Source organism: Carassius gibelio, chromosome A20 (genome assembly GCF_023724105.1).
Source record: "Carassius gibelio isolate Cgi1373 ecotype wild population from Czech Republic chromosome A20, carGib1.2-hapl.c, whole genome shotgun sequence".
Taxonomy (NCBI): domain Eukaryota; kingdom Metazoa; phylum Chordata; class Actinopteri; order Cypriniformes; family Cyprinidae; genus Carassius; species Carassius gibelio.
In genome coordinates this window covers 8,801,720-8,873,425 of record NC_068390.1, presented here as the reverse complement: position 1 = coordinate 8,873,425, position 71,706 = coordinate 8,801,720, and the positions used below count along the sequence as shown (strand labels likewise).

Here is a 71,706-nt window from a genome sequence, read left to right as displayed (position 1 = left end):
TTGAAATGGTTTAGAAATTATTTGGTATATCAGACTCAGTGTGTTCATGTGGAGGATCTCAAATCTAGTTTCCTTGATATATCTAAAGGGGTTCCCCAGGGTTCCATTTTGGGAAATATTTAGTTTTTTTTATTTATATAAATTATTTGTGAAAGGAAATTCTAACCTGATGATACCATTATTTATACACGTTCTCCACATGTGCTAAAAGAGCTTCAGACTTTCAGTCTGAAATGCAAGCTTCAGAGCTTGCATTTCAGTCACTGGAAAGTGATCTGGTGATATTAAAATTTAATTTTGAATTAAACAATGTTTATGCTTACTTTTGGTGCCAAAAATAAGCTTTTAGAAGCTACCTTCCTAACTGTGCTTGATTATGGTGCTATATTATGGATGCATGCAGCCTCTTCCATCTTAATGAGCCATAATTCAGTGTACCAAGCTTCATTGCGTTTTATTACAAATTCAAAATCACGTACTCTTCATTGCATTCTATACGAGATGGTGGGTTGGATATCATTAACCATACATAGAAAACAGTTTTGTTTTTGTTGTTGCTCCGTTTTTCTCATAATTTATTTTGCTCTGGAAATGGCTTTCCATCCAAAATGCACATCACAGGAATGAGAAAGCCTGTTTAATTTCCATAAAGTCTGACACATTAAATCCCCTCAAATTTCTGCAAGTCCCTTTGTGACAGCAATTCTCCTTGGAGACTTCCATGTTTGTGTTGTAATTACACTGCAGTGGATAGTTGGAACATCATAGTGACTGAGTGTCTGAACAAATGAACAAATGGAACGGCAGCGCTGCGAGAGCTTCCTTTTGCTCCATACCTCCCTACATCTCTAAAGGGAGACCTGGAGGAGCGGTCGTCATTCAGTCCCGCTGCAGCTGTTCGAGCCTGTTGAGTGCCACTTTTGAAAGGAATAATTTATAGACCTCGGTTTGGGTGCACAAAACCCTTTAAGCCAATGAAACTCTTAGTTATTATTATAAGCAAATTTACAACTATGACTTCTGTGCAACCAAACCTTAGCTACCAGATAAAGGTCTGCTTTGTTTCAGCAAGGTGTCTGATTATCATGTTCCTGTGAGCTATTGTTATCCATAATGACCTTTCTGACCTCTAAAAGATAAAAGAGCTAGAGGTTTTGCTGTTCAGAGACAATCCTGGCTGATTTGCTGTAAAGAAAGCTCTTACAAAGTCAACAAAGAGACAGACTTTAATGATTTACTCAGTGTTGTTGCTGTCATGGTCCCCAATCGTATTAGGCCTTGAGCTGTCTCGTGCCTAAGCACACTTTACTATCACTGCGCCACCTGGGTGTGTAAAGACAGCTAGTCACTCTCTGTGATGCCAAGAAAAGAATCAGCATGGGTTAATCCCAACTGAGCCTTACTTCTTAGTGGATTATTAATTAAGACGTCACAACTTGATATGTAACAATTCACAACCACTCCCTCGTTCTCTCTTGCATGGTTTCTCTTTTCTTTTTTAATGTAAGACTACAGACTCTCCAAGATTAACCCAGGTTAACTGTCTCTCTTTGCTTGTTTGTTTGTACTTTTGGATGCATATGCCCATGAGTGCTTTTGCTTGTGTGTGAGTGTGAGATAGAGGGAGAGAGAGAAAGAGAGATAGAGATTTTCATCATATTATCATAATAAACCTTCAGAACCAAAACATTGACTGGACAGAATGCATAGCACATAGGGTCCATTCAAATACAACAAGTTCAAAAATGAGACCCAGGGCAGTATATTGTCACAGTGACTGGTCTGTGTATCCCTGGGTGTCCACTAGTGGTCTCATTCCCCATAGTCACCCCACGGCAGGCACTACATTTCCCACAAGCCTTTGTCCCATTCATCACTGTTAATTGCAAACCTGTTAATTGCACTCAGCTGTTTCCACTTTCATCATTTTCACCTGTCCATATATAACCGGTCTGTTTCTATCTGTTTATTGTAGTCCTTGGTTTAAGCCACCCTGCTTTCTCGTGTTCCCTAGTGTTTTTCGTGTTTATTGTTTTTGGACTGCTTTTGTTATTTAAAGAAGGTGATCACTCCGAAATAATCAACTATCGTCCAATCTCCAAACTAAATCTTGGCCAAAATCTTTGAACCTCAGGTAAATTAAAACTGTTTTTTATTTGATAATAATATCTGAAACTTTTTTCAATTTGGTTTAAGAACTGTGATGATAAATGACTTAACTGGTGGCCTGGATAGAAAACAGCACTGCACAGCCTTATTTGTGGATCTATCCAAGGTTTTTGATTCAATTGATTCACAAACTGCTGTTGACCAAACTTAGCAGTGCTGGTTTTGGACCAGGGATATTGAAATGGTTTAGAAATTATTTGGTATATCAGACTCAGTGTGTTCATGTGGAGGATCTCAAATCTAGTTTCCTTGATATATCTAAAGGGGTTCCCCAGGGTTCCATTTTGGGAAATATTTAGTTTTTTTTATTTATATAAATTATTTGTGAAAGGAAATTCTAACCTGATGATACCATTATTTATACACGTTCTCCACATGTGCTAAAAGAGCTTCAGACTTTCAGTCTGAAATGCAAGCTTCAGAGCTTGCATTTCAGTCACTGGAAAGTGATCTGGTGATATTAAAATTTAATTTTGAATTAAACAATGTTTATGCTTACTTTTGGTGCCAAAAATAAGCTTTTAGAAGCTACCTTCCTAACTGTGCTTGATTATGGTGCTATATTATGGATGCATGCAGCCTCTTCCATCTTAATGAGCCATAATTCAGTGTACCAAGCTTCATTGCGTTTTATTACAAATTCAAAATCACGTACTCTTCATTGCATTCTATACGAGATGGTGGGTTGGATATCATTAACCATACATAGAAAACAGTTTTGTTTTTGTTGTTGCTCCGTTTTTCTCATAATTTATTTTGCTCTGGAAATGGCTTTCCATCCAAAATGCACATCACAGGAATGAGAAAGCCTGTTTAATTTCCATAAAGTCTGACACATTAAATCCCCTCAAATTTCTGCAAGTCCCTTTGTGACAGCAATTCTCCTTGGAGACTTCCATGTTTGTGTTGTAATTACACTGCAGTGGATAGTTGGAACATCATAGTGACTGAGTGTCTGAACAAATGAACAAATGGAACGGCAGCGCTGCGAGAGCTTCCTTTTGCTCCATACCTCCCTACATCTCTAAAGGGAGACCTGGAGGAGCGGTCGTCATTCAGTCCCGCTGCAGCTGTTCGAGCCTGCTCACCCTGTCTCCCTGCTCACCCTGTTTCCTCTCTAATCCTCTGCACATGCTGTCATAATACAGCTGGTCACGTGATTTTCTCTCACTCTCGCTCTGCCTGCATTATCTACAATAAATGGGAATTGAAAGGGACTCATCTGCATTAGAACATCATACGCTCATTAAAAACCGCTTATCACACTCCTAATACTATCAGAGGTTTCACAGTGCTCGTTCATTTGTAATTGCTTTAATCAAAATATCTGTAACCATGACCTGAAACATTCATCATTTATCAGATCTACAGCATGTCCTTACTCAAAGGGACAGTTCACCATGCATAAAAAATGACAATTCTGTCTTCATTTATTGACCCTCATTTCATTTCAAAATGTGTATGAACCGTTTTTATTTAGTTATCTGGAGTTTAATAATATTCTCGCAAGATTAGCATAAAGAGTTCTAGATTAATATTTTTTGAGTGCCACTTTTGAAAGGAATAATTTATAGACCTCGGTTTGGGTGCACAAAACCCTTTAAGCCAATGAAACTCTTAGTTATTATTATAAGCAAATTTACAACTATGACTTCTGTGCAACCAAACCTTAGCTACCAGATAAAGGTCTGCTTTGTTTCAGCAAGGTGTCTGATTATCATGTTCCTGTGAGCTATTGTTATCCATAATGACCTTTCTGACCTCTAAAAGATAAAAGAGCTAGAGGTTTTGCTGTTCAGAGACAATCCTGGCTGATTTGCTGTAAAGAAAGCTCTTACAAAGTCAACAAAGAGACAGACTTTAATGATTTACTCAGTGTTGTTGCTGTCATGGTCCCCAATCGTATTAGGCCTTGAGCTGTCTCGTGCCTAAGCACACTTTACTATCACTGCGCCACCTGGGTGTGTAAAGACAGCTAGTCACTCTCTGTGATGCCAAGAAAAGAATCAGCATGGGTTAATCCCAACTGAGCCTTACTTCTTAGTGGATTATTAATTAAGACGTCACAACTTGATATGTAACAATTCACAACCACTCCCTCGTTCTCTCTTGCATGGTTTCTCTTTTCTTTTTTAATGTAAGACTACAGACTCTCCAAGATTAACCCAGGTTAACTGTCTCTCTTTGCTTGTTTGTTTGTACTTTTGGATGCATATGCCCATGAGTGCTTTTGCTTGTGTGTGAGTGTGAGATAGAGGGAGAGAGAGAAAGAGAGATAGAGATTTTCATCATATTATCATAATAAACCTTCAGAACCAAAACATTGACTGGACAGAATGCATAGCACATAGGGTCCATTCAAATACAACAAGTTCAAAAATGAGACCCAGGGCAGTATATTGTCACAGTGACTGGTCTGTGTATCCCTGGGTGTCCACTAGTGGTCTCATTCCCCATAGTCACCCCACGGCAGGCACTACATTTCCCACAAGCCTTTGTCCCATTCATCACTGTTAATTGCAAACCTGTTAATTGCACTCAGCTGTTTCCACTTTCATCATTTTCACCTGTCCATATATAACCGGTCTGTTTCTATCTGTTTATTGTAGTCCTTGGTTTAAGCCACCCTGCTTTCTCGTGTTCCCTAGTGTTTTTCGTGTTTATTGTTTTTGGACTGCTTTTGTTATTATTGACCTCTTGCCTCTCTGGACTATGATTTTTGACTTCTCCCTATTAAACACTGCTATTGGGTCTCTCTGTCTGCGTGTACGTTCGTGACATACATACATATATATATATATATATATATATATATATATATATGCTCTCAAGCAAGAAACGTGGAGTAATGGCAGCTCGAACCATTCCTTATCTCAGAGGAAAACATAAAAAAGTGAACTGACCAAATTTCACATTTGCTTTCTTGTGCAGACTTCAGATAACAGCTGGCTTTCAGAGGGTGCGGAGGGCTGCCAGTCATTTGAATTACAACCTCTTATACAAGGATTTATGGGTGATTTCTTGGTCCCCTCCATGACCTAGCACTAATGAAAATAAGTAATCAATAAGATAATAGCAACTGACCAGCACACAAGACTGGATTTATGGAGGCACAGTAACTCGTGTTGAGTGTCTGTGTGACAGTGAGTCTAAAAACAGGAGCGTTTGAGGCATATATATATATATACAGTTTTTTTAGTATCTTTTTGTAACAAAATTTCCAGTTTTCAAATTTTTTACCTTATATCTGAACATTCAAATTAGTGTTTTTTTCAATTGCTAACAAGCTTTTACCAATACTTAAAGTACCTTTTCTGAACTCTTAACACAGGAACACAACTAAATCACACACTAAGCCAAATAGTACATTTTCTGGCCAAAACCACATTTTGTTAAATAAATACCAACTCTACATTTCAAAATGCTGAATACCTTTTTCTACATATACTAACTCTATCAAAACAGCAAACAGAATTTAAAATCGACTCATTTGGACAAAACATTAGCACTACTTTTGTATCCAGTAGGAACATATAGTCAATCATAGAACATTGACTGACAACATACTAACAAAAAAACTGCATTACTTTCTTCTACATGTTTGGCATAGATGTTTTAGTTCTACTTGCATAGAAATATAAAATTACATTGTTTTTTGTAATGTAGTTACTTTCAACTGAAACCCATTTTACAGTTTTTTTCAATCGCTAACAAGCGCTTAACCATACTTCAGATACATTTTCTAAACTCTTAACACAGACTAACACCTACAAAACACAATTGGCCAAAAGGATAATTTTCTTCTCAAAAACACATTTTGTTAAATATATACTAAATCTTCATTTCAAAATAGAACACATCTTTCTCTGCACACACCAACTTTACCAAAACACTGGAAATCTGACTCAAAATTAAATTATTCTGTCAAAGAATAACACTTGTTTTCATCTCAAAAGGTACATGCAGTCAATCAAAGTACACCAGGTTTCAAAATACTGGCTATTGTTGACATTACAAAAACTGCATAGACTTTTCAGTCTCAGTTTTACAGGTATTTGCATGCAAAACATTCAATTTACTGTTTTACACTAAATGTCTTGGTTAGGAACTGTATGTCCAAATGTACAGTAATGTTCACATTCAAAAGCATTCCAGTAAAAAGCTATTTTTTTCCTTTACTGTTTACTGCAGGACGTACAGTAGAAACACGGTATGATAGAACAGAAAAGGTTTGACAGTATTGCTTACAGTGAACAAAATATCCATGAAACACATAAGAGCATTCTGAACAAAAAAACAACAACAGCAAAAAGCCCAGAATAAAAGGGGGGGGGGGGGGGTAAAATAAAAACAATCTCTCACTGCTCCTCTCACTGTTCCTGCTCCTCTCACTGCTCCAGCTCCTCTCACTGCATCTCTCACTGTTCCTGCTCCTCTCACTGCTCCAGCTCCTCTCACTGCATCTCTCACTGCTCCTGCTCCTCTCTCTGCTCCTCTCACTGCTCCTCTCACTGCTCCTCTCACTGCTCCTGCTCCTCTGACTGCTCCTGCTCCTCTCACTGCTCCTTCTCCTCTCACTGCATCTCTCACTGCTCCTGCTCCTCTCACTGCTCCTGCTCCTGCTCCTCTCACGGCTCCTCTCACTGCTCCTGCTCCTCTCACTGCTCCTGCTCCTCTCACTGCTCCCCTCGCTGCTCCTGCTCCTCTCACTGATCCTGCTCCTCTCACTGCTCCTGCTCCTGTTCCTCTCACGGCTCCTCTCACTGCTCCTGCTCCTCTCACTGCTCCTGCTCCTCTCACTGCTCCTGCTCCTCTCTCTGCTCCTGCTCCTGTTCCTCTCACGGCTCCTCTCACTGCTCCTGCTCCTCTCACTGCTCCTGCTCCTCTCACTGCTCCTGCTCCTGTTCCTCTCACGGCTCCTCTCACTGCTCCTGCTCCTCTCACTGCTCCTGCTCCTCTCACTGCTCCCCTCGCTGCTCCTGCTCCTCTCACTGCTCCTGCTCCTCTCTCTGCTCCTCTCACTGCTCCTCTCACTGCTCCTCTCACTGCTCCAGCTCCTCTCACTGCTCCCCTCGCTGCTCCTGCTCCTCTCACTGCTCCTGCTCCTCTCTCTGCTCCTCTCACTGCTCCTCTCACTGCTCCTCTCACTGCTCCAGCTCCTCTCACTGCATCTCTCACTGTTCCTGCTCCTCTCACTGCTCCAGCTCCTCTCACTGCATCTCTCACTGTTCCTGCTCCTCTCACTGCTCCTGCTCCTCTCACTGCTCCTCTCACTGCTCCTGCTCCTCTGACTGCTCCTGCTCCTCTCACTGCTCCTTCTCCTCTCACTGCATCTCTCACTGCTCCTGCTCCTCTCACTGCTCCTGCTCCTGCTCCTCTCACGGCTCCTCTCACTGCTCCTGCTCCTCTCACTGCTCCTGCTCCTCTCACTGCTCCTGCTCCTCTCACTGCTCCTGCTCCTCTCACTGATCCTGCTCCTCTCACTGATCCTCTCACTGATCCTCTCACTGATCCTCTCACTGCTCCTGCTCCTCTCACTGCTCCTCTCACTGCTCCAGCTCCTCTCACTGCTCCTGCTCCTCTCACTGCTCCTGCTCTTCTCCCTGGGCCCCTTGCTCTTACTCTTCCTCGTCCATACATTACAGTGTTTGTCTTTTTCTGTTTCTGTTTCCAAAAACATCACAAAGTCTTCCTTTTATTGTATAAGTTTATTGTATAAAAAATAACCCCTGCCATTGAGTCGAAGCCAGATTGGAATCAGTTGTCGTTGGCCCAATTTACACAACATAAATCAGCTAAGATATATTGTTTTTTAACTGATATCATTGCAGAAGCAGAGGTTTTTATACTGTATCTATGGTTTTGAACATTGTTTTTGCTATTGTGGGATGTTGTGTGTTAACATTTGTAAATACTACAAAAACGATCCATAATTTTGTTGGGAGGTATAGCTTGTCTGTTCAGAAAATGTAAGCATTGTGGAAATGCGTTCAATGACTCCATATTGTGTGAAAACGACATGAAATGTGTGAATGGTATGGCCACAATAGACAGATGCTGTGTTAATTGTGTTTAGAGTTTTGAAAATGTGACAACTGCTTGGACAAATGCTTGTTAGCGACTGAAAAAAACTGTAATTTTTTAAGTGTTGAATTTGTTCATTCTTGGCAACATACTGTCTAAAACTGAATGTGTCATTACTTTATAGAATGTACAATAGAAAAATAAGGTCCTCTATGCAGAAATTCTATTTCAACCTTGATTGAAATTGCTCTCCTTCTATTCTTGGAATTGCGAGTTTACATCTTGCAATTCATACTTTATCTGATTCACAATTCACAATTACCCTTTACCCTTTGTATTCAATGGAAGAAATAAGCTTTCATTGGTTCCACATGCGTAAGAGGGAAAAACAAACAAACAGACATAAAAATGCACAGTCCAGCACATATTCTTACCCCCTCCCTTACCTCTTTTTCTCCCTTACCTATCTTCTTCTGATCCAACTCCTCTCCCAGGTATTATTTTCTCTTAAATTTTGAAGCAGAAAGACTGGAATATTATTTTCTTGTAAAATGTACTTCAGTAATCTATCATTTAACATCAGTTGATGCTAACATGGAATAAGAATAAACATTAATGTATTCATAAATAAACATTAACTAAGATTAATCAATGGGGAATGAAAATAAAGTTCGGTTAATTATACATATTGCATTAACTCATATTGATGAATATAACCTTATTGTAAAGCATTACAATGATAAATTAATGTTCACAAAAACAGAGCTAATCTAGATTTAGACTGTTGATGTTTTCATCTCTTGCCTGAAATATTACTTTAGTTAAATAATATAGACCATGGATAGCATGGTTTTGATGCTGCTCAAACACCCAAAGGCTACACTTATGCCAATCAATGTTACAGATGCACATCACACGTGTGTGTGTGTGTGTGTGTGTGTGTGTGTGTGTGTGTGTGTGTGTGTGTGTGTGTGTGTACACAACTCTGTATAATGACATGGGTATGACACAAGTATTACAAGGAGAGGGTGACTTATGAGGACATAACCCATGTCCTCATTTTTCAAAACGCTTATAAATCAAACATAATTAAAAATGCACAAAGTTTCCTGTAAGGGTTAGGGTTAGGTGTAGGGCCATAAAATATACAGTTTGAACAGTAAAGTGTGTGTGTGTCTGTGGCCATCTCGTTCTGTGAGAGAAGAGGTCCAGAGCTGGTTTGTCATGGAGAACCGCTGAAAGAGGCAATGCCAGAAGACTAATGCAGTGACACAAGGATGATCCATCAGCAGCCACGTTCATTACCCCTTGTGCAGTCTTCGGTCACTATGTGAACACAGTCACAAAAAAATTAATAAAACTGAGGGCATGATTTGAAAAAGCTAAGTGGTCAATGTACCGTCAATATACAATATACAAATCCCCCACAGTGCAGAACAAAAAGCACAGCAATGAAGATGTGAAGTGATCCTCACGCACCGAATAATTTGACTAAAATAAAATAAAATTGGACAGCAAGGAAGGGGTTACACTCTGAAACATCAAGACTGTAAAACGGATACATCCATTCACACAGACTTACTTACAAACACTGACAAACACACACATACAAAATTATACTTACTCAAATGAAATGGTATGGTTATAAAAATATAGCCAAAATGAGTCAGAAGACATAAGGGGTTAAAGTCAGATCAGACCCAGAAGGATTTAGCTCTGATTAAGCATTCTTGTTCATTTTTTGTTACATTTTTATATAACTGTAATGTTTTGTGTAACAAAATGCTTTTTGTGTTCAGGTTTGAACGTGGTAACAATAATGCAAAACCCTACACTTCAAATCAACATTCAAAACAACAAAAAAGATAAACCTCAAGTGGTTTTTGAGAGTTAAAAAGTAAAATGAAAAAAAAAAAATGCTCAGTGATATATAGTGTACTATGAAACCAACATGAAAACAAAAGATACATTTCTAAAAAAATATACATGAGTTTTAAACTTTCTTTATTATGAACATGCTTATCATGAACCAATACATGAATTGAATTTTAAAAATATGGACAAAAATGGTTTCACACTGGCTCTCAAGAAGACATTATTTGTCATTTAGCAGAAGCTTTTCATCCAGAGCCATTTACAGTTCACTACGCAAGAGCGGTTCTCCTGGAGCAACCTCACTTTGAGTGTCCCGCTCAAGGGCATGAAGATGACAGCCTTCTCTTAGTAACTGCAGTCAACATGCCTAACACAGACTGAAACTACCAGCCCAAAGCTTTAACAACCAGCAGCCAAAAAGCCTTCCCCGTGGAAATTGTATTGCCAACCACAGGATATCTGAGCCGAGTCTTATCAAGCTCAGCTTTGACTGACACATCAATCAAAAGACTGCACTGAGACTCGCAGCCTGACCGCAGGCTTTATCATCTCCGCGTGCCCTCAAACATTATGATGCAGGCTTTGTCCCCAGCTTTAGTCTGCGTTGGTCATGCGGTGTGACACATCTCTTCATCTCCAGCTGACGTCGGCCTTTGGAGGTTGCTCCGTGAAGGGACGTCCTGTCAATCCATGAAATATCGGCCCTGACGTCCAACGACAGAGATCTGCTGACACCTGAATGTGCCCAAAACTGTTACCCAGCATGCACTGGGAGGGAGATAACCCTGTCACCAGTTGCTGGGGGAGAATCCATTCGGTCCCTCGGTTGTTTGCTCGAAGGCTTGGATGTTTTTATTCTGTTGTGGGGTTTGGGCTTTGCAGTTTCTGCTAAAAGGTCACACAGATAACGTCCGGGACTCAAATAAAGCACTGGAATTTGGATTATGGATGTCTAATATGGATTGGCTTACTAGAAAATATTTTTGGCCAGAGGAGCCTAATATGTCTACGAGCAACCAAAAGTCATCAGTTTAGACGATAAATGCAAATGCTTTAAAATATGTCACACATGATTTAAAGTCCAGAAATGACACACTTCCCCTTATGATCATTGTGATCCCAAAGCACTCTGTCTCTCTCTCTGTCTGTCTGTCGCTCTCTCTCTCTCTCTCTCTCTCTCTCTCTCTCTAGGATCAGAGAAGCAAGTATTAATGCAAAGGTCTGTTATTCCGCGTTAAGCTGATTTCGGGTCCACAGAGCGGCACATGCCAGGCATTGTTGGTAAGCATAACTCTCAAGGGCAGTAAGACTTATCATCACATATGTGTTTAAGCCTCAAGAACGAGGAGTGCAGAGCCACGAATTCAAAAATATCACCTGACACAGCAGATGAGGCGTCACAGGCACTCTGGCTGGAGAGACTATAGACAAAGCTCCCAAAAACAGTGAAGGCTATCATAACTTATTTTTAGGGAGACTTAAAGTTAAAAGTTAAAATGAACCATCCTAATTATAAATAAAAAGCATTTATTTGATAAAAAATAAAGAAAACCCGTAATATTGTGAAATATTGGAATTTAAAATAGCTAAGTTTCCTATTTGAATATATTTTAAAATGTAATTTATTGCCGTGATGCAAAACTGAATTTTCAGTATCATTAAGCATGTCTTCAGTTTCACACGATCCTTCAGAAATCATTCTAATATGTTGATTTGCTGCTCAAGAAACTTGAATAATAATTATTTGATGAATCTATCTATCACATTTTTTTATTTATTGAATTTTTTTTTTTTTTTTTGTCTCTCTGGTGAGCCCATCAGTAGTATTTGGATTGTGATTGTAAAGTTAAAGCAGAGTGCATCATCGGGGCTTGGTTTTTTAATCATCCCAGGTTCAGAGTCGTGGTGGATTATGAGATTTGTGGCCTCTTCCCTCTCTGTATTGTTGTCAGGTGAAGGAGGCCAGCGAGCACCATGTAACGTCGCCTCACGTGAACTCAACTACCCAGAATGCTCTGCCAGAAAAACAAAGGGCAAATGTAGCAGGGAAATGTGTCTGTAAGTGGCCACTTAAGAATCGCAGTTTCTTAACACACTTAGATGCACTTAACACACTTTTAAAAACAGCACTTTGCAGAAATGTCAAGACTAAAGGTTTTACTTTAAAGTACATTTTAAATCATTACGTTTTTAATAATAATTTGTCGTGCTTTAAAGAAATACACATATTTTGATGTGTAGACTAACATAATAAAGCACATGTAAAGTACTTGATTTTAACTGTTTTGTGTTATTTTACATTATATTTAAAGCTAATATATTTTAAATGTACTAAATTGCAACTTCAAAATTACAAATGTGTATTTGCATACATATTTAAATATACGCACGTTTCAATAGAAATTAAGCTGCTTTGAAGTATATTTTAGTTAACCTTAAATGTAAATTTTATGGACATTTCGGTTAACCCTAATACACAACTCACTGAAGTGGACGGTCCATACAGGCCATATATTAGCAGGCTCTTTCTGTTTATGGATGTGATGTAAATACATGAAGATGAATGATGTGAAACTGGCGAATGACGTTCATTTTCCATGAACTCACGCTGACGTCTTATGTGCTGGCACAATATCCGATTCTTGTTCATTTTTAACCAAAAAGTATATAATTTCCATAATAAGTTCTCACGATAATAATAATCTCTATGCATTTTTATATTATAACGTGTTTAGATAGATATGTTTTGTTTAAAGTGCTATATAAATAAAGGTGACTTAACTTGACTTGACTATTCAGATATTAATTTTGGAAGTGATTTAGACATTTCTGTCGGGTACAAACTGAATTATAGCAACAGTTCTGAAGGTGAAAAAAAAGTCACACAGGCAGGATTACAGAGGCATCCGATAAACACAACTCCTAGTCCTGGCCTAAACACATGCATAAACACACACACACACACACACACACACACCTCCATCCTGCTGACTTGCTGCTAGCTGATATCTCCGTCCGGTCAGGTGATCAACAATGCAAAGGTGTCTGAACTGTGCACTGACTCTTCCTCACTGTCAGACACTGACACATGTGTGTTTTAGAACTTAACTTTTATAAAATGTTTTCTTTTATAATAAGGTGTCTTATATACACTACCGTTCAATTTTTTAAATATTTACTATTCTTACGTTGAAAACAGTAGTGCTGCTTAATATTTTTGTGAAAACCGTAACAAAAAAATCCATAGAAAAACAAAACAGGTATCTGTCATTTCTGCCAGGACAATAATTTATATATAGCTTAGAATAAAAGTATTAATCTCTTTCAAAATAACAACATAAATCCCAAACTTGAAGTATCCATGAAATTCACATTCAAAAATTAAAAATGTTTTACAATTCATCAACATTTATTGTCTTTTTTAATATGTTTCACATTTGGATTTTAGTGTTTTACTCTTGTCTCAGACCCAGATGTTTAGAATACAATATTAACATTTGAATTTATAAACATTTTTTTGTTTACATTTGTTTTTTAGATTGCCTAATCAAATAGTAAAATTAACTAACCCTTTCAATATATGATAATACATAATAAAATTGTTTATATATATATATATATGTTTTTTTTGTTTTTTGTTTTTTTTTAATTGTTAAAAATTCTTCAATGTATTTTAGGGGGGATATAAATTGAATTCTATTAAATTTGCCATTGTAAGACGAACAGTCTTGTTATTTCATTCAAAATATGTTTAAAGCCATTTCCACCACTTAGTTTTATCACAGAATGTCACACACAAAATACAATTTGAAATGTGGTGTAAATTAAATTAGTTAGTTGAGAACTGTGATATTAGTATATCCGCTGCTGGACGTGTTTTGCTGATAGCATAAACTAGTATGAAAAGTGTTTATTTTCCATGTGACACAACACCCATATAAAAACTTTCATGCACTAATGCACCCCAGGAATGTCTTTTAAGCCACTACGCTCTCAAGGTGGTATCCAGATATCCACATCCTTAACTGCAATTTCACCTGCACTCAGGAATGAACAGATGTACAGCTCAGGCCACAGTTAAAGCAGGTTTAATGCATAAAATCTAATACAAAGGGTCAATGAAAACTCAAATCAGACTGTGTTGTGTTCTTGTGCAGCACAGAGCATGGCATGAGATTTAGACTAATGTGTACTGGATTACTGGCTTCTTAAAATAGACTGGGAGGAAGTACAATACACTATGACATATGATGGGGTTCAGTCTGAGTGTACGTGCATGTTTCATGCACAGCACTGGATCTTTTGTTAGCCAGATGTTCGCACAAGACAGATATCAAAGAGTAGCTTTAATGAAAGTAATGACTGCAAGATTGACACTCCCTTTATAACCGAACCATTACATTTGGTAACACATGATATAATGCAAGCATCAGCCTGTGTTCCCATTATGAAATCCTAACTGGTTAAATACACAGAGGAGTGTATAGAGAAACAAAGAACATCCTTTCAGGAGGAGGAATAATCCTGATTGACTGCAACAGTATCATGTATTAATTCTAAATTTAGTAACAAAGCTTTATGTATGAATGGAGGGTATAGTCACGTGGTTGAATGCTTATGGTTGACCTTAAAAATTAAATATGTGGATTTGATGGACGGTTGGGTTAGTACAGAGATGGCAGGAAACAATGCAGAGAAAAAGGGATACAGGAAAAACATTCAGAGAACGTGGAGATATGTTGCAGGACAGATTTGAAATTGAATTTCAGCTTCCAGCGGAGTATTGTTTCTTCCGTGTATTAATTGTTTTATTGAAACCTGAGAAACTTTAATGCAGCCAAACACTGGAAACAATGCTGAAAAAAATTGAAAATGTTGCAAGCCAGATTCAAACTCATACTGACCACATGAGCACCCTTTTTTGTCTTCATTTTTTTCTTCATTGTATTTATTTTGTCAATTGGAAACCCAAGATACAACCTTGCCACGAATACAGGAAACAATTCAGAGAAAATTAGAAAATGTTGCAAGCGTTTGTTTTGTTTTGTTTTGTTTTGTTTTTGTTGTTTTTTTGTCATGAAGTAATTGTTTTATTATTTGAAAACTGACATATAACCTTCATAAAAATAAAAAATAAAAACATGAAAGATTTCAGGGAAATTAAGCACCATGTTTGTGTTTGTTTGGTTGGTTAGTTGGTTGTTGTTGTGTTGTTTTTTTTCCAGAAGTAATTGTTTTGTTATTTGAAACCTGAGAAAACTTTTCACACACAATTCCACATCTACTGTATTTTTTTGGCTTCAGTGTATTTATTGTTATTATAACCCAAGAACCTTGTCACAAACATTATTATTAGGTTAAATAAAAAAATTAAAATAAAATTAAATGTAAAATGAAATGTAAAAAAAAAATGTACGAATCACAACGCAAATCAAAAGCTGCAGTGTTTGTTCCACCAGACTTTTGTACAGCAGGAGATGAAGAAGATTGAAAAAGAATTAAAAAAAATCTCGATGACAGACAGGAAACGCACAAAAATTATTTCATCCACAATCATCTGAACGCTTCAACAATCTGCAATGAACCTGATAACCTCTACTGACCAATCAAATAGACACTGTACACCTTCTCACCTCAGACTGGAAGTCACAACTATACGGTTGAGCAGCAGAGCGTAACTGATCTGACGTCAGCGCCCCTTTATGTTGACCTTGTGTAGACATTCAGACTGTGAGATGTCAGCACTGTTCTGGGGTCAGTGGGGATGGGCATTGACATTAATGCAGCTGAGCTTCGTCATCCAATACGCCATTGCTCATATAGAAACCATCAGTCTTCAAAAACTACTTGCCATTCAGTAGATGAGTTTGATAATAAAGAGGAACATATATTGATCATCTAAAGATATATTGAATAAAAGCTTTAAAACAAATGATTTGCAGCAACAGCAGAGTGATTTAAGTCCCTGATTTTTCATTCATTCCTTGAAGTCCATTTCAGTGCTGGTATTATAGGCTATAGATTACAAAAATACTCCTGGGTCTTCTGTAGATATATGCCTCATATTTTTCCACAAACTGGTAATGCACAACTTGTTACGCGCAACCGATTTCAAACAAATAAAAGAAAAGTTGAGAGTTCAGAAATGTTATGGATTCCTTTGCAACAAATATTAATGCTTGTAGCATTAGTAATATCTATCAGGATGTGCTATCAAAACTGAGCTTAAAATTAGGATGTAGGTCAGGGTTTGGAGATACTATCGACTATTGGAATAATAATAGTCCGGAAGCAGTTTAGCACTTCAAATTTTTTATCCTACAACGTAAAATACATCAGTAATAATTGAGACAAAGAGTTAATTCACTTGATGGGCATCGTGGTAATGTTAGAGTGAACAAACAGCGATGTCTCCATCAAAAAGACCATTTGCTTTTTTAAGAAATGCGGGACTTTCATTCAAACAGTCGTCATATTTAGTGTTATGTTTTTTGCAAGTCTCTAAAACACAGCATATTATATTTGAAGAAAAAAGACAGCAGAAGCGAAAGCAAGTGTTGGGACATACTCAAGTCATAATTGCGTCTTGAAACCATGTACTGCTTTGTTTCCTATTTATGTGCATCTTGTTCTGGCATGTCTTCATCTCGTCACAATAAACATCCTCATATACACACTCCACATTTCAGTTAATTTAATCTATTCTACCCTAAGGATCCCTGCGCAGAATTAGCTCCCACAACTTGTTAATTCGTTCCCTTTTTTCTTCTACTTCTTTTGTTTATTTTTATTTGTTTATTTGGGTCACAGTGTATCAATTCGTCCCATGTTTAATTCTGTTAAATCATGGTCACGATTTAACGTAGACAGTCAAAAGTCTGGCAAAACTGGTGCGTTTACTTTGAAAACAATTGTACTGAGAACAGAAACGTTTTTCCTTTGCGTGTTTGAAAGGTCAGAAGACAACGTTGTCAAAACAATATGTATTATGTATGTCAGGCCAGTAGTTGGCGATGTCTTTAATTGCTTTAATGTTTGTAATGGCTTTGCTTTAAAGGGGATGAATTTAGAGAGGGTTTTAGTGTGCCATACTTTAGCATGCAGTTCTTTCAGCAAAATACTTCAAATCTTCTATGAGTAATATACTTGTTATTACACTAACTAGATTCCGTTTGTAATATATTTAATTTATGAATGAGTCATTGAATCAACCACTCAACCGATTTATTCAAAACTGCATATTTATACCGATTGTGATGCAGTTTTGCCGTGGCTCTGTTTGGAACAGTTTGGTCTGTTGGAAAATAGATCAAAAACAGACCATATTAAATCTAAAAAAACAAGTCGTTCAATAATAACTAACACATAAAATCAACATCACATTTGTAATCTTGAAACATTCTTTCTTGCGTGGTTTATGCTTAACTATCTAATGATTTATATATACAAAAACTGAAAAAGTACAAAAGTTTAAATAATATAAAAAAAAGAATAATAATGATAATAAATCTGCCCCAATATGTTGAATTTTAGGGACATTTCTATTAAATTTTAATCGCATTTTTGCCCCAAGCCCACGGTAATTTCTATAGTAGCTACTATATTTATTAATATCCTTAGAGCTCAAAATCCAAAAAATATGCATCTTGCGATTTGTCTGATATACAGATGTGTCTGATATACAGATGTGCAGTGTATTTGACTTGAAAATAAATCAACCGTCCTGTCACACTCCACTGAATCATCGAGGTTCAGCAATGCTTCTGATGAAAACAGCGCTGCTGACCTCGCGGGGAGGTGTCTACCTCTCAATATCTGCACAGCGTCCTGCCCATGAACCCATATGAGCGCGCACACACTCACCTCTCCCTTCATAAATCACCAGGCGCGGGATTAAGGATGCGATCTTCAAAGGAGCTTAGAACTGCCTGTTATTTACCTAAACTGTCCTCTGCCTGGCTCCTGTCCCGTACAGCCGTGTGCGCACTCCAGTGTTTCAACCCACATAGGAAACTGATTTCAAAACTGTGTCATGAAGCGTCAATAAAAAGTTTTAATATGACTGGCAGGAGGAAAAGAGAATAGTGATATAAATAAATACACGTTAACATCAGAAGAGGTACGCACACCAGGGTATTCCTCGCTCTGAAGAAAGAGATGGAGATGGCAGCCCAGATAGCGTTCTCTCAGAGGCTGGCAGCACTTGAATCCTGAAGGTTAGCACAGGTTTGGCTTGGATGTGAGGTGGAGAGGACCATATGGCCCTACTGTGAGAGATACAGCAGAGTCACTGGCGAAAAGGCCTGTGAGAAATCAACTGACAGAGCAAAACGCAACCTGCTCTGTCAGCTGTACTGCACTCTTTCAGAAGTTGTGACGTAGTGGTTAGAGAGTTTGAATCTTAACCCTAGGGTTGTGGGTTCAAGTCTCGGGCCAGCAATAACATGACTGAAGTGCTCTTGAGCAAGGCACTGAACCCCAAACTGATCCCTGGGTGCTGCAGCATAAATGGCTGCCCACTGCTGTGTGTGTGTGTGTGTGTGTGTGCGTGTGTGTGTACGCGTGTGTGCACGCACTTTGGATGGGTTAAATGCAGAGCATGAATTCTGAGTACCGGTCACCATACTTGGCTGTATGTCACTTTCACTTTTTTCCATGACTTTAAAGGGTCCTGAATGGCACTTCTCTGTCCGATCATCAGTGGCATTAGGCTCAGTGTCACTCTTGTTCTTATCCGGAATTGTTTTATTTATTCTAAACTAGCATTGCATTGAAATCGCAATGTAACAGAAGTAGATACAGATCTTTTCCCCTGTATTGTGAAATACATTGTGTTGTGAAATTAGGATACATTTATACATTTTATTTATATTCATTTATTCATTTTGTGTGTGTGTGTGTGTGTGTGTATTCATTTGCTCCAACAGCAAAAGAAAATTTAGAGTTTCTGTAATTTTCCAAATGAAAAAAAAAGAGAAACATAGAGAGATTGATAAAATTGATCAGAATAGAGAAAGATGTCAAATTTGCCATTATTTGTTATGTTGGAAACACATAGCAGCATTAAATAGTATCTGTATTTTAATGCCAAGGTATTATATATATATATATATATATATATATATATATATATATATATATATATATATATATATATATATATATATATATATATATAAATTATAGTGTTATAAATGTGCATTAATATTATTAATATTATTTTAATAAAAATATTAAAAACTTTGCCAGATTTAAGCTGATAATAACGGTGGAATATCCTAATCATAGTCAGTGAAAAGGGTCTAGTCTATCATGGGAGAGAATTTTAATTTTAATTAAATAATAATAATAATAATATTGTTTTTTATTAAAATAAAGTTAAAAACAATATAAAACAATTTTTTTTGTCTTTTTACTGTTTAAATATTAAATAAATACATTTCAATTAAAATATTACACAATTAGAATTTTATCAGTCAGTTCAGATTAAGTGAAATGTGTGTGATCCCCCAAAAACTTTTATTCAAATTAATAATATTTATCAATTAAGAATGCATAATGTTTGTCGTTTTTTTATTTTTTATTAATACCGGTGAACAAATTGGAAATATGTTATTAGAGACATTTTTAGAGTGATTCGGTTTAAAATTTTCTTGAAAACTATATGAAAACCACTGCTAATACTCCAGCGTCTGTATTAGCACTTTAGACCCATCCTGTCTGTCTAAGATCACGGCTCCATCCTTTAACTCAACTCAATCAGATCACGTCTAATGTCTGCTGTGTTGGCGCCATCAGTTCATTAAGACTTTAAATCACTGTAAATCAATTATACAGCTCGAACAAGTATTTTCTCAACACAAATATATCTTCATATTTCTTTATAATACATCTATTAAAGATTGTCTGCTGCAAGTTCCAACTTGTTATGAATCTAACTGGGGATTATTAAAATCAAGATGTATATATGTATATGTGCTCCATCTGTCCTGAATGAGACTGTTGGTGGGTCGGACATCCCCTCAGAGAGGATGAGAACTCATCCAGTCCTTTGGGCCGAGACCTGACGTGCATCTGACACAGATAGAGAGAGAGAGAGAGAGAGAGAGAGAGAGACACTGTCCTGTCCCACTTCTTCTGTTAACTAACATCTGGCCTAAATCTCTCTCTCTCTCTCCTGCTCTTCTACTCTCTGTTTTCTTATGAGCAACGAATTGAATTTGATCATTTTGCTCCCTCCCTTACACAGCATTTGTCCTGAACAGAGAGAACTCTGGGTAAGAATGATGATGTTCGTGTGCCAGGTGTATGATCTCTCTATTCACTAATCGCTTTTTCTAGGTCTTCATTTTCACCAGTGACAAACACAGTTTCATTAGGAGGTGGAATTATGGTCACCTTGGAATTTTAAGGTTCTATCTGCCATTTTTGTTATTTTCATTCACATGTTCTTATTCTGTGCTTATTTACATTTACATTATGTCATTATTTACTCACTATTGTGTGAAAAAATAAATGAATAAATAAAACAATTTGAGTTTAATTTCAATTGTGGGTTTATATCTAAAAATTCTGACTTTTATTGCAAATCTGAGTTTACAGGCCGGCACAGTAATTTGTATTTTTTTTCTATTTATTTATTTATAATTTTTGATTTTTTTTTTTTACTCTGAGTTTGCAGTTGTGAGGTGTATTCTTGCAATAAAAATCTGAAAGTCAGAATTATGAGATTTAAATTTGCAGTTGTGAGAAAAAAAAGTTAGAATTTTGACAAGCTAATAGTAGTTTAATAGTTTTTTTATATCTTGCAATTCTTATAACTCGAGTTATAAACTCACAAAAATACTTTTTTTTCTTAGAATTGTGAGAAATAACATCAGAATTGCAAGAATATCTGCAATTGTGAGATAAAAAGTAACAATTACCTTTTTATTTGTTTATTTATTTTATTTAGTTGTTTTTATTTTAATTTATGGGCTGTAAATAGGCTAATACAAAACTACATTGGACCCCATTGACTTAAAGGGACAATTCACCCAAAAAAACTGTCATCATTTACTCACACCGTCATGTCGTTCCAAACCTGTATGAGTTGCTTTCTTATGTTGAACATAAAATAATATATTTTAAAGATTGCTGGTATTCAAACAGTTGATGGTTGCCATTGATTTCTACAGTAGGAAAAAATACTGGTCAATGGCAACCATCAACTTTTTGACATGAGGGTGAGTAAATGATGACAGAATTTTAATTTTTGGGTGAACTATCCCTTTAATATAAACAAGGGAGCAGGTAAACAAATGAATAAATCAATCTTCTGTGTTTCACTTACAGTGTCATTGCCATAACTTGACAATCAGTCGGTTACGAAGCTCATTATAACGCGTTCTGTGCACTACACGATTTCCCGGGTCTTTCTGAGGTCAGTGGCTGTTCAAAATCCCTTCAAGGTCATTCGGCGGTGAGAGTCGATACCCGTCTCATCGTCAGAAAGTCACGAGCCGCACCTTTGGCTTTTACAGCTCTCGCGCTTCTGGACACATCCGGGTCAATATTACACCCGCGGCGCACATCTAGAATGCTAAATCATATCGATTGATGACCTTAATGCTTTTCTAAGGGGCAGATTATGGTATAATCAGATTATGAAATCAGAGAAAATTAATCCGCGCATTGTCATCCACAGTCCTCCACAAATCATCAGTCCTGGAGTCAAGCGCTGAGTCTCAGCACAGAGGCTGCATCACCATCGCGCGCTTCACGAGACAACAAATAAACGGCATTATGGCAACACGAATGCTACAGTGGAGCTGCATCATTCAACAAGCAATTTGCACATCTGGTATTAGAAATATTATAAAGTCTAAAAGACTGAGACCATGATGCAATATGATTAAATAATAATAAAATTTTAAAAGTATGAATACGACAACAATTAGGCTAATACACTAATGTCTAAAATATTACACTAAAATATTTTATATATCTCAAATTATGCTGATATTGTAGTCAAATTATATATTACATGTAATATCAAACTCAAAACGATTTTATTACAATAATAAATCTGTGTGAGTAGCTAAACGCACTCTTTAACTATTTTATTATGCTATTTCAAATTATGCTGATAATGTAACACACACACACACACACACACACATATATATATATAGTCTACACACACACACACATAAAAAAATATAGTAAATTTTGCTACGATTTTATTAACCTATATACAGGTATATATATTATATATTGGTATACACCTATAGGTATACTAGTATATAAGCTAAATTTACATTAGGCTATATTGTAAATATATTTTTTAAATATATGGGTTAAGTTTAATCTTATTATTTAATAATAATAAATAAATAAACAAACTAAGTATTTTTAATGAACTGCAGGTAGATGCTTGTCTGCAGGATGTTGAACTGTTTGTGTGAGAGCGCCATCGAGTGGACAGAAGGCGCACAGACAACCACCGCATCTTACAGTTTTTTTCAGTCGCTAACAAGCATTTGTCCAAGCAGTTGTCACATTTTCAAAACTCTAAACACAATTAACACAGCATCTGTCTATTGTGGCCATACCATTCACACATTTCATGTCGTTTTCACACAATATGGAGTCATTGAACACATTTCCACAATGCTTACATTTTCTGAACAGACAAGCTATACCTCCCAACAAAATTATGGATCGTTTTTGTAGTATTTACAAATGTTAACACACAACATCCCACAATAGCAAAAACAATGTTCCAAACCTTAGATACAGTATAAAAACCTCTGCTTCTGCAATGATATCAGTTCAAAAACAATATATCTAAGCTGATTTATGTTGTGTAAATTGGGCCAACCACAACTGATTCCAATCTGGCTTAGACTCAATGGCAGGGGTTATTTTTTCTATTACATTGACACTTATAAAATAAAAGGAGGACTTTGAAGAGTGATATTTTTGGAAACAGAAACAGAAAAAGACAAACACTGTAATGTATGGACGAGGAAGAGTAAGAGCAAGGGGCCCAGGGAGAAGAGCAGGAGCAGTGAGAGGAGCAGGAGCAGTGAGAGGAGCAGTGAGAGGAGCAGGAGCAGTGAGAGGAGCAGTGAGAGGAGCAGGAGCAGTGAGAGGAGCAGGAGAAGTGAGAGATGCAGTGAGAGGAGGAGGAGCAGTGAGAGATGCAGTGAGAGATGCAGTGAGAGGAGCAGTGAGAGGAGCAGGATCAGTGAGAGATGCAGTGAGAGGAGGAGGAGCAGTGAGAGATGCAGTGAGAGATGCAGTGAGAGGAGCAGGATCAGTGAGAGGAGCAGAGAGAGGAGCAGGAGCAGTGAGAGGAGCAGTGAGAGGAGCAGGAGCAGTGAGAGGAGCAGTGAGAGGAGCAGGATCAGTGAGAGATGCAGTGAGAGGAGCAGGAGCAGTGAGTGAGAGGAGCAGTGAGAGGAGCAGTGAGAGGAGCAGGAGCAGTGAGAGGAGCAGTGAGAGGAGCAGGAGCAGTGAGAGGAGCAGTGAGAGGAGCAGTGAGAGGAGCAGAGAGAGGAGCAGGAGCAGTGAGAGGAGCAGGAGCAGTGAGAGAGAGGAGCAGTGAGAGGAGCAGTGAGAGATGCAGTGAGAGGAGCAATGAGAGGAGCAGGATCAGTGAGAGGAGCAGAGAGAGGAGCAGGAGCAGTGAGAGGAGCAGGAGCAGGAGCAGTGAGAGGAGCAGTGAGAGGAGCAGGAGCAGTGAGAGGAGCAGTGAGAGGAGCAGGATCAGTGAGAGATGCAGTGAGAGGAGCAGGAGCAGTGAGAGGAGCAGTGAGAGGAGCAGGAGCAGTGAGAGGAGCAGTGAGAGGAGCAGTGAGAGGAGCAGAGAGAGGAGCAGGAGCAGTGAGAGGAGCAGGAGCAGTGAGAGGAGCAGGAGCAGTGAGAGAGAGGAGCAGTGAGAGGAGCAGTGAGAGATGCAGTGAGAGGAGCAATGAGAGGAGCAGGAGCAGTGAGAGGAGCAGTGAGAGGAGCAATGAGAGGAGCAGTGAGAGGAGCAGAGAGAGGAGCAGGAGTTCCACTGAATCATCGAGGTTCAGCAATGCTTCTGATGAAAACAGCGCTGCTGACCTCGCGGGGAGGTGTCTACCTCTCAATATCTGCACAGCGTCCTGCCCATGAACCCATATGAGCGCGCACACACTCACCTCTCCCTTCATAAATCACCAGGCGCGGGATTAAGGATGCGATCTTCAAAGGAGCTTAGAACTGCCTGTTATTTACCTAAACTGTCCTCTGCCTGGCTCCTGTCCCGTACAGCCGTGTGCGCACTCCAGTGTTTCAACCCACATAGGAAACTGATTTCAAAACTGTGTCATGAAGCGTCAATAAAAAGTTTTAATATGACTGGCAGGAGGAAAAGAGAATAGTGATATAAATAAATACACGTTAACATCAGAAGAGGTACGCACACCAGGGTATTCCTCGCTCTGAAGAAAGAGATGGAGATGGCAGCCCAGATAGCGTTCTCTCAGAGGCTGGCAGCACTTGAATCCTGAAGGTTAGCACAGGTTTGGCTTGGATGTGAGGTGGAGAGGACCATATGGCCCTACTGTGAGAGATACAGCAGAGTCACTGGCGAAAAGGCCTGTGAGAAATCAACTGACAGAGCAAAACGCAACCTGCTCTGTCAGCTGTACTGCACTCTTTCAGAAGTTGTGACGTAGTGGTTAGAGAGTTTGAATCTTAACCCTAGGGTTGTGGGTTCAAGTCTCGGGCCAGCAATAACATGACTGAAGTGCTCTTGAGCAAGGCACTGAACCCCAAACTGATCCCTGGGTGCTGCAGCATAAATGGCTGCCCACTGCTGTGTGTGTGTGTGTGTGTGTGTGTGTGTGCGTGTGTGTGTACGCGTGTGTGCACGCACTTTGGATGGGTTAAATGCAGAGCATGAATTCTGAGTACCGGTCACCATACTTGGCTGTATGTCACTTTCACTTTTTTCCATGACTTTAAAGGGTCCTGAATGGCACTTCTCTGTCCGATCATCAGTGGCATTAGGCTCAGTGTCACTCTTGTTCTTATCCGGAATTGTTTTATTTATTCTAAACTAGCATTGCATTGAAATCGCAATGTAACAGAAGTAGATACAGATCTTTTCCCCTGTATTGTGAAATACATTGTGTTGTGAAATTAGGATACATTTATACATTTTATTTATATTCATTTATTCATTTTGTGTGTGTGTGTGTGTGTGTGTATTCATTTGCTCCAACAGCAAAAGAAAATTTAGAGTTTCTGTAATTTTCCAAATGAAAAAAAAAGAGAAACATAGAGAGATTGATAAAATTGATCAGAATAGAGAAAGATGTCAAATTTGCCATTATTTGTTATGTTGGAAACACATAGCAGCATTAAATAGTATCTGTATTTTAATGCCAAGGTATTATATATATATATATATATATATATATATATATATATATATATATATATATATATATATATATATATATATATATATATATAAATTATAGTGTTATAAATGTGCATTAATATTATTAATATTATTTTAATAAAAATATTAAAAACTTTGCCAGATTTAAGCTGATAATAACGGTGGAATATCCTAATCATAGTCAGTGAAAAGGGTCTAGTCTATCATGGGAGAGAATTTTAATTTTAATTAAATAATAATAATAATAATATTGTTTTTTATTAAAATAAAGTTAAAAACAATATAAAACAATTTTTTTTGTCTTTTTACTGTTTAAATATTAAATAAATACATTTCAATTAAAATATTACACAATTAGAATTTTATCAGTCAGTTCAGATTAAGTGAAATGTGTGTGATCCCCCAAAAACTTTTATTCAAATTAATAATATTTATCAATTAAGAATGCATAATGTTTGTCGTTTTTTTATTTTTTATTAATACCGGTGAACAAATTGGAAATATGTTATTAGAGACATTTTTAGAGTGATTCGGTTTAAAATTTTCTTGAAAACTATATGAAAACCACTGCTAATACTCCAGCGTCTGTATTAGCACTTTAGACCCATCCTGTCTGTCTAAGATCACGGCTCCATCCTTTAACTCAACTCAATCAGATCACGTCTAATGTCTGCTGTGTTGGCGCCATCAGTTCATTAAGACTTTAAATCACTGTAAATCAATTATACAGCTCGAACAAGTATTTTCTCAACACAAATATATCTTCATATTTCTTTATAATACATCTATTAAAGATTGTCTGCTGCAAGTTCCAACTTGTTATGAATCTAACTGGGGATTATTAAAATCAAGATGTATATATGTATATGTGCTCCATCTGTCCTGAATGAGACTGTTGGTGGGTCGGACATCCCCTCAGAGAGGATGAGAACTCATCCAGTCCTTTGGGCCGAGACCTGACGTGCATCTGACACAGATAGAGAGAGAGAGAGAGAGAGAGAGAGAGAGAGAGAGACACTGTCCTGTCCCACTTCTTCTGTTAACTAACATCTGGCCTAAATCTCTCTCTCTCTCTCCTGCTCTTCTACTCTCTGTTTTCTTATGAGCAACGAATTGAATTTGATCATTTTGCTCCCTCCCTTACACAGCATTTGTCCTGAACAGAGAGAACTCTGGGTAAGAATGATGATGTTCGTGTGCCAGGTGTATGATCTCTCTATTCACTAATCGCTTTTTCTAGGTCTTCATTTTCACCAGTGACAAACACAGTTTCATTAGGAGGTGGAATTATGGTCACCTTGGAATTTTAAGGTTCTATCTGCCATTTTTGTTATTTTCATTCACATGTTCTTATTCTGTGCTTATTTACATTTACATTATGTCATTATTTACTCACTATTGTGTGAAAAAATAAATGAATAAATAAAACAATTTGAGTTTAATTTCAATTGTGGGTTTATATCTAAAAATTCTGACTTTTATTGCAAATCTGAGTTTACAGGCCGGCACAGTAATTTGTATTTTTTTTCTATTTATTTATTTATAATTTTTGATTTTTTTTTTTTACTCTGAGTTTGCAGTTGTGAGGTGTATTCTTGCAATAAAAATCTGAAAGTCAGAATTATGAGATTTAAATTTGCAGTTGTGAGAAAAAAAAGTTAGAATTTTGACAAGCTAATAGTAGTTTAATAGTTTTTTTATATCTTGCAATTCTTATAACTCGAGTTATAAACTCACAAAAATACTTTTTTTTCTTAGAATTGTGAGAAATAACATCAGAATTGCAAGAATATCTGCAATTGTGAGATAAAAAGTAACAATTACCTTTTTATTTGTTTATTTATTTTATTTAGTTGTTTTTATTTTAATTTATGGGCTGTAAATAGGCTAATACAAAACTACATTGGACCCCATTGACTTAAAGGGACAATTCACCCAAAAAAACTGTCATCATTTACTCACACCGTCATGTCGTTCCAAACCTGTATGAGTTGCTTTCTTATGTTGAACATAAAATAATATATTTTAAAGATTGCTGGTATTCAAACAGTTGATGGTTGCCATTGATTTCTACAGTAGGAAAAAATACTGGTCAATGGCAACCATCAACTTTTTGACATGAGGGTGAGTAAATGATGACAGAATTTTAATTTTTGGGTGAACTATCCCTTTAATATAAACAAGGGAGCAGGTAAACAAATGAATAAATCAATCTTCTGTGTTTCACTTACAGTGTCATTGCCATAACTTGACAATCAGTCGGTTACGAAGCTCATTATAACGCGTTCTGTGCACTACACGATTTCCCGGGTCTTTCTGAGGTCAGTGGCTGTTCAAAATCCCTTCAAGGTCATTCGGCGGTGAGAGTCGATACCCGTCTCATCGTCAGAAAGTCACGAGCCGCACCTTTGGCTTTTACAGCTCTCGCGCTTCTGGACACATCCGGGTCAATATTACACCCGCGGCGCACATCTAGAATGCTAAATCATATCGATTGATGACCTTAATGCTTTTCTAAGGGGCAGATTATGGTATAATCAGATTATGAAATCAGAGAAAATTAATCCGCGCATTGTCATCCACAGTCCTCCACAAATCATCAGTCCTGGAGTCAAGCGCTGAGTCTCAGCACAGAGGCTGCATCACCATCGCGCGCTTCACGAGACAACAAATAAACGGCATTATGGCAACACGAATGCTACAGTGGAGCTGCATCATTCAACAAGCAATTTGCACATCTGGTATTAGAAATATTATAAAGTCTAAAAGACTGAGACCATGATGCAATATGATTAAATAATAATAAAATTTTAAAAGTATGAATACGACAACAATTAGGCTAATACACTAATGTCTAAAATATTACACTAAAATATTTTATATATCTCAAATTATGCTGATATTGTAGTCAAATTATATATTACATGTAATATCAAACTCAAAACGATTTTATTACAATAATAAATCTGTGTGAGTAGCTAAACGCACTCTTTAACTATTTTATTATGCTATTTCAAATTATGCTGATAATGTAACACACACACACACACACACACACATATATATATATAGTCTACACACACACACACATAAAAAAATATAGTAAATTTTGCTACGATTTTATTAACCTATATACAGGTATATATATTATATATTGGTATACACCTATAGGTATACTAGTATATAAGCTAAATTTACATTAGGCTATATTGTAAATATATTTTTTAAATATATGGGTTAAGTTTAATCTTATTATTTAATAATAATAAATAAATAAACAAACTAAGTATTTTTAATGAACTGCAGGTAGATGCTTGTCTGCAGGATGTTGAACTGTTTGTGTGAGAGCGCCATCGAGTGGACAGAAGGCGCACAGACAACCACCGCATCTTACAGTTTTTTTCAGTCGCTAACAAGCATTTGTCCAAGCAGTTGTCACATTTTCAAAACTCTAAACACAATTAACACAGCATCTGTCTATTGTGGCCATACCATTCACACATTTCATGTCGTTTTCACACAATATGGAGTCATTGAACACATTTCCACAATGCTTACATTTTCTGAACAGACAAGCTATACCTCCCAACAAAATTATGGATCGTTTTTGTAGTATTTACAAATGTTAACACACAACATCCCACAATAGCAAAAACAATGTTCCAAACCTTAGATACAGTATAAAAACCTCTGCTTCTGCAATGATATCAGTTCAAAAACAATATATCTAAGCTGATTTATGTTGTGTAAATTGGGCCAACCACAACTGATTCCAATCTGGCTTAGACTCAATGGCAGGGGTTATTTTTTCTATTACATTGACACTTATAAAATAAAAGGAGGACTTTGAAGAGTGATATTTTTGGAAACAGAAACAGAAAAAGACAAACACTGTAATGTATGGACGAGGAAGAGTAAGAGCAAGGGGCCCAGGGAGAAGAGCAGGAGCAGTGAGAGGAGCAGGAGCAGTGAGAGGAGCAGTGAGAGGAGCAGGAGCAGTGAGAGGAGCAGTGAGAGGAGCAGGAGCAGTGAGAGGAGCAGGATCAGTGAGAGATGCAGTGAGAGGAGGAGGAGCAGTGAGAGATGCAGTGAGAGATGCAGTGAGAGGAGCAGGATCAGTGAGAGGAGCAGAGAGAGGAGCAGGAGCAGTGAGAGGAGCAGTGAGAGGAGCAGGAGCAGTGAGAGGAGCAGTGAGAGGAGCAGGATCAGTGAGAGATGCAGTGAGAGGAGCAGGAGCAGTGAGTGAGAGGAGCAGTGAGAGGAGCAGTGAGAGGAGCAGGAGCAGTGAGAGGAGCAGTGAGAGGAGCAGGAGCAGTGAGAGGAGCAGTGAGAGGAGCAGTGAGAGGAGCAGGAGCAGTGAGAGAGAGGAGCAGTGAGAGGAGCAGTGAGAGATGCAGTGAGAGGAGCAATGAGAGGAGCAGGATCAGTGAGAGGAGCAGAGAGAGGAGCAGGAGCAGTGAGAGGAGCAGGAGCAGGAGCAGTGAGAGGAGCAGGAGCAGTGAGAGGAGCAGTGAGAGGAGCAGGAGCAGTGAGAGGAGCAGGAGCAGTGAGAGGAGCAGTGAGAGGAGCAGTGAGAGGAGCAGAGAGAGGAGCAGGAGCAGTGAGAGGAGCAGGAGCAGTGAGAGGAGCAGGAGCAGTGAGAGAGAGGAGCAGTGAGAGGAGCAGTGAGAGATGCAGTGAGAGGAGCAATGAGAGGAGCAGGAGCAGTGAGAGGAGCAGTGAGAGGAGCAATGAGAGGAGCAGTGAGAGGAGCAGAGAGAGGAGCAGGAGCAGTGAGAGGAGCAGGAGCAGTGAGAGAGAGGAGCAGTGAGAGGAGCAGTGAGAGATGCAGTGAAAGGAGCAATGAGAGGAGCAGGAGCAGTGAGAGGAGCAATGAGAGGAGCAGTGAGAGGAGCAATGAGAGGAGCAGTGAGAGGAGCAATGAGAGGAGCAGGAGCAGTGAGAGGAGCAGGAGCAGTGAGAGGAGCAGTGAGAGATTGTTTTTATTTTACCCCCCCCCCCCTTTTTTTATTCTGGGCTTTTTGCTGTTGTTGTTTTTTTTGTTCAGAATGCTCTTATGTGTTTCATGGATATTTTGTTCACTGTAAGCAATACTGTCAAACCTTTTCTGTTGTATCATACCGTGTTTCTACTGTACCTCCTGTTGAATCATGCAACAGTAAAGGAAAAAATAGCTTTTTACTGGAATGCTTTTGAATGTGAACATTACTGTACATTTGGACATACAGTTCCTAACCAAGACATTTAGTGTAAAACAGGGAATTGCATGTTTTGCATGCAAATACCTGTAAAACTGTGACTGAAAAGTCTATGCAGTTTTTGTAATGTCAACAATAGCCAGTATTTTGAAACCTGGTGTACTTTGATTGACTGCATGTACCTTTTGAGGTGAAAACAAGTGTTATTCTTTGACAGAATAATTTAATTTTGAGTCAGATTTCCAGTGTTTTGGTAAAGTTGGTGTGTCCAGAGAAAGATGCGTTCTATTTTGAAATGAAGATTTAGTATATATTTTAAAAAAATGTGTTTTTGAGAAGAAAATTATCCATTTGGCCAATTGTGTTTTGTAGGTGTGAGTCTGTGTTAAGAGTTTAGAAAAAGTATCTGAAGTATGGTCAAGCGCTTGTTAGCAATTGAAAAATACTGTAATCATGCAATAATCCACATTTCACTCAAGTGGGTCCCGTTTCCTTTATTGCGCAAATGAAGGGTGTTCACACATTTAACAACATGTTTTAAATGTAAAAGAGCACAGACAAAGACAAAGACGGATATATTTTTTTCTGCTAAACATATATAATGAAATATAAAATGGATATAAAAACAATATAACACACAAGAGACAACAAAATGACAGAATTGAGGACGACAGCAGAAACCAGAAAGCATCACACACCAACACCAAACAGGGCGTCCGACTCCATGCGGAAAACACCCTCTGGCCTCTTCTGACATGCAGCTCCTGCTCCCGCTGGTCACGATCACAACACACACACACACACACACACACACTGTTATTACAACACAGAGAAGACAAAGATGGCCCTGACAGAACAACAAACATGTGTTATTCACACACCGATCACATTCACATGGATAAACACTTGAACAAATGAAACAGCTTGTAGCATCTTTACAGAGCTTAATCTAAACAGCAGATAAAAGCAGCCTTCATGAACATCAAGCCCTTCATGAGTATATCATCTCTGTTATCTCAGTTGAATTTACTTACCACTGTTAAATTAAAGATTACCATCTGGACAATCATAATCTGAAACCCCTTAAAATATCTAAAATATTAAATAAATAAAACATCAGTGTACATGTAAAAAAAAAAAAAAAAACAGTGTAACACTTCAGAATAGGTAACACTTGTTAACTATTAACTACGACATTTCTCTCAATAAATTCTTAATTTGCTGCTTATTAATAGTTAGTAAGGTAGTTATTAGGTGTAGGTATTGGTAGGATTAGGTATTTAGAATAAGGTCAAGTAGAATAAGGCTACTAATACATAGCTAATAATCTAGTAATGTATGCATGCTAATATGCAACTAATAGGTGTTACCTATTCTAAAGTGTTACCCATTAGTCAGCAGCTATACTCAATTCATTTCCATGTGTTATTGAATGCACAAGTATTACTTTAAAGGAGACAATTTATTCTAGGTTTGCCAAAAAAAGAAGAAGGAAATAATGGGTTGAAAATATGCCCACCGCAAGACATGCAGAATTTGAGTAGGATCAGACAGAAGAGGAGCAGCTGGCTACATTACACTGTGCTTACTGTAGAGAGGGCAAGTCACACACCACATTACAACTGCTTGAAATGCTCAGTGGCTTGCAAACATGAAGAAAATAACTAAACAAAAAAAACAAATATGAGTCCAATCTGCAGGTGATGAGAAAGCTGAACAAAATGCCTCATACTCAAAAACAGAATCTGAATTAGATGAGAAGTTACACTTCAAAATATCCAGCGACAGGATGATTAAAAGCTACTTTTTAATGTTTATTTGCAGGCCATCAGGAACACCTCGAAATCTGCTTCAGAGCCAGCTGTGGGAATAAAGAGAAATGTGATGCTTTATTTTATTTCAATATTATTCATTGAAATTGTTACTAGTTATTTAGAATGTTTTTTTGTATGGTTTGTTAGAATAAGACAATATTTAACTGAAATGCCACTATTTGAAAATCTGAAATCTTTGAGGATGTAAAAAATAAATAAATCTAAATATTGAGAAAATTGCCTTTAAAATTGTCCAAAGGACTTCTTAGCAATGCATATTACTAAATATAATACATTTATATATAAATAAATACATTTATACATTGTAATATATACATTGATATATTTAGAGTAGGAAATTTACAAAATATCTTCATGGAACATGATCTTTACTTAATATCCTAATGATTTTTGGTAAACAGAAAAATCTATAATTTTGAGCCATACAATGATTTTTTGGCTATTGCTACAAATATACCCCAGTGACTTAAGACTGGTTTGTGGTCTAAGGTCACATATTTATTATATTATATTATATTATATTATATTATATTATATTATATTATATTATATTATATTATATTATATTATATTATAACACTGGTTGTTTCTGACTTTGTGTAGGTTCAAGAAGCTTAATCGGTTAATTTGGAGTAAATCAGAGTAGATGTGTGCTCTGCTCAGCTCACCTTCTGAGCGTGGCCCTGTGCATCAAGTGGCTGGTTTTATGGTCAGACGCTCCCCGCGTTCACTCAGGACCTGACTGGCCCTCCGCATCACGTTCCCCATCTTCCTCACCGCCGGAGGAGACGGGCTGCTCCTGCTCCTGCTCCTGGACGCTTTAACAGCTGCTGCTGGGGAATAATTCAGAAACACATGCGAGGGTCTATGTTTCTGACCTTTTGATTTAATATTGTGAAATGCGCTCACGTCATTTAATGAACATGAAAGGAGACAACACAAAATGACAGAGAGCAGCAGCTTTTGTTTATGGATTGCCATTATATACACTTGAAACTAGTTGAATTAATAGTGAAGAAACAGCCATGAGAGTCTATGACTAGGGTTGAGGTGTGTGGGCTGGTGGCTCCAGGGCAGCTTGGCACCTCTCCCATTCATTACACACTATTCATCCATGATCCGCCGTGAAGGCTGGTGCCACTACTCTCATCTCCGCTCCTCTCCCTCCTTCTCAACGCCTGTCTTTGTGTCCCTGCGCATGCCTTCATCAGAACAAAGTGGCCTCTGAACTAATCAGACCCTCTTTGCAATGGGACCATTCTCTGCCACTGCTGAGAGATCTATCAGAGCACTACAAACAACCACCCGCCGACAGGGCCCACAAAGCACCCTCTCTTCCTGCCTGGACCCTGACTGAACTGACCCACACAGCTACACAGACAGGACAGGATGGAAATGAACGCCATTGCCTAAAAGATGCATTAAATGCGATCTAATACACTGTCTAGGGGTTGATGAAATAATGTTTATTTGTTTTCTAATAATTGTAAAAAAAAAAAAAAAATATATATATACATATATATATATATATATATATATATATATATATATATATATATATATATATATTTAAACTGCAATTCATATATTTTAAATACATGTCTTCAACGTTCAACAACGTTTGGCTTTTTATTTCTGAATTAATTCTTTTTTTTTTTTTTGAGAATAAAAAGAGAAAATATAATAATATTCATAATTATTATTATGATTATTACTATTATTATAATTATTATTAAAGTAATTGTTGAAAATAAATAATAATGATTATTATTTTTTATTTAATTGGGAGTGTAAAAAAGTAAATATTTTTTATTACTGTTGTAAAAATAAGTATTGTTGAAAAAATTTAATTATTATTTTTTTAGAACATAAAAGGAAAAATTATTATTATTATAAAGTAAGTACTGTTGAATATAAATAATAATATTATATATTTTTTAGATTTTTGAGTATAAAAGGGTAAATATTATTATTATTACTATTATTATTATAAAAATATTGTATTGTATTTCAACAAGTATTGTTGAAAATAATAATAATAACATTATTATTATTTAAATTCTTGCTGAAAATAAATATTTAATAAATAAATAATAATAACAATAATAATAAAGATCAAGAATGTTTGTCTACCAAGTTATATTATGTATACATAAAAATCACGATAATTGTGTATTATGTTTAACATAATGTACAATTTATGTAAAAAATTAAAATATATATAATAAAAAAAATTATGTTTTTTTGTTTTATTAAAACAATAATAAAATATTCATTAAAATGCGCACACATTTTATACATGATTTCAAGATATTAAATAAAATATTTATTTTTTTTACTTGATGGTCACACCATTATTCAGTTTGAACGTTGGTATAAATGGTAAAAATGATATATGGTATAAATTCACAATGAATTTGGAAAACACACACACACACACACACACACACAATCCTACTCACCTTCACGCCGAGGCCGACCCTGGTTTGCAGTCAAACTGTTTTTCATTCTGCTCAAAAAAATCTTGCATCGATAGATGACCATATTAACAGAACAGGCATCTAAAATATGGAGAAAAAAAGAGAAAAGAGAACAGGGCTTTGTTTTGGTACAGTTCTTAGGCTCTCCATACACATTCATTCTACAGAGAGGCCAATACAGTCGTTCTCAGCCCGCTCACCTCCCATTAGCTTTTGCTGACAGTTGACAAAGCTAGTTTGGCTTGGAGCACCAGGGCTCTTCTTGTTCTCCGGAGCTCCTGGTGTCTTCTGGTCTCCGGGGGACGCTGGGTTGGCTTGGGCGAGCTTGGCCCCCCAGTAGTTTTGACAAGCGTGATAGAGAACCTGCACAAAAATGCATTTCTCTGCAGCTGAGCTGGCCACCCATTGATCAGTGGTGCGATCGAACACTAAGTCGAACTCAGGAGTGTCCTAAAAAAATTCATTCAGTCAGAATAAAGGAATATACTGGGAAATAAAAGCTGCATTTAGGAGGATGATCACCTTATCGGGGTTGATGCCATTGACCTGGCGAAGCTGCTCCACGGACCACTGAGACCTCTTAGCAAACTGCCTCGTTCCCCGATATCTCTTAACTTTAGTGATGAGGACTTGAGCTGGTCTGCTGTTAGTAACTACATGGAAACATTGATGTCTCCATCAAACGTCAAGAACATCGGACTGTCACCACACGATTTAAAAACTAGATATTTTAGGATTACGAAGACGCGTTACCTGACAGGCAGAGGTAGGTTAAGTAGTCCCTCTTGCGGCCTGCTCTGAGGAAGGACAGTCCTTTGTTCTTCATCCTCCTCATCACCTCAATGGCGACCAGTAACTTTTCATCTCTTGGGACAAAGATCTCACGGCTGATGGCTGACTGGATGTTCATCTTCACAATGCCTTGTAAATATGTCCACAAAACATGAACAAAAAAACTATTTCTGTGCCCAACAGGAAATCCTGGAGCCAATGAACATTATAAAACATAATCTTGGTCAAATCAAATGGTTTCATGTTTAGATGTCTGTCCTTTCATTAATTGTTTTGTGACAACTTACACGTTTCGCGTGGCAGCATTATATGTAATATGTATTTATTTGTATACATTATTATTTAATTAAGCAGCGCAACCGTTTCAAATATTGATAATAATAAGAAATGTTTTATTGCTGAGTTCTGCAGGATCACGTGACACTGAAGACGATAATGAAAATTAAGCTTCGCCGTCACAGGAATACATAACATGTTAAAATAAAAAAAGTAAAACTGAATAGTAGCCAAGTTTAAGTTATATGTCTATACAGAAATTTTGAAATATTAACTCGAGTAATAACGTGTGACAACTAGCCCCACTGTGACCAACAGCGTAGCCTAAATAAATATGGTCGGAAAAAATGTAATCGCCATTTCTTAAAACAATGAACGGCTGAATGTTAAATGTTTTTATTTAAAAATAAATAAATAATTTAAAAAAGGTCATTTAATTAACAGCTCACTTGTTGCTCTGAAATGTTTCCAAATAAAGAACAACTTTATGAATTCCTAAACCCACACAAATCTCAGCAAGAACAGATGAATCAGCACACCTTCTGCTTCTCTTCCTGTAGCTGTCTTCCTCGAGCCCTGGATGGAGAGCAGTCCGGTCTCAGGTCATCTTTACCCCGCATCTAATAACGAGAGACTGCTGCGGGGCGTGTGGAGAGTCCCGGAGAAAACCCGCAGGCTGCGTGCTGTATCCTACTGAGCTGCCTACTGAGAGAGCACTTTGTAGGGATCACAGACGCGTCTGTGTCAGTTGAGCTCTGTTTTTATACAGTCTATGGATGAGTTTAGTTTAGCGGCTTGTGTGTGAGACAGAGCCACCCTCGACTCGAAACCCAGCTGATGATCACGTGCAGCGCGCCTCGGTTACACTGGAGGAGCTGATTGACTGGAGAATGCTCCAGATGCTGATTTTATGAACAGCTAAATAAGCCGATGTGAAACGAATATTTAAAAGAGATGCATTTATTTATTTAATCCTGGAATCATTGTAAACAAATATTTATTAACTGATAAATAGGGATTTGCATTGTATTATAAAATAATGTGATTATATATATATTTTAAGTAATCATAAAAAAGTTCCAGATCCCTGACAGATTTCTATATCCAATTGTTTTCAGAAATAAGGGGCTAAATGTTTCTTGTGCACCATATCAGCACTGTGACACAAACATTTATATTTTGGTATAATTAAATTATTATAATATTTTTTACTGTTTTGAATAGTTTATATTTTAAAGGCCTGAGCAAAAGTATCTTATTCTCACCAAAGCTTTATTAATGACAATAATAAATAAAAAAAATATATTGTAGAACAGTAATATTGTACTTAGTAAAATTTTAACAATACCTTCTAAATATCTTAAATAGCTTAATTTCTAATAAATATGTGTGTTCATGATCTTTATGTGATGGCAAAACTGTATTTTCGCCAGCCATTACTCCAGTCTTCATTGTGGGGTTATAAATTAGATGCAAAATATAGTAATAAACAGCAATTCAAAGGAGGGTCTAGGAAAACCTAAAAATATAAATTTCAAAATTCAAATAAACTGTAACAGTATCTCAGTGCTACCAAAATATTATTGCTTCTTTGTCCACAGTTATATAAGTGCCAGATATAATAAACAGCATTTCAAAGGAGGGTCCTTGCCCCATCAGTGCTCAGGCCTTTAAAATATAAACTATTCAAAACAGTAAAAAATATTATAATAATTTAATTATACCAAAATATAAATGTTTGTGTCACAGTGCTGATATGGTGCACAAGAAACATTTAGCCCCTTATTTCTGAAAACAATTGGATATAGAAATCTGTCAGGGATCTGGAAGGAGGACCCAATTGCGGTGCAAGATAACAAGGTTTTGACAAGACCAACTGATACAAGAGGGTAGTGAAGTGCACAAGAGATCCCACAACTGGAACATGGTAAACAGACACAGCTAGGGAAGTCCACTGATGGCTTCAGAAAACTGGCAGAATACTTTGGCAACAGAGCGGGGCAGCAAGACCAGGCTGATGAAGAACACAAGGCCCCATAGAGCAGAGCTCAGACACTTGTAGACCGCAGAAGCAGACCAAGTGCCAGGCAGGTAGAACCAAGGCAGGGCACATGGGAACAGGTCAAGAACTCAAACACAAGACTATACACGACAAGGCTCCACAGAAACACACAATTAAACCCAAGACAAGGGGAAATAAAAATCAATAAACCAAGTAAAGCAACAAAATAAAAACCATTACAAATTTAATCAACTTAGAATAAACAAAACCAAGAATCAGGACTAGGAAAACTAGGTGAAGTATTACAAATGAGAGCAAAAAGCAAGAATAAACAAATTACTAAAACAAGGAGCAAGATAAGAACATGGAACTACGAGGACTGAATAAAACAAGGGCATAAGACCGACCGACCAAGGAGGGAGGCATGGACACATATTTAGCCACAAGACAAAGACCATGAGGGTGAAAATCACCAAAACCAGCAAACACAAATGGGTAAGGGTCACTATAAAAAGGGAGGAACACACATGAGGAACAGGTGAGCACAATTAGACAAACAAAGCGGACCCACTTTATATTAAGTGGCCTTAACTAGTATTTACTTACATTTTAATTAATAATTTAGTACAATGTACTTATTGTGTACAATGTACATATTGTGTACACACGTTTTTACATTGTACTTAAGTATTAAAAAAAACCTACATGTAAGTACATCTGTATTTAATTTCTGTAATTACATTTATAATTACACTGTTGACCCATACTTTACACCTTAACCCACCCTTAAACTTACTCATACCTCCAACCCTCTCCCTAACCTTACCCCTATCCCACCTCAATAACAGCCAAAGGTTTTTACAATACAATATGAACACAATAAGAACATTGTACTTATTTTTATCTAAGTACATAGTAGTTAAGGCCACCTAATATAAAGTGGGACCAACAAGGCTAACAAGAGGATGCAGTAAAGAGGAAACAAGGAGGAAGGGAGCACATGGCTGAAAACAATTAACAAGGCCATGTGCTGACACAAGAAACAAAACAGAGTGATAGTGCAAAACCCTGACAGAATAATAATAATAAAAATGTTTATTAAAAGAAGTATTAATTTCTAAAAATAGATAATTAAAATAAGAACCTAACCCCAAACTTTAGCTTTCCTTTTCTTTTGGAAAATGCTTAAGCAAGTGCAGTTTACCAGTTTAATGCATATAGTAAAAAATAAATAAATAAATACTGTATAATGCTGTATTGGGCATATTATCAAAATACTTTTTTGTTTTTTTAAGTAATTTTTATTAAGTTTATTTTCATATACATTAACAACAAAACAAATGAGAAACTTTTATCCTTCCATTTTAAAATGTTACTGTATTGCTGACCTGTTTATTGGGTCACTTCCTCCAACAATGGCTCTAGTGTCCACATTTGATGACTCATTATTTATAGCTAAAAAAAAAAAAACCTAAAGTTGTATTCTGTGGTTTTTAAGGCCCACTTCAAAATGTGCTTATAGTTGATCCCTATATTACCAATAAAATCAGGATTTAAAAGCAATGAACAGAATGAGACAGAGCGGAGGGTCAATATCAATTTTAATGAAAAACAGGAGGTTCATAAAAGAGGAACAGCTCTGTTCACACTGAAGCTAAACATGAACAGTCCAGTTCTGATATATATGCACGCATAATGCAGACATTTCCCTCGGATCACGCGCTTGGTAAAGATCTCACTCTTCAGTTTATTGGCACATTCAAGGGTGAGGTAAGGAGAAATGTTAAGTGCTTTTCTCTTGTCATCGATAAAGGCATGGGGGTGTCATTTGTCAGAATTATTGTAAACTAATCATACAAAATTAATACAGAAAACATGGACGTAACACAAAAACAATAGTTCTTTTAAAATGGCAATGTTTTTGTGACTATATGGCTCATTAGTGCTATAATCCATCAGAAAACAACATGACGAGTAACATGTTTGATATGCCGACTGCAGAGAATGCAACATGTGAAAGATGTTGTGTGTTTCAACTTGGAAAGAACTATGAGGAGATCCAGTTGTAGGGAGTTTTTCGAACAGCCTCAGTGGAAAACGTTCAGACTTTGTCTTTCATGCATGTTAAAGCAAAACCTCTAATCTGGTGGTGATCATAGCAAAGAGTGCATTCAAATGTGCAGTGGAGTTCAGTGTCTATCATGCGAGTGCAGAGGAGAAACTAATGCCTCAAATGTATCAGAAAGAAAAGAAGAAGAAGAAAAAACTCCTCCCTGATGTTCCAAACCATTAGAACTTTCTCTGTTTCATGGAAGAACTTCTGAAGACTGTTCTAGTCGATCTCTCCAGTTACAATAAATGGAAACTGAGGCTTTCAAGGTGCAAAACAGATCATAAAAGTGGTCCATACAACTATGTAACAACTCTTCTGAAGCTAGAAAATATTTCCAGGAACAGACTGAAAGGTCAAAGATTCAGAGAGTTGAGCTCAGTATCAGTCTAATGCATGAACGAATCATTCAGAAAACATCTGACTCGGTTAAAGATTCATTCGTGAATCAGACATTTCTGCTTCTCTCATGACTCTGGAATGGAGAGCTATGGCAGATGAAAACATTTTTAGGGAATAATGACATACATTTCAATCCGTTCTTCACATTAAATCCAGAGGACTTGAAATATTGTTGCTTTTATGAAACTTTGATGTTTTGTGTCATTTATTAAGCTTAAAAGCTTCAGTTTTCAACATGGCTATTATTGTTAATAAAAACTAAAACTAAAAATAATAATAATAATAATAAATACAATAAATAAAAATGTTACTTAAAATAATCAATAACTAAAATAAAATATAAAAAGTAAACATTTTATTAGGCGACAACGTACTACAATAAACTAAAACTGAAATAAATAAAATTAATAAAAACTGTATAAACAAAACACACACACACACACACACAATTAAATAAAACTTGAAATAAAATTAAAATGAAAACAAAAAAACAAATTCAAAATATTAATATAAACTAATAGCATATGAATTAAACTAAAATAATACTGATATTGACACGGAGAAAGAAAACTAGTACAGTTCTTCAAAATATCTCCTTTTGACGTAAGAAAAATCACAGGAATTTGGAACAACATAAGGTTGAATAAATAATAACAGAATTGATATTTTTGCCTGAATCACGTTTACTAATGGTTATTCTCTTCGAATTAACTACTCAACATTTGGCCACTTTCAGAAGTGATACAGATCGTTTTATCATCTAAATAAAAAAAACCTATAATATTTATGCTACATTTGTTAAATTCTTCAAAACTATTATTTTTAGGCAAGAAAACACAGCTAATGTACTTCTCAAAAAAACCCTTCTGAAGGCAAACCTCCAAGTCAGCAGATCTTTGTCAGTCATACAACCACAACACTGTCAATACACACCAGTCGATATGAGGCGACCGCCGCTTGGGGAATCATCAAAGCTGCAACAAGCAGGATCATAACCACCATCTATGTCATCGAGGTTAAGAACAGGCTTAATCGGAGGATGAAGTGGAGAGAGTTAGTCTCTTCCATGGATGTGCTTCTAAATCGAGGGAAAACAAGGCAAGGACAGGATCTCTGATGCACAGTGAACAAGGTCTGCTAAACTATATTAAGGGAGCGATCAAAGGTGATGCTGTGTCAGAGTTCACGTGTTTGTTATGATTCAGGGTTGTCCTCTGGCAGGTCATTGGCTTCGTTTGGCCTGTACATGAATGTTAGCAGAAACAGAGCCACATCGTGGGAGCACCAATAGGCTGTGTGTGACGTCACCGCTGACCAGTAGCGGCTCTCCACCAGACCCTCCCTCAGCTCAAAGTCGATGCGTTTCTCAAGCTCCACTGCAAAACAGTCAAGGGAACAATGTCATTGGCACGGGTTTTGGAGGTCTGGAGGTTTGATTTTCACAAATCATTGAAGCCATTTCCCCGTCAGAATAAAAATGCATCTCCAAACTGTGTTTCTTGTGTTATCTAATAATTTGACTTTATACCACACAAAGTAACTTTACACAATCCAAATTACATATTCGTCACTCCCAATTGTGAATATGTATTGCAATGTGACTTCATATCTCACAACTGCTTTTCGTAGTTGCGACTTTATGTCCCATACTTTATAGAGACTTTATATTTTCAAATTGTGAATTTATAACTTAAAATGCCTTGTACTTTTATATCTCACACTTGTGACTTTGTTTCTGATAATTGTGACTTTATATTTGACAGAGCAATTTTATATCTGCGACATGAATTCACATCTTGCACTTAAAATTTTGCAACTGTAACTTCGTTTTTCTTTATCTTTAAATAGTGGCCTTCTTTCTTTAAATTGCTAAATTATTTCTGGGAATTGAGATTTTATATGTTCAAATAATTCATTTAAAATGTGACCGTACCCCCAGACTGTGACTTTATATTGTTTCTGATAATTATGAATTTATACCCACAACATAATTGTATATCTCACGATTGTGACTCTTTTTCATAATTGCTAAATTATATCTTAAACTGTTTCTGCATATCTAGAAATTGCAACTTTGTTTTCTCTAATTTATTTAATCTAAATCAATAATTTTCTCGAATTTGTTTCTTGGAATTCTGACTTTACATCTTCAAAAAAAATATCTTAGGACATTTCCATATGTCTAAAATGCGACTTTAAACTTACGATTTTGCATCTTACAATGATATTTTATATCTTGCGATTCAACTTTATGTTATCTTACAATTACCCTTTTATTTTCTACTCAGATGTGAAAACAGGTTTCCATTATAATGAAGGATAAAGTTATAAAAAAAAACAAAAAATGTTTCTAGAAATATTTAGCAAAACCAAATGAAAAAAGTAAAAAAACTTACTGTTTCCAAACAGGTTTCCTAAACCAAAATACTGTTCTAAGGACTGAGAAAATGACAGGGTGAACTATGACTGCTGTGTGCAGATGACGCTTACAGGACGAGTTATCCATAATGGTAGAGGCTGATTGTGACATGCTGGTGTCTCCTGTCTTCTCCTCAGTTTTCTCCTCGGTCTTCTCCTCCAGTATATCGTCTAACTCCAAAGGCCGACACTCTTCCCCTTTCTCACAAGCCCCGCCTTCAGAGTCTGATGGCTCCTCCTCCACACCACCCACCTGTCCACTAGAGCGGGAAAACCTGGAGAACAGGATACCGCCAATGCCTTTACCTATACTTGCTGCTCCTGTGGAAAAAACAAGTATGTTCGGTTACTGTTAGAAACTAGGATTGTGGCCTATAACATGTATTATTGCTAAGGGCTTTTCCAAATCTCCAGTTGTTTCTGTGGCACTTCCTAATTGCTTTCAATTGATCCAATGCTTTGCTAAGCTGTTTCTATTTATCGCTTTGCACACTAAAATCAAGAGCTATAAACTGCAGATACGCAGTTACTGAAGGCAGGCTGCCATTATGTCAGTATTTGGGAAGTGTAATCCTACTCCACCGCTCACTCTACATCCTGCTCGCCCTCCGAGTGTTTTATTATCCAGACGGCTTTAATGAACCCCCTCTCCATCTCACCCATTATGCTGGCCTTGCCCAGGCTGGTGAAAGACTCGCCGTAGTGTCTGCGGGGCTGCGGAGGGGAGGTGCAGGGGCTCGGGAGGCTCTCCGTATCGGACACAGAAGCACTTTCCTTTGACGGATTCAGTAGAGTGGGACGGATCTGGTCATACGGTGTGGGGCTGTTGGTGTTGTACCTAAAAAAAAAAAAAGCAATGGTTACATGAATGTAAAAAAATATATGCATTATACGTTATAGAAACAGACATTTATTTGCTTACAATATTTTGCTTTGCATATAATAATAATAATAAAAATGTATTTAACTATTGGATTTCATTTTTCAATTTATTGAGCAAAGGCATTATTGTACTCACCAGTGAATTTGGACAGGTGATATATTGCTATAATGCTTCAGGATGAGAGGCTCCAACCTGTATGCCTAAAAGGAAGCCATTTGTCTTTATTTAGATTGTCATTTATGTTTCCTGATTGATATTCGGATATTCTATCTTTGATTACAATACTAACCGTACTGGACTATACTGAAAAAAAAAAAAGTAAATTTCACAATTAATTGCAAAGAAATAATAAGCAACACATTAAATTAAATGTGACATTTTGACGTAAATAGACTGAAATAAGGGTGGGACAATGGAAGAACATTTTTTTGGGATCCTTTGGGAGCATTTGAATTATTTAGATTTTAGGGACCAACAGATTAGAGCTAATTATAAACTTGATTACATGTATTTTAATGCTGTAATTCATTTATAAAAAAAATAATAAAAAAGTGTTCAAAAGTGTTCCTGTAGCTCAATTAATAGGGCATTGCACTATCAAGCGCAAGGTTGGGGGTTCAATTCCCCAGGAACACATGATAGGTAAAAATTGATAGCCTGAATGCATTGTAAGTTACTTTGGATAAAAGAGTCTGCTAAATGCATAAAATTTAATTTAATTTAAATTTAATTTATAATACAATTATTTTATTGCAAGACTAGGTTTTGTTTCCCATTTGGCTCATAATAATATATATATATATGGCCCAGTAACAAAAGAAATCAGATCATGGGCTATATTTACATTGCAATCTTATCACACTCACTACGGGATCCGTGGGATGAAAGATGTTGAAAAGCCTCTGGCAGATGGATTTGGGGAGGAAGTGGTCCTGCGTTCTGTTGTTTCCAGGACGGACCCCTCGCAAAGCCAAAAACACAGCCAGAGGAGACCCCATGCAGAAGAAGTTCTCCACCTACGCATCACACGGTTCATTGAATAAGACTAACACAAACAGGAGGGCAAGTGGAGAGAGGAAGGGTTAAGTTATACTAACGTACCTTGAATTTCAGAGCTGGAAAGGGTCTTGAGGATGAGGTTTGTAAATGCCGAAGCGTATCTTCCAAATCCCTCATTCTGCAAATTAAAAATTAAATTACATTTTTGGAGAAGAACACCACACAAACCAGATTTACAGTGGGATGGTCTTTGTGGACTAGAGTGCAGACAAAACTAAAAACATTTAAATAATTAATGACTTTAAATGCACCGGAAACAACAAGAGGGCACTAAAGCAGCTGACAAACTAACAATTGTGTTCCTATTTTTAAGAGTATCATCAGACAACAGAAATCACAGTTAAATAAAACAACAACTAGTTTTAACATTTTCTTTTGAAAACAAGAGTGGTGCTAGCCACGTAAAACTGATGACCACAATTCTGGGGAGTTGGATGCTTGCCTGTGCATTGTTATTCAGCTGCTCAGATGTTCTGAATGGCTGTTAACAAGTTTCTGTTTGGTTTCTAACGTTCTAGCTCTGAGTGGATGTTAGCATGTTGCTGGTGGTGTTAGTGTGTTGTTTGAGTGTTGTTAGCATGCTGTTATGCAGTTTCTAGTGTTCTGAATGTTAAAATGTTATTGTTAGCATGTCACTCTGCGATTGCTGGACTGTTCTGAGTGGTTGTTAGTGTCTTGCTAGTGAGTGGATGTTAGCGTGTTGCTACACTGTTCTGAGTGGTTGTTAGTGTCTTCCTAGTGTGTGGATGTTAGCGTGTTGCTACACTGTTCTGAGTGGTTGTTAGTGTCTTGCTAGTGCGTGGATGTTAGCTTGTTGCTACATTGTTCTGAGTGGTTGTTAGTGTCTTTTGCTAGTGTGTGGATGTTAGCGTGTTGCTACACTGTTCTGAGAGGTTGTTATTGTTTAACTAGTGTGTGGATGTTAGCGTGTTGTTACACTGTTCTGAGAGGTTGTTATTGTTTAACTAGTGTGTGGATGTTAGCGTGTTGTTACACTGTTCTGAGAGGTTGTTAGTGTCTTGCTAGTGTGTGGATGTTAGCGTGTTGCTACATTGTTCTTTGAGGTTGTTAGTGTCTAGCTAGTGTGTGGATGTTAGCGTGTTGCTACATTGTTCTGAGTGGTTGTTAGTGTCTTGCTAGTGTGTGGATGTTAGTGTGTCGTTACATTGTTCTGAGAGGTTGTTAGTGTCTAGCTAGTGTGTGGATGTTAGCGTGTTGCTACATTTTTCTGAGTGGTTGTTAGTGTCTTGCTAGTGTGTGGATGTTAGTGTGTCGTTACATTGTTCTTTGAGGTTGTTAGTGTCTAGCTAGTGTGTGGATGTTAGCGTGTTGCTACATTGTTCTGAGTGGTTGTTAGTGTCTAGCTAGTGTGTGGATGTTAGCGTGTTGCTACATTTTTCTGAGTGGTTGTTAGTGTCTTGCTAGTGTGTGGATGTTAGTGTGTCGTTACATTGTTCTTTGAGGTTGTTAGTGTCTAGCTAGTGTGTGGATGTTAGTGTGTTGCTACATTTTTCTGAGTGGTTGTTAGTGTCTTGCTAGCGTGTTCTAGGTGATTGTTAACATGTTGCTAGTTTTGAGTGGTTATTGTTAGCATGTTGTTCTGCAATTGCTGGACTGTTCTGAGAAGTTGTGTCTTATGGATGTCAGCGTGTTGCTATACGATTACTAGATGAATCTGAGTGGTTGTTAGTATGTTGCTATGCAGTTGCTACAGTTAAGGTGGCCATGTGTCCGGTTTCATGTCGGACAGTCTGGTTCTGAAATGTCTGCAATGTCTGTTTACAGATGCCGGCTTGAGCCAGACGCTCATTTGTTTTCCTTTTGAGATCTTCTCTTCCACGTCAGTCTCCGCCGCCGTTCATGAGAGTACCACAACATATGTGTGTGCATTCCTCTGCTCGTAAACAATAGGCAGCTCATGTAGGTTATAGGTCAGAACGGCGGTTCCTGTGTCAGCAGCATCACACACATGCATTGTGGTACTCTCATGCATGAGCATCGAAGACTGCGAGGAAGAGCAGAAATAGTTTGGTTATATTTGTCATCTTTACTCACAAAAAGTATTCTTGTAGCATCATAAAATTACGGTTGAACCACTGATGTCACATGGACTATTTTAATGATGTCCTTACTACCTTGGCCTTGAATGTTTCAGTTCTGTTGCTGTCTATGGAAGGGTCAGAAAGCTCTCAGATTTCTTCAACAATATCTTAATTTGTGTTCCGAAGATCAATGAAGGTCTTACATGTTTTGAACGACATGAGAGTGAGTAGTTAATGACAGAATTGTAATGTTTGGGTGAACTATCCCTTTAAGTGACTTAGACACAATATTGTCAGTATGGACCTTTTATATTTTTTATTTGGGCCAATCATTGCATCTCCAATCAACATGGTGGTGTTTCATTCCCGAATGATTCCGCATTTCTGAACAAATTGCGTAAGTGATTCAATAAGACATTCATAAAGACAGTTGTTAAATTCGAAACTTCATACTTTACTACTTTTACTATTTATTATATCTTTCTATGGTACAACATGCAAGAGTAGTATACTAGTATGCGGTTCTGAACTCAGCAAGTCATGTGCTTTATTCCCGAATGTTTTGAAAGAATCGGCTGAATAAGCGAATCAATAACTAACTCATTAAAGAGACAGTGACTTTATGGCATCCTATGGTGGTTCGGTTTCAGAATTAAAATATCCTTTTATAGCACTATATTGAGTGTTTTATATTTAATAAATTATTTATGCAACTGTAACTGCAGTGTCGATGCATTCATGGCATCTCTGAGCTGCATTAAACAGAAAAATATCTAAATGCCACTTGAAATGCAGCTTCTGTGCCCCTTCTGCAGTGCATTTTGTGTGTTACTGATTTCATTTGATTGGTAATAGCATTTATTGAATAAAGATACAAATTTGCATCAAATGAATATAATGCATACATTTAATAAGTTTAAAAATGCCCTTACAAAGAGTAAAAAATGTCCCTGGAAATCGATTTAATAAAAAATAATAATAATTTAATTCAAATGTATATTTCTTTATGACTGGCTAAGGAATATTTTTCAGTTTTTATCCTGGAAGAGTGTGATCTATGTAACTGCTTATCATTATTACATTCACTTAATATAATGGGAGTGTAGTGTGTAACTATAAATAGTTGTAAACCTTAAGCAGGTGTTTCGAAGATCTTCCAGTAGCTGATGCTCTTGTCTGCTAACATGAGCCTCCATAGCATCTGGCACCTCTTCGTGAACAAAGCGCACAGGGTCCCACCCGGTCATGATGTCAAAGGTGATGACACAGCCGAGCGAGTGGGAGACGATGGACACCTTTCCATTCTCTGCAAATTCTGGGTTGCGCTCACAAAAGAGCGTGTAGAGTCGGTTCAACTCTTTGGTTAATCCCCGGGTGATCTGAGGATGCAAGTTCAGTGAGCATGAAATGAACAAGTGTGACACTTTATTTGTGCACAAGGAAAGAGTAGGACAGAGTGAGCGTCAGTGTTCGAGTGGGGCATTCAGTCAAACTTTACATGAGAGAGACTGAGAATAGCTCTGCTAAAAAACCTAGTCAGCTGCCATGATGTCTACGGCCTACATAGACAGCTGCCTTCTAAGGTAGCATGCATTCTGAATGGAACCTAGTAAGTGACAGATTTGGAACAATGGAGTTATGTAGTGAATGAACATGTGAAATGCATTGAGAATTCAGTAACTGATTTCAACTGAATGCTGCTAAGCTAAAAATAGTCTTCTAAGCTAAAATACATAGCACAAACAAGTATTGGTTAAAATCATCTATTTTTATTAATAATAAGATACTTTTATTTATACTTTCTGAACTTTATACCCAACATTTCTTGTCCACAAATCACAAAATACATGTAATTGAGATACTATAATATTAATGAAATAATAACCCAAATAATTGTAATCAAACAGAAAACATTTTCAAGATTATATTTCTCAACACACTTAAGAACACTATTAAAAAGTGCATTTTGTAATAATGTCAAATTAAAACTTTAAAGTACATTTTAAATCATTTTAACCCTTCGTTGTGCTTTAAATAATTTAAACTGTTTTGATATGTTGACTAAGTTGACCGATATTTATGTAAAGCATTGGAATTTAATTTTACTCTGTTATTCAGCATTACATTGAAAATTCATATATTTAACATGTAGTAAATCATTAAAGTCATCATTAAAATGTGATAATACACGTATATTTAATTACATGACATACAAGATTCAGAAATTATATTTAAGTACATTTGGCTGTACATTTTAACCATATTTGAAAGACATTTTAATATTACAAATAAAGATGTCAAAAAAGTGCTCTATGGGTCATCTAATTGCTTTTAATTTTACATTTAAACTATATTAGTTTTTCAATTAATTGCAATGAACATGCAATTAAGTGTCTGGGAAAAAATTACAGTCAGTTCACATTTAAATATATTTGTTTATAGTATTCTATATTCATAATAACTTTTTATAAGCAGTCGATTTTGGTCATAATATGGTATTTTAATAAGGCAGAATAATTCTGCATGATTTAAGTAGAGCCATTGCATAGGAAGCATAACCATCTTTGATGCTTTCAAAATGTTGTTTATGTACTAGATTTTGAAACATGTCTGGTTTATAAAGGGGTAGAAAGTTGAAAAATGAAAAATAATGAGAAAATGAAAGAAAAGTGTGTCACCTCATCCCTGTACAAAGGGCTCGTGTAGTACATGATGTCCATCGCACTGCTGTTCAGCATGTCTCTCAGACCTCGCACTTTGTCTGGAGTAATGGAGTCCACAGTGTCTGAAAAAGTAATCATCATCATTAATCAAATCTATCACTGATAATAGTTTTCAACCATTATGTGCTTTTTTTTTTTTTTTCCACAGGCATTACCTCCATCCAGGGCGAGTTTAGATCGCCATTCCACAGGAAGGAACTCAACGTGTTCATTTGTTCGGTCCGAAAAGTGCTTCTCCTCCATCTTGCGGGCAGCATCACGCATCCTAACAATCCGTGAAATGCATTAGTTAGCTTCAGCTCTAGATGAGTGGCTTTGTGCAGATTCAGCGGTGTGATTGGTGGACTCACATGCTTGTATTTCTAATAATGCGCCCCTGATCCATCTTCTGGCCAATCCCATGTACCACAAAGACTATGTGCGTTGTTTCAGGAGGCGTGTCCTCTAGAGCCGCCTCCTCCACGTAACCTCGATGGAGGCGGGTCCCGCTGCTGGACGCTAACCAGTCATGAAGGAAGAAACTTAGCTTTATTTTATCTTTGGCTTTAACAGTGACTCTGCTAGTGAAAAAGCTTAAAGGTATTGACTGTGTCTTGTAGTGTACTTTAAGTCATGTATGACATACAGGTTTCAATAAAAATGACATTTAAGTATAATTTAGTTTAACATCAGTACATGTCAGAAATAGTAAGAGTAGTATGCCATCATGTTATTTCGAGTTCAGCCATGGATTGGCCATTTATAAAAATAAAAAAAAATAAAATAAAAATGATGAATGTGTCCTGCCCAAACTTCCAGTTTCAACAGAAAATACAAAACTTAAGATAAAGCACTACACTCATGTTACATGGTCTTTAAATGAGCAACACCATTGAGAGTGTACTTATTAATCAAGATTGTTACAGACCTTTGGAGAATCCCAGTTTCTGAGTAACAGTCCGTGCGATCTTTGAAGTGGTAGCGTCGCTGTAAAGGTACACTTCATCCACGCTGTGCCAGTCCACGTGGCTCCGGCTCAGTTTCAGACTGTGAATGGCTGAGTGAATTAAGAGCAGAAGTCAAACAGGTCTGTTTCAAATTACCTGACTGGTAAGTAATGCCTAACCGGCTCAGTTCATTTCAATTAAGGGTCTTTTTGACTATTTGCGAACACAAGTGACAGTCAATAGCCCTTCTGCTGTGTACATGTCAGCAGTGTTTATTCTAGTTCAGTTGTGTGTCATATGAGACAAACAGGATGTCTGGGTTGAGTTGTGGTTCATTCATGACCGTGCCTCTTGAACAGATGAATTAAGTGTCAATGTTAAGTCGGCCTTTTTTTGTGTGTGTGCTTGACATCTATAATAAAGCTGCTGAACTCTGAGTCCTATTCGTAGCTTGGTTCATTACCATCTTTGGTGTCCACCGTAATGGGCACCACTTCCGTGTCAAAGGTGTCTTTCATCTGCTGGCCTCGGAAACGGGCGAGATGCTCCAGTTCAATGAGGTCACTGTCCTCTTCCTCCAGGGGCAGCCAGGTCCCATCCGTGAACCACTGGCCTCTCATGACCGGGATGTGGTCCTGTTCTGTAAATGCAAGCAGAATGACGATCATTTGCTCACCCTCATGTTGTTCCAAACCTGCATTAGTTTCTTTCTTCTGATGAACACAAAATGTTTCGAAAAACGCTGGCAACCAAACAGTTGCTGGTGGCCATTTTTTCTCCATATTATGGAAGTCCATGACTAGAAAGCTGTTTGGTTACCAACATTCTTCAAATATCTTATTTTGTGTTCAACATGATGACAAAAAGATGAAGTCGTGGCCTAGTGGTTAGAGAGTTTGACTCCTAACCCTAAGGTTGTGGGTTCAAGTCTCGGGCTGGCAATAAACCCCAAACTGCTCCCCAGCGCCGCAGCATAAATGATGCCCACTGCTGTGGGTGTGTGTTCACAGTGTGTGTGTATTCACAGTGTCTGTGTGTGTGTGCACTGTGGATGGGTTAAATGCAGAGCACGAATTCTGAGTATGGGTCATCATACTTGGCTGTATGTCTCTTAACTTCAAAATTTTACATTTTGGGTGAATTCTCCCTTTAAGGTGCGGCCAAATTAGCAAAATAATGCGGACAAAAAATGGCCCATTGTCTGTTATCAATAACGATTTCACAACTCAGAAGTCAATTAAAATCTGGCAGCTTTCTGTGGGTCACCTGTTAGTGTGACCAACTGAAACGTCCTTTGCCTTTCGCCTTGATGCGATATATCTGATTGTGCGGATTCCTATTGAAATGACTGGATTTCGCCCACAAAAAATTGCTGAACAACCATAAATCAAAAAAAAGAAAAAAGAAATATGCCCTAATTATTCATCATTACGAACACCAAAGGAGAAGTTGCACTATAATGCTTGATTAGTAAAGTAGCCGAAAGGACTAGTGCAATACATGTAAGGAACAGAACAGACCATAACGTAGCCTGTTGTTATTCGTTCAAAGCCACATTCAAACTTGCCATCAAATCAGGTGCAATGACTTTCATGACTTTCAAGGTCAAGTTTGTATAATGAGCTCACTGAGATTTAAAGGGATACTCCACCGCAAAATGAAAATGTTGTCATTAATCACTTACCCCCATGTCGTTCCAAACCTGTAAAAGCTTCGTTCATCTTCGGAACACAATTTAAGATATTTTGGATGAATACGGGGAGGCTTGTGTGACTGTCCCGTAGACTACCAATTAAATAATAGTGTCAAGGTCCAGGAAAGTATGAAAAGCATCGCCAGAATAGTCCATCTGCCATCAGTGCTTCAACCGTTAACATTATGAAGCGACGACAATACTTGTTTTTTTTTCTGTGTCAGCCGTGCCACAAGGACATGTTTTTTACGTGTATTCACGCTTCGTTTTGAAAGAAAACAGTGCATCTGATACAGAAGAGCGTACAGCTCAGATTTGTCAAAATGGCACTACGCTGATTTAGAGAGAAACAGGAGAGGATTTTTTGAATAAAGTCATTATTTTTGTTTTCTTCATGTACAAACGTATTTCCATCGCTTCATAGTTACGGTTGAACCACTGATGGCAGATCGACCATTCTGACGATGCTTATAATACTTTGACAGTGTAATTTATTTGGCAGTCTGTGGGACAGTCACAAGCCTCTGGGTTTTCATCCAAAATATTTTTTTTATACAGGTTTGGAACGTCATGGGGGTAAGTGATTAAATTGTCATTTTGCGGTGGAGTATCCCTTTAAATGGCAGTGATGTTCAGACTACTTTTAGTATACCTTCTGGTGTTTTTGGAGCTTGACAGCCTCAGGTAACCGTATAATGTTGTTGTACGTGTAAGAGCAGTATGAGCATTCTGCAAAGTATCTACTTTTGTTTTCCAGATAATCTTTGATTGTACAGATACTCACGGTTCCAGTATACAGGATAACAGTCCTTCTTTTTGATGTCCACCTCGTAGAGTCCTCCACGGACGCACACTGCGTCCACATTGATGCTCTCTGAATCCAGCTCCGTCTCTTCCGTGGAGCCTCCAGCCTCCGCGCTCTCGGGTACCGACTGTCTCCGGACCTCCGGTGCTTCGCATCCTGACGGTGACTCGAATAAATCCTCTGCCTCTTCACCCGCATCCCTCCGCCTGACCTCGGTCGGATTAAGTTCGCAGAATTTGCGATACGCCAACTCGATTTTCAGAGAATCGTGTCCAACAAACGGTTTCCAGGTCCTCTTGTCCTCTTTGTAGAACCAGCGCACCTCCTCGGGTCCGAGCTCCGTGACAACTTCCCCGCGGTGCCGCGAGCTGTTGGAGCGGCTGCGCTTTTTCGTGACGACGTTCCCGTCACTTTCGGTGTAGTTCGGGTCTACGGGGATGTCGAGATAATTTGAGTCCGGATCAGAACCAAGACGGCCGTGATAGGCGGCGAAGCCCTCGTCCACCAGGCCGAGCATCAGTCCTCGTGGGCCTCGGGGCAGCGGCAGATGTCCGTCTATGCCCGACTGCACCGCGTCCATCCCGGCGAGTATCGCGTCGCCCGTGGGTTCGACAAAGCAGGACGCGCACGCATCCTCCATCCTCCCCCATTCATCGACACTTCCCCTGCTTTGCGAACAACTCAACGACGTTTTGTCCTGACAAGCGCTCATAGCCGCTTTCTAGAAAACAGCGAACGGAGCGATTTCAGCCCCGGTCAGCTGATTATAATAACAACAAATCTAACGATGCTAAAACCTCTCCTTCCCCCGGCGCGACCGGAGCCGCCAGCATCTGTACGGACGCGTCAGTCACACACCCTGGACTTTAACTCCATTAAATAATGTCGAATTCAATCGGACGATCCTCTACTTAGAGGGCGAACACCCCAACCTGTTCACTTTCCATTATATGCCGCCTATTTCGCCCCGTGAAGCCCCTCTTGCTCTGAAATAGCGTAATGAATCTTTCTGTTGAGTCGGATCTTTTTCAAAGGATTGGTTCAACCGGTTCACAAAATCAGTCTGAACGAGTCGCTTACGACTGAATCGATTCGAGTGGTTCTCGAATCCATATCCCAACTCGTTGTCTAGAAACTTCTCTGAAATATGTTGTTTTAGAAATATCACGTGTTATTTCTGTCATGTAAATGACTGTTTATATGGCTGACGTCAGAGCCGTATAATATTCAACGGCTCTGGCTGACATAATATGAGTAGCATTAGGATGCCATGCAAAGTCTATTCTAAATAACTTTTAATGATTTTTTTTTTTTTGTAAGCTTAATGGAAAAGAGGTAAACAACCTCACAACTAATCGCCGTGTTCGTCATAAAACCTAATATGCTTTTAAAAGCATAAATATAATATAAACTACTTTCTGTAGAATGCCACGTTGGCATCTATTTTGGAATTGAGAGATACAGAAATAGAGAAATTTACCAATGAAGATATTCACTGTTCACTTTTATGGGACAATGTTCTTTTTGGCTTGAATATGTATAAGAGGGTGCAAGGTGCAATTATTGATTTTCTTATATTCGTGACCAAATTTTCATAAATGAAAGTTTGCTTATTAAAAAGGAATGAAACTCCTTTATGGTGTTGTTTTCTTAGGCTGTACATAGACATAGACTCGTTTTGTGACCTTTACAAAGTATTTATTAGATTTCTTTTACACCCTATTGTACAGTTATTCTATTTTTTAAAGCATTATATACAATAATATAATAACATTTTGCTCCGCTTTAGTGTAATGTCCAGTATCTTTGTTTGAACGAAGGTGCATTTTTAATTGTAAAAAATGACGTAAACAAAACAGAATATTTTTTCATCGGTTCATTGAAGCGATTTGTTTGAAAGAGCCGAATCTCGGAATGACTCGGGCTTCTCTTCACTAGCTTGCTGTAACGCTCCTCCCTATGCGTGACTGTATAGGAGTCATGTGCGGATTTGGTCCTCTGGGCCACCGTAGCGTCCGTCACAACCGGAAGTTTACGTTAGTGAGTCTTGAAGGTACCTGCTTGGCCCAACGCTAGATTGCACAGGATACAAGATACCGCACTTAAAAAAATAAAAATAAAATATTACACGTACTGGCATTTATGCGCACTGTATTAATGTAACATTATAAGCATGGCTGCGGAGTTTTTAGTGCTGCTGTATGAGTATTCTCCTCTCTTTTACATTACTGTCATAGCAGTATGTTTCATTATCACTGTGGCTGTTGTGTTGGGCTGGTGAGTTCATGTGTTTATGAGGATAAACTAGCATTTTAGTCCAGCGTTAGACGGTTTGGGTTAAGTTTGGACTTGTAAGGTGCATATTAAGATAGCTAGTTCCCTCTTAAAAACAAGAGGTTGATGTTTACATCCTCAATCTGTGTCTAACTAATTTTGGTGTGGTCTGTCAAGGTTTGGATTTGAAGTCCCGGTCATTTTACGCAGTCCAGATGAGACTGGATCTCTCATACCTGTCAATGAGAGGAAGATGGTGCAGGTGACCAACCCCTTCGCTCTGGAGATGGGCTCTGCGGCTGCTGGGACAGTTACTGGTGAGGATCTAACAGTAACAGTGTTGAATCTGGTTCAGATGAGTCAAATGTAGTCAGCAAGTGCATGTGTTTTCTGATTTGGTCAGAGGGTGTGAGTTTGCGGCCATATTGTCTTGAAGACAGCGTCCTGAGCTGTTTTTGGGGCTGTGGGGTCCAGGCTGTCCAGGCGGCCCTTCAGAGTCACCAGTGTGGGCTCCGGCTCCGCACACCAGAGCAGTTTCAAGAGGCTCTGGAATTAAACTACTACCACCATCAAAGCTTCAAGTATCCTTCTCAGGACTGTGAAAATATGACTTCTTAAAATAGTGGTTCAGAGATATAGCTGGCTTTACATTAGAAGTAAAGTAGAGAGTCATCATGACTAATGTATATAACTGTATACAATACATATAAATCCGTATATGTCGGTTGCATTTCAAAATAATTTGTATACAATATACTGTATACATAATCGAATGAAAAAGCTAATTTTTTAAAATATGTACTTATATTTGTGGTCGGTTAGATTTTTTTAGTGTCTCAACAAGGCTGCATTTATTTGATTAAGAATATAGTAAAAACAGTAATATTGTGCAATATTATAACTTTTTTCTATTTTAATATATTTTAAAACAATTCATACTTGTGATGGCAAAGACTGAAGAAAATCAGAATATATTAGAAAAATAAATATTTTCTAACATTATAAATTTTTACTGTCACATTTGACCAATTTAATACATCCTTTCTGAATAAAGCTATTAATTTCCTTAAGACTGCATATTTTAGCTGTAGAGTGTGTCTAGCTATATATATATAAATATATATATATATATATATATATAATTTACACAACATTTTTTTGAAACTAACTAGAAAACAGTTCTCATATTTTGTAGTAGAATTTGATGTAATATTGCATATCTGTATATAGATATTGTTTTCTAAATGATCAGGAGACAAAACAAAAAATCTTATTTCTCTTGCACTCTCCTTAATTTGACTAAAAAAGCATTTTAAATGAATGTGATGGAACACAATGTGTCCTGTTGTCCTTCACATAGCATTAGTATACATAAAGAAGAAAAAGAAGAATACTTCACTCAGATGCCGCCAGATCTCGGAGTGACCCATTTTGGGCTGCTTCCCCGGGATCGATACCCCTTGGTGGCTGTGCTGACACTTGCCAATCCAGAAACCAGAGACAACTACAATATTGTAAGCAGCACATTTATTTTTTTTCTGTATCAGATTTGCTTGATGGAAACCGATCAAGTCTGTTATTCTGTGGTCTTTCTAGGTGGCCAGTGTGACAGTGTTGCACGTTCCTGATGACAAATACAGACTCTCTGCGAGGATCCTGTTTCAGTATCTTCTCACAGCACATGGGAATTTGTACGACCTGAAGGTATGAAAACGTATTCTCAACATTGTCATTTTCTTCTGTTCTGGGATCAGTTTTTGTTCGCTCATTTTAATCACATTTAACCTTCAACACCTAGTGTCCCTGAAGCAAAATGGGACAGTGTTTAATTATACACCATTCGCTGTGTAGAGCAGGATTGTGGGCTTAAAACGATTCTTTTTCCACAGCCTCTCTTCATGTCAGCAGACAACTGCAACTTGTCTGGAACCACAGAGCCTTCAACTAGCACTCAAGGGGCGGAGCCACAGCCCGAAAGGCCAGGTGAGAAGTGGGAGGAGTCTGATGCAGAAGGGGAGTGGCCTGATGCTCAAGGCAGGGATTGTGTGGTGTGTCAAAACGCACCAATAAACAGAGTGCTGTTGCCATGCAGACATGCATGCGTATGCGACGGCTGCGTGTGCCACTTCCAGCACTGTCCGATCTGCCGGGCGTTTGTCCTCGAATCTTTTGCTCTGGCTAACCGACCAGCTCGTGATGACGAAGAAGAGGAGGAGGACTTAACAGAAGACTAAGCCTGTGTAAACTCAGTATTAAAAGCAAGCCTTTGCTGCAAAAGCTAAACTAGAAAAGGAAACGCATCATCTTCAAGATTAAGAGATGCACGCAGGTGACCTTTAACCCAGAGTATGGACACTTCTAGAATGATGTCAGTTTTAGGCTTTTGAAGTTGAGTGTATTTGTAAATAGAGATTTTAAGTTGAATAGAATATTTATTTTCGTCAATGTATTGGTTTAACTAGCAAATATACATTTCAGAAGGAATCGTTGTGGAGTTTAGGAGAGATATTGTGGAAACAACATGGGAGTTTATCTAATTTCTTTAATCATTGACTTTAATGATGTGGGGAAAAGCAGGCCAGGCACACACAGTTAAACTGATCACACAGATTTCTACACAGAAGTCTACACTTGGCCAACAGGTAAATATCTTTTATATTCAAACTGGGGCTAAACAATGCATTAACTGAACAGCTAAAGTCACTTGATGGTAGTAGTAATTGCAATGGATCCTCAGAATGCTTTAAAATATTGAAAAGAAGTGTTGTGTCCATGGACAGTACTGTTTACTGACCGAAAACCCCTCAAATTTATACTTTGCACAAAAAACGGTGTTTTATACAGGCTTGTAGTCAAGTTTGGACTCCAGCTTCTTGGAGTCTGCCACCTTCCTCACAGCTTTCATGAAATCCTCCTGAGTCACGTACTCATGATCGGCACGGATGGCAAACATACCTGTTGGACAATAAAGAGGAGAGCTCATACAATACTGTAGGAACTCTAGAGGCTCAAAGCTTCAAGGTTTGGCTGGTCAGCGTAATGCTATTAGACCCTCATTAAACTCATTAAAATACTATAGCAGGGACTATTGCAATGAGCTAGGAATGTAATATAATTACCATGTTCAGATGAGAGACTGTTTAGTCTGCTTTTGTTGTTCTTTATTACAATGGGCAAGGTTTTGAATGTTCATGTTTTAATTATTTTGCACATGAAGTTTATTCTACATCAATACATATACTATAGTTGTTTTCATAGCCTTCAACTGACACACTGTATGGAGGGCAACGTTGGACATGAAAGTAGAAGAACTTTTAAAAATAAAATGCTCAAAATGTACTATTTTATCTGATTATCAAAGGAAATTAAGTGATTATCAGAAGTCGTAGTCCTAATTATATTAGCATGGGGCAAATATATCCTCTTTAAACCAACAGCAGATTACATTTTTTATGCAAACTATTCTTTTAATGTTTCTTGATTTGCACATTGCAATGCGTGTAACATTTCCTACCAGCTTCAGTGCACACATTCCTCAAATCAGCTCCATTGAAACCGTCTGAAAGCTTGACGATGGCTTCATAATCTGGAGATGAAAGGAAATGATGATCAGAGGAAAAATAAGGATTTCCAAAAAAATTAAAATAGATAAGTCACAGCTGTAAAAAAATTAAACCTATATCTCCATGCTTGGTGATGGGCCCCGAGTGGATCTTCATGATGTCCAGTCGAGCCTGTTCATTGGGCAACTCAATGTCTATACATTTGGGAAAAGAAAACAATTAAATTTGAGATGTCTTACCACGGTCACTGAATATTGTGAAGATGGAGGATAGTAAAAGTCAAACTCACGGATCTTTCTGTCCAGTCGGCCCGGACGCAGCAGGGCGGGGTCTAAAGTGTCCGGCCGGTTGGTGGCCATGATCATCTTGACTCGATGCAGAGTGTCAAACCCATCCATCTGATTCAACAGCTGACAGACACAAACATATCACATTAATAATACATTAATATATAGCAAGCTTTAAATTAAAGCTATATATTAAGCATTGATTGAGAAGTAAAAAGTATCAATTTAGCAAAAAAAAAAAAGCAGTTGACAACTTTTTAAAAAGTGTTTAAAAATAATAATAAATATATTTCAACAGCTTCATTCACAAGGTTAGTTACAAAGCCCCTTCATACCTCCATCAGAGTCCTCTGGATCTCTCGGTCTGCAGAGGTTCCTTCAGAAAACCGACGTCCACCTTCAAAGTCAAAGTATGTGTTGAATCCGTTAACAACTGCATTTCCATTCAGCCTTATAAGAATGGCTTGGACTGCAGTGAGCAGAGGAGCATTACCAATAGCGTCGATCTCATCCATGAAGATGATGCAGGGCTGATGGTCTCTGGCATAGTTGAACATCTCTCGGATGAGCCTGGCACTCTCACCGATGTACTTGTCAACAATGGAGCTGGACACCACCTGATGAACAAGTTTTATTCAACACTATGACCTCATAGCATAACAGTTGTCTTGTCTTTTAACAACATCTAAATCAACGTACCTTCAGGAAGTTGCAGTCCAGCTGACTGGCCACAGCTCGGGCAAGAAGAGTCTTTCCAGTGCCTTTAAAAGTACAACACTTTGTGTGAAAACATACATCTCTGTACTTAACTGAAGTAACAAAGCATAACAGGGTGCATGACCTGGAGGTCCGTACAGCAGGCAGCCCTTAGGAGGAATAATGCCCACCCTCTGGAACAGCTCAGGATTGGTCAGAGGCAGCTCAATTACCTGCAGAAGAGAATCAATCATTCATAATCATTAAGACAAGTCAATGACTTCAGTAAAGCTCATGGTGCCATGCACAAATCCAGTCTTTAAACACACACTCTGTCTGTTTACATTGGATGACTGTTTAAAATATTGACATAATCAAGCCGAGCAGAGTTAGAACTTCAGTCAGGATCTTCATGAACACCACCTAACATATTATAAAGATATTTTACTTACATGCACAAACATTTCTAGTTGGAGTGGATATTAATTTGATTTCTAACCACATATGAAAGTGGTCTAAATCAGAGGAAGAAAAACTGATTTGATGCCATCTCGATGCAGTTCTGTCAGATTCACACACAATGTTGTCAATTCATATATATGTGTGTGTTTTGGATTAAATAAGTGCAGCCTTTGTGAGAATAAGAGATGCCTTCCAAACGTTTGAGCGCTAGTGTATTTGTTCAGCTGACAGTGTATTTCTGACCTCTCTCAGCTCACGTATCTGCTCGGACAATCCACCGATCTCCGAATAAGAAACGCTGCCAGGATCTTCATGAGACATGTTGTACACTAGAGGATCCACTTCACGAGGCAAATACCTTAATAAAACAAATAAAGAAAAGGGGTTCTCTTAAAACAAGCCAGTTTAATATTAAAGGCCCTTTCAGAAACACAAACATATCTTGACCGGCAGGTAAGAGCACAAGCAAAGCTATATATATTTAATGAGTCTGAACTTAGTTCTCACCTCATGATCGTGAGAGTCGTCATGTCCAGAGCCACTCGAGTGCCTGGTTTAAGCTTGGTTTTATCCAGCTGGAAAAAAAAAAAACATTACACGGCCAGATAAGACAAGGGATTTGTTAATCACACAAAGTGATTAATTGTAAAGTACAAGCGATGTGCTCACCTGTCTGCGACATCCGACCACATAACGTGGGCCATTAGTTGCTTTGACAATAACTATAAAGGAAGAAATTATTTAACAACCAAAAAGCAGACTAGACTATAAACCAGAATAAAAGTGATCTGGACTTACATTTCTCCTCTGTCAGTTGTTTCAGCACCTCACCGACGATCTAAAGAGACGATGAAACCGTGAGAAACGCAGACATCCGCTCGTTCATTGCGGAGATGATAAAACACAGGTGTATATTTGGCTGAGATCTTACCTGTCCCACACTCTGTAGCGCTTTCAGATCATTCTCAGACTTCTCGTACTGTTTAGTGAGCTCCCTCAGCTGCTCTCTCACTGAAACACAGGTTTCAGGTCATCATGAAGCGAAATAACTTAACGTTAGTGTTTATTTACACGTAACGTTACTAACATCTCAAGAAAGTTTCATTGTGAGTGTTTGTTCATGGATAACTGTGCAAGAAACGAAGGTGTTTAATTGTACATGACATTAATGTGGCTCCAACAGTGGAAAACATACTGTGCGTAGCTTTATTCGGCAATTTCTCCGGTATCTGTCGGTAATCTTAGCTGTTATCATTAGCCGCTAATTGATTTCAGCACTGCATGACGAAGCGACTTACAGAACAGACCGCCGAAATAAAGCAAATAACAGTCGGAGAGGATGACAAACTGATCAATAACAGTCTGACGTGCATAGAAAGACATCACACTCACACTCTTTGAGGCGTCCGTCAATCTCTTTATGCTCCAGTAATTTCTTTCTGTAATCTTGTAAACCTCTGTCCCTGTTGTCCGCCATGTTCATGCCGCTGCGCTGCGTTCTTTCGCTTCTTCGTGCTGTTTATTGATCAGTGGACAAAACCATCTGACGCCCGTTACCGCCCCCTGCTGGACGAACGAGTCGAGACGCCGAGGCCTTGTGGCTGGTGGGAAAGAAAGAGGCAAACATCGTATTTCTAAATAATATTTATAATTGTATTGAATTATTTACTTACTTACACGCACACACACACACACACATATATATATAATAAACAGCATAGCAAAATTCAGACTTGACTCAGATCTCAGATGAAAGATTTCTGAACATTTCTGTGCAGAAGTGTCTCCAAGTATCCAGGATAATATTGTTTATGTGCTGTCATCTTCAAAGCAGTTTCAAATTTTTTGGCAATCAAAACTATTTTTTTACATCTTTAGGTTTGTGTACTCCTTTTGGCTTTTATAAAGAGGTTATCCTGTTTGAACCGTTTCCTTGTTAAGTGTTCGGCAGGCACACAATGTTCTGAATACCAATAATTTAACGATTCAGAAACAATGAATCACTGTCTGGCTGACTAACATTTTGGTATGGATATAAAGGTTAGGATCATGATTTTTCGGTAGTGTTACAAATCACCTTGTGTGTATATTAACTCACAACTAATAAATTAATAAATTAATGAATATTATAGCCTACATATAAACAAGTTCATTCTTTTAAAAAAGTAAAACAGTGTTTGGTGGTGTTTGTCCAAAAACGGAAATGAAATGAGTTTTTTTAAGGCTGCAATTCTTGAAATGAAATCAAAGTAAAAGTAAAGTTAATAACCTGAAGCTGGTTTCGTGTTTTCTCAAGTCACCAGGCCACGCATATTTCTATAACAACTCAAAAAATAAAACCCCAAAAAACAGCTTCGTGCACCCCAGAGAGCTCAACCACACAGTGTCAGTACAACCATGCATTTCATAAGAAATCAAAGATAATAAATCACAACAATAATAATAATAAAGAGGGGGGAAAACTGTGTGTAAAAGTAAATAATAATCTCTAATAATGAATTCAAGTTACTTTGAGAGAGTCCATCATCTGGATATATTGAACTGTAACTATATAAAGGAAATGAAAGTAAAGAAACATCTACAAGAGGGTAAAAGAGTTTACGGATACAGTTCCCCAAACATGTACAGTTTTCTAAAAGGAAACATTGTGGTAAACAGTGTAACGAATGACTGAAAGTGGATGTCCAAGACAAATGTTCACAATGTGGGCTTGAAAGCCAGATTCTGCATTTTTGTCACTTCCTCTTGGTGAACATTTGGCCGACCAGACATCTTTCCCTCAGAGGACAAACTGTTTACAGAAAGAAGAATAGTCATCTCATTTACTCATCCTCATGCCATTCCAATTCAGTTTTCCTATTAAAGACTATGTTTAAATCTTCACAACAGTTCAAGTCACAGTGATTAAGAAATATTTGAGAACCAATGACATAAAGCCGACGTGAAGATTACAGGCGAATAATAGAAAAGAGTAGAAAAACGAATAGAAAAGAGTAAATAATGACAGAACACACACACACACACAAAGACCCAAATACAAACTGAGACAAAGACACTTCACCTTGAAAAAATGATCAGTAAATCTACACGAGTCAAATCTTTGCTCTCTCGGCTTCTTGACTTACTGCGTAATCATACACCTTCCTATTTGATTTATTTTAGTTTATAAGAGCTCATAGCTAAGAGATGTATGACACCACTGTCATTGTCTTGCTCACGACTGGGAACATTATACAACCAACAGAGAGACAAGACATCTGGCCTTCTTATAGATAAGAGTCGCATTAGAGAGAATGGTTAATGGAACTCACGTTGTCTCTTTTTTAACATTATCAGATCTGAAATCTCTTTGTGGGTTCAAGTCTGCTGAGAAGGACGGAGCTGTTTGTGATGGGAGCTCCAGGACAGACACAGATACACGGAAGTGACACACAGGCATGAGATGATTACGATAAAAGGGTGAGAAACGCATGAGCTGTGTTGGGAATCCACGCTTGAGATCCGTCACAGGTATCCGAGTGTTTATGCTCTATTGTAAACCACTGTTACTTTTGGCAGGAATAGTGGTGGCTGTGGGCAAGGAGGTAGAATTTCGAAATACTGTGATTCTGGATTTGAATGCACAGGTGCATTCAGTGGCTCTTCACGTTATCATTATGTTATGTTTATGTTATCAATCTTTATGTTACCTGTGATGCAAGGCTCGGTTTTATTTTGACAGTCTGCAGTAATGCCTGAGCTGATCACGGTTTGTGGTTTTGCTGATGAAGCCATAAAGGAAAATGCATGAGGCATCATTCTGAGCATAAACCGACCTCGTGTCCGTCGACATCTTCCAGATCTCACACTTCAGTTCCAGTGAACCGTGTGATTCATAAAGTTCTGTTTATTATTTGTGTTGGCTTATCTCATGAGAACGATTAACTGCTAAATGACAGGCTTCTGTCTTATTTATTTATTTGAAAACGAGAGACTGGATTGTTGTCTGGCAAGCAGTTTGTACGGATGCTGTGTACTGTTTACATCAGGTTTAATGAGAGCAGGGGTTAGCCAGCAAACACAAACCAAAATCTGTGTCCTCTTTGAAAAGAAGCTTTAGAGATCCCTTTTTACTAAACTAAGGGATACAGTTTCCCAGCGCTCAAATCTGCTGTCTAAATTTATCTACTTCTCATATAAATTTCAACATCTGTTTCAAAGGAATAAGATATAAAGGATTCATGTTTCAAATTAAATTTATGACCATGATGTGCATCCAGTTAAACTGAGGTTATTTGGAACATCAAAGCTTTGAGGAGGACAGCAATGTGTTTTGTTATTATTATGAAGCAATTTTAATTGTTTTATGTTGCTGTTGTTTCCCCAAGCTATAATACATCAAAGAAATATCACAAGATTGATTTTTTTTAACACATTAATATTTTGAATTTGATTAATGCTAAATACTTACTGTACAATGAAATACTCTTTTCACATTTTTTTATTCATTTAATAAAATCACATATTTCATATTTCATCTCTTCACTTAAACTGATGGTATAGTACACCAAGTTTTGATAGACTTTGTTTTGGGAAAAATGTCAGTGTGATAGAAACTATCAACTGTGTGACAGCTGTAATTATTGGAAGAAAAAAAAGAGATGATGAAATAGTTTGTTTATTTCTGTCTGTGTAGATCATTATAATATTTTAATATATTTTTTAAAGATGAATTTCATATTTAAGATTAAAATCTTGGACAAGAGTGAAACAATAACATTTTATAAAAATAAATATACCTGTCAATTTTACAATGACCTTCAATAACCTTCATTTAAAAAAAAATATAATAATAATAATTCAGTTTTATCAACCATTAAAATATAAAAGTGCCTGACAAAGCAACTGATAATTCAAAGGAAAATATTTCTACATATAGCTTAATTCACACCTTGATGCAGACTGTCTACGATCATTTTCTTCAAACATAACTAGTTGTGCACAGCTGCAAACTTTATGCAATGCCCACTTCACATAAAGCATCTGTGTGTTGTGAAGTCCAGACGGCCGCTAGATACAGTGGACGTTGCTGATGCTAAAAGACAACACAGTTCCAGAGTTTTCAACTCTGTAATTAAACACAGCTGCTTCACTTATGTGACATGTCAAAGCCTTGGTCTCTGTGGGAACCAAGACATTTCAGTTTGGCCTTCTAGTAGACGAGGTCATAATACATAACGAAGGAAGAATGCGTAAAACACTAGCAGGCCTGGAAATTTTTTTTTTTTTTTCACTGATTTAAGGAGGAAATCTTGGACTGGTTGCACCAGCTGTGCGTAAGCTACAAACATAGCCTAGTGTAAAGAGGCACAAAACTCATGCACCCCATATTTAAACAAAATTAACAGAAGCTTTCGACTGTGAGTAATATTTGGAATGAAATAAAATATTACAGATTGACTGAATTGCATTAACTTTTTTTTTTTTCTTTTAGCTCACATACTCAAATCCGTTAGACACAAACTACTGGTCTAATGTTTGGAAAAAAACAATATATATATATATATATATATATATATATATATATATATATGTTTGTAAGGTGATGGCGGATAACGTAGAATGTCAACTGTTAGTTCGAACATAATTTATCGAATTAATTATTCATTTATAAAATTAATAATATGTCAATATTTTAAATATATTATTTAAATAAAGAATACAATATAGTTTTTGAAATATTTAAATGATAGATGATATGGATAGTAAAGATACTTTCAACATAAAATATATAAAATAGAATATCAGCCATTAGATGTATAGGCAGTCATTTTTTGATTTTAAAAATAAACTTTTTGCTTTTAAATAGAGGCATTTTTTGAACAGCTAAACAGAGGCCCTGCAAAATGTCTTTTCCGCTTTGTGTCTGAAAATAGCAGAGGTATGTGTAAGGTTTACGACGACAGCAAAAGTAAAATAAGTACGATTTCATGGCTAGATTTGCTCCATATGTGAAAACACCATGTGTGTTTACCCACACTTTTTCAAATGAAGCATAACATAACCTAATGGCAGTGAAGGGCTCAGTTCTCAAGTTACACACTTGCGTGTGAATCATCTCTAGGATGTACGGGTCTACAGAGGCATAGACCTATGTGCCTGAACCATCTTTAATGACTTAATACAGTTGAGGGTTTTTCTCTGAAAATATTTTTCTAAAAGATACACTAACTTCAAGCTCCTTCGCATCCCATTATTTATTTGCGTAACACGTAAAAACGCTTTAAACCTGCAAAAAACCAACAACAACAACAACAAAAAGAAAAAACTACGGAATGGTCATAGACATCCAACGCATGTTCACATAGGAAAATAATTGAACGTAGATGGACATACATAACATGTCTCATGTTAAACCAAATTTTTTCGCTCCACACATGCATATTAGTGTTCCCTTTTAGTCGGTCGCTCTCAATGTCACGTCGGTGACCAATGAATTGGGATTTCGCTTCGAGAGGCCAATCTTCTTAGAGTGTAAACTAAACAAGCCTATTCACATTGGCATGCAATTATTGCATCCAGCTGCTGCAGATCAACTTCGTTCTGCCCCTACCAAATTGCTTTGTGTGTGTCAAGTCCAGTGCGCTCTAGGGAGCTCTTGTGTTGGCGGATGGCGCTTCAGCTGTGGTCGTTCCGGTGTCAAGTGGGTTGCCCACTTCAGGCTGCACTACCCCCTGTTGTGCTGCAAATGGCCTGATCTCCAGACATGCTGTGGTTTACATGGATGCCTTGGGGGCCATGTACAACAGGCACGCAGTGTCGAGGTTAGGATGGGCCCCCATCTGTACTGGCATATCAATCACTTATAGTCTAGATGGAAATAGGGGTCCACCCGCACCCCCCGGCTTTTTTTATGCCACCTGATTTTTTAAAATCCTTAAAGTGTCTATTTTCATAATCTGCCAGGTGCCAAGCTGAAATAATGTCCCAAAGGGTTCTTTTTTAACCCTTTGCTGCACCCGACCGGAACCCGAAAAATCTAAAAGTGAAATAGAAAGTGGCATATCATTAGAAGTAAACAACATACAGAGACAAATGAACACATTTTCCCATACAATTCTGACCCCAGGAATTTAATGGAATGGTTATTTTTGACATCTGACAACATATTGACCTTATTTCTGCACAAAAATAGCACAAATGGCCAAAGATGTGTAGAGGATTTTATCATTCAAGTGTCTATTTTAAGATTAAATTGGGTACCAAGCTGAAATAATCTCCAAAATGCTTTATTTTTAACCCTTTGCACCAAACCCGAAAAATCTAAATATGATTTAAAGTGGCGTAACTTTTGATGTAAACATCTCGCAGAGACAAATGGACACATTTTTCAATACAATTCTGACCCCAGAAATTGTTATTTGTCATGTTTTATAACATCTTGACCATCTGGGGTCAAAAAGAGCAAAATAAGTTCATGTGACAGTGTTTTTATTATACTTAACAGCCTGAAATAGGGTTTATTTGAACCTTTTACTTCACCTATCCTGAACCTGAAGATATTTAAAATAGTTTTACTTTTGAAGTTAACAAAACAAAGCAAATTAGCTTAAATAAATAAATAAAATAAATAAACTAGAGAAAAAATCCAAAATGGTCCAAAAAGTTGACGGAGCATAAACTGCAACTTTTTGAATTTTGGGGCTTTGCAGTTGGTGGTCGTCAGTTCATACCTACAGATCGCCATCTCCCACTGCTTTCTCTTTTGGAAAAATTTCAGTAAGTATTTGAATATAATTAAGATAGATTAAGATTTTTCAGGCTCAATACTTCATACATACTTACCAAGGGGAAAATTAAACATTGTAACACAGCTGAAGTGCCTCCAAAGAGGATTCGTTCCCTAACACGTATTTTACATGTCTCAACTCTTTCTGAGTATGGTAATTTTACAACACTCAACACATGCAGGTGGGGAGGGCAAGCAAGAAGCTATCATATCTACACAGTATATGAGATATGAGACTCTGTAAAGTCGCCAGTTCACCATACCACATGAGGGATATTTGTGAACAGGTTCCATTGAAATTTGAGAACTTGTCTTTGGATACAATTGGCTATCACCAATACTGCTATAAAAGCTTGACAGGGAAAATACACTCACCTAAAGGATTATTAGGAACACGATATTAACACTGTGTTTGACCCCCTTTCGCGTTCAGAACTGCCTTAATTATACGTGGCATTGATTCAACAAGGTGCTGAAAGCATTCTTTAGAGATGTTGGCCCATATTGATAGGATAGCATCTTGCAGTTGATGGAGATTTGTGGGATGCACATCCAGGGCACGAAGCTCCTGTTCCACCACATCCCAAAGATTGGGTTGAGATCTGGTGACTGTGGGGGCCATTTTAGTACAGTGAACTCATTGTCATGTTCAAGAAACCAATTTGAAATGATTCGAGCTTTGTGCATGGTGCATTATCCTGCTGGAAGTAGCCATCGGAGGATGGGTACATGGTGGTCATTAAGGGATGGACATGGTCAGAAACAATGGTTAGGTAGGCCGTGGCATTTAAACGATGCCCAATTGGCACTAAGGGACCTAAAGTGTGCCAAGTAAACATCCCCCACACCATTACACCACCACCACCAGCCTGCACAGTGATAACAAGGCAAGATGGATCCATGTTCTCATTCTGTCTACGCCAAATTCTGACTCTACCATCTGAATGTCTCAACAGAAATCGAGACTCATCAGACCAGGCAACATTTTTTGTCTTCAACTGTCCAATTTTGGTGAGCTCATGCAAATTGTAGCCTCTTTTTCCTATTTGTAGTGGAGATGAGTGGTACCCGGTGGGGTCTTCTGCTGTTGTAGCCCATCCGCCTCAAGGTTGTGCGTGTTGTGGCTTCACAAATGCTTTGCTGCATTCCTCGGTTGTAACGAATGGTTATTTCAGTCAAAGTTGCGCTTCTATCAGCTTGAATCAGTCGGCCCATTTTCCTCTGACCTCTAGCATCAACAAGGCATTTTCGCCCACAGGACTGCCACATACTGGATGTTTTTCCCTTTTCACACCATTCTTTGTAAACCCTAGAAATGGTTGCCCGTGAAAATCCAAGTAACTGAGCAGATTGTGAAATAATCAGACCGGCCCATCTGGCACCAACAACCATGCCACGCTCAAAATTGCTTAAATCACCTTTCTTTCCCATTCTGACATTCAGTTTGGAGTTCAGGAGATTGTCTTGACCAGGACCACACCCCTAAATGCACTGAAGCAACTGTCTTGTGATTGGTTGATTAGATAATTGCATTAATGAGAAATTGAACAGGTGTTCCTAATAATCCTTTAGGTGAGTATAGATTGTTTACAAGTGTCAAAGGCATCTATATCTGGTGAATCATTATCATTGAAAAGGGACTCTCTGCGCCATGTCAAATCACTGTCAGTTCAATCTGAAGAAGCTCCAAGAAGATGTTCCTTCTTGTTTCCCAATTAGTGTTTTCTGTGACAAAGCAAACTCCCAAGTTCAAGGGCAAGACTGAAGAGTTTACAAAGTTTCAGAGTTTGAAACACAAGGAACCAGGCTGGAAAGTTATTGAACCTAGGGCACAGGAATTAAAGAAAAAGTCTCTTTATCCCAAGGTGCAGGGCAAGGATCTATTTGTAATGGAAGCTAAGTATCATCCATCATGCAGAAACAACTTCAACACAGAGTACCAAACCCATGAGCGAGGAAGGGAGAGAGTAGAAAAGGCAGTAGACAACACTGACAGCCTGCAGACCCAGAAGATAGCAGCACATAACAAGTCATATTGTGTGGTAAAGGATTACATTCTTAGGAATGTGATTGAATGCAAAGAGGTTGTCCAGCTAAGATCCATGTGCATCTTGTACATGAAGACATTGGAAAATCAAGGTTTTCCTAATCCTGAATACCGCAGTGAAAAATTGGCAAGACGGTTACAGGGAGACAAAGACATATCTCATGAACTCACATTCTCCAAGGTGCAACAACATGAGTGTATTAAGTCGAACCTCATATACAGCTCAGCATTACTGTAGATGAAGCAGTTGGATATGCATACAAACTTGGAACCATCAACACCTCTATCGAAGCAAATAGGTGAGTTATAAGTTAATTTACTGCTTTCGAGTCAATGCTGAACTCTTTTTGATACTGGCATTTGATTTTTGAGATTTACTAAAGCAATTTTCTGTCTTTTTATCTCACAACCATCCTTTCACATCTAGGACACTCAAAAACATATGACTTCAGTATGAAACTTGAGACAGCAATGACAGAAAAGACAGACAGAATTTTTTTTTTTTTTTTTTTTGCTTCGATAGAGGTGTCAAAGTGTAGCACAAAGGAGGATGTGCTTTGGGAGTTTCCACTTGCTGTTAGTTGCTGCTCGACACACATCTTGTGTAATCTAATAGACCAGCCTCTGTGTCTTCTCGCACTTTTCGACATCAAGTGTCCCAGTCACCAATGAGCTCGGAAATTGTACAAGATGCTCTGGAAGAAGCACGTCCATCTTCACAGCATCTAGCTCCTGTGCTGTCGGGGGCCATGGTAGCTCCTTTGACTCTTTGAATGCCTTTTATAATGTGAGAATGGAGGGTGAGTGCTGCTTCTTGAAGTTGGTCAGCTGTTCCAAGATTGTGTACACATCCAACTGCTTCATCTACAGTAATGCTGAGCTGTATATGAAGTTCGACTTAATACACTCGTGTTGTTGCACCTTGGAGAATGTGAGTTCATGAGATATGTCTTTGTCTCCCTGTAACCGTCTTGCCAATTTCTCACTGCGGTATTCAGGATTAGGAAAACCTTGATTTTCCAATGTCTTCATGTACAAGTTGCACATGGATCTTAGCTGAACAACCTCTTTGCATTCAATCACATTCCTAAGAATGTAATCCTTTACCACACAATATGACTTGTTATGTGCTGCTATCTTCTGGGTCTGCAGGCTGTCAGTGTTGTCTGCTGCCTTTTCTACTCTCTCCCTTCCTCGCTCATGGGTTTGGTACTCTGTGTTGAAGTTGTTTCTGCATGATGAATGATACTTAGCTTCCATTACAAATAGGTCCTTGCCCTGCACCTTGGGATAAAGAGCCTCTTTCTTTAATTCCTGTGCCCTAGGTTCAATAACTTTCCAGCCTGGTTCCTTGTGTTTCCAACTCTGAAACTTTGTAAGCTCTTCAGTCTTGCCCTTGAACTTGGAGTTTGCTTTGTCAAAGAAAATGCACTAATTGGGAAACAAGAAGGAACATCTTCTTGGAGCTCCTTCAGA

At 37.7% G+C, this 71,706-nt stretch overlaps 4 protein-coding genes across 6 annotated transcripts; 1 reads left to right on the top strand and 3 right to left on the bottom strand.

The window, feature by feature from the left end:
• Positions 1–31,161: 31,161 nt before the first annotated feature.
• On the bottom strand, positions 31,162–36,897 carry LOC127938393 (syntaxin-binding protein 6). 2 transcript variants are annotated; one of them, XM_052534978.1, is made up of 7 exons: positions 36,610–36,897; positions 35,756–35,923; positions 35,525–35,655; positions 35,203–35,452; positions 34,985–35,083; positions 33,191–33,355; positions 31,162–32,548 (listed from the first exon to the last, which is right to left on the bottom strand). In XM_052534978.1, the coding sequence occupies exons 2-6, from the start codon at positions 35,910–35,912 to the stop codon at positions 33,213–33,215; spliced, it is 780 nt and encodes a 259-aa protein (XP_052390938.1). In that variant the 5' UTR covers positions 35,913–35,923; positions 36,610–36,897; the 3' UTR covers positions 31,162–32,548; positions 33,191–33,212. The 2 variants fall into 2 exon arrangements, with proteins under 2 accessions (XP_052390938.1, XP_052390939.1); XM_052534979.1 differs by having other exon boundaries at positions 33,191–33,352.
• Positions 36,898–39,656: 2,759 nt separating this feature from the next.
• Positions 39,657–54,138, bottom strand: LOC127938390 (phospholipase DDHD1). The gene is made up of 13 exons (XM_052534973.1): positions 53,113–54,138; positions 51,099–51,275; positions 50,617–50,745; positions 50,060–50,207; positions 49,865–49,974; positions 49,665–49,771; positions 48,118–48,365; positions 44,987–45,062; positions 44,752–44,901; positions 44,021–44,085; positions 43,662–43,840; positions 43,075–43,323; positions 39,657–41,960 (listed from the first exon to the last, which is right to left on the bottom strand). The coding sequence occupies exons 1-13, from the start codon at positions 53,843–53,845 to the stop codon at positions 41,779–41,781; spliced, it is 2,553 nt and encodes an 850-aa protein (XP_052390933.1). The 5' UTR covers positions 53,846–54,138; the 3' UTR covers positions 39,657–41,778.
• A 740-nt stretch (positions 54,139–54,878) lies between these two features.
• LOC127938392 (cell growth regulator with RING finger domain protein 1-like) lies at positions 54,879–58,746 on the top strand. Of its 2 annotated transcripts, none has more exons than XM_052534976.1 (6): positions 54,879–55,410; positions 55,585–55,724; positions 55,811–55,988; positions 56,774–56,921; positions 57,004–57,111; positions 57,297–58,746. In XM_052534976.1, exons 1-6 carry the CDS (start codon positions 55,307–55,309, stop codon positions 57,639–57,641), a joined length of 1,023 nt encoding a protein of 340 aa, XP_052390936.1. In that variant the 5' UTR covers positions 54,879–55,306; the 3' UTR covers positions 57,642–58,746. The 2 variants fall into 2 exon arrangements, with proteins under 2 accessions (XP_052390936.1, XP_052390937.1); XM_052534977.1 differs by having other exon boundaries at positions 54,880–55,186.
• On the bottom strand, positions 57,932–61,974 carry LOC127938391 (26S proteasome regulatory subunit 10B). Its single transcript, XM_052534975.1, has 14 exons — positions 61,808–61,974; positions 61,347–61,426; positions 61,214–61,253; positions 61,085–61,137; positions 60,923–60,990; positions 60,659–60,773; positions 60,099–60,186; positions 59,957–60,018; positions 59,751–59,874; positions 59,593–59,654; positions 59,260–59,380; positions 59,084–59,164; positions 58,922–58,993; positions 57,932–58,362 (listed from the first exon to the last, which is right to left on the bottom strand). The coding sequence occupies exons 1-14, from the start codon at positions 61,896–61,898 to the stop codon at positions 58,244–58,246; spliced, it is 1,176 nt and encodes a 391-aa protein (XP_052390935.1). The 5' UTR covers positions 61,899–61,974; the 3' UTR covers positions 57,932–58,243.
• Positions 61,975–71,706: the final 9,732 nt, after the last annotated feature.

What these genes read in the sequence shown, in the direction of transcription:
- LOC127938393 (XM_052534978.1), bottom strand. Translation starts at nt 35,912, where the DNA reads ATGAACATCCAGTCAGCCATCAGCCGTGAGATCTTTGTCCCAAGAGAT. An exon ending in AACCTACCTCTGCCTGTCAG is followed by an intron (nt 35,656 to 35,755) that starts GTAACGCGTCTT and finishes GTTTCCATGTAG; the next exon opens with TTACTAACAGCAGACCAGCT. An exon ending in GGGTCGGCCTCGGCGTGAAG is followed by an intron (nt 33,356 to 34,984) that starts GTGAGTAGGATT and finishes ATTATTCCCCAG; the next exon opens with CAGCAGCTGTTAAAGCGTCC.
- LOC127938390 (XM_052534973.1), bottom strand. Translation starts at nt 53,845, where the DNA reads ATGAGCGCTTGTCAGGACAAAACGTCGTTGAGTTGTTCGCAAAGCAGG. An exon ending in TACGGTGGACACCAAAGATG is followed by an intron (nt 50,746 to 51,098) that starts GTAATGAACCAA and finishes TAATTCACTCAG; the next exon opens with CCATTCACAGTCTGAAACTG. An exon ending in CTTCGAAACACCTGCTTAAG is followed by an intron (nt 45,063 to 48,117) that starts GTTTACAACTAT and finishes TTTAATTTGCAG; the next exon opens with AATGAGGGATTTGGAAGATA.
- LOC127938392 (XM_052534976.1), top strand. Translation starts at nt 55,307, where the DNA reads ATGGCTGCGGAGTTTTTAGTGCTGCTGTATGAGTATTCTCCTCTCTTT. An exon ending in GTGGCTGTTGTGTTGGGCTG is followed by an intron (nt 55,411 to 55,584) that starts GTGAGTTCATGT and finishes TGGTCTGTCAAG; the next exon opens with GTTTGGATTTGAAGTCCCGG. An exon ending in GGCTGCTGGGACAGTTACTG is followed by an intron (nt 55,725 to 55,810) that starts GTGAGGATCTAA and finishes TGATTTGGTCAG; the next exon opens with AGGGTGTGAGTTTGCGGCCA.
- LOC127938391 (XM_052534975.1), bottom strand. Translation starts at nt 61,898, where the DNA reads ATGAACATGGCGGACAACAGGGACAGAGGTTTACAAGATTACAGAAAG. An exon ending in TGGACTGCAACTTCCTGAAG is followed by an intron (nt 59,875 to 59,956) that starts GTACGTTGATTT and finishes CTTGTTCATCAG; the next exon opens with GTGGTGTCCAGCTCCATTGT. An exon ending in CACCAAGCATGGAGATATAG is followed by an intron (nt 58,994 to 59,083) that starts GTTTAATTTTTT and finishes TTTCATCTCCAG; the next exon opens with ATTATGAAGCCATCGTCAAG.